The sequence below is a fragment of the Mus caroli genome, unplaced genomic scaffold (assembly GCF_978045245.1).
Source record: "Mus caroli unplaced genomic scaffold, Mus_caroli_1 scaffold_7, whole genome shotgun sequence".
Taxonomy (NCBI): domain Eukaryota; kingdom Metazoa; phylum Chordata; class Mammalia; order Rodentia; family Muridae; genus Mus; species Mus caroli.
In genome coordinates, this window is record NW_028227262.1 from 15,761,163 (window position 1) to 15,833,251 (window position 72,089).

The window sequence follows — 72,089 nt, forward strand, 5'->3', positions numbered from 1 at the left end:
TTAGGTTAGGTAAGTTTTCTTCTATAATTTTGTTGAAGATATTTACTGACCCTTTAAGTTGGGAATCTTCACTCTCTTCTATACCTATTATCCTTAGGTTTGGTCTTCTCATTGTGTCCTGGATTTCCTGGATGTTTTGGGTTAGAACCTTTTTGCATTTTTTGACTGTTGTATCTTTTTTGTTTGACTATGGTATCTTTTGTACCTGAGAGTCTCTCTTCTATCTCTTGAATTCTGTTGGTGATGCTTGCGTCTATGACTCCTGATCTCTTTCCTAGGTTTTCTAACTCCAGGGTTGTCTCCCTTTGTGATTTCTTCATTGTTTCTACTTCCATTTTTAGATCCTAGATGATTTTGTTCAATTCCTTCACCTGTTAGGTTGTGTTTTCCTATAATTCTTTAAGGGATTTTTTTGTTTCCTCTTTAAGGGCTTCTACTTGTTTAGCTGTGTTCTCCTATATTTCTTTAAGGGAGTTATTTATGTACTTCTTAAAGTCCTCTATCATTATCATGAGAAGTGATTTTTTTAGATCCAAATCTTGCTTCTCTGGTGTGATGGTGTATCCAGGACTTGCTATGGTGGGAGAGTTGGGTTCTGATGATGCCAAGTAACCTTGGTTTCTATTGCTTCTGTTCTTACACCTGCCTCCAGCCATCTGGTTATCTCTAGTGCTACCTTCCCTGTCTATATCGGACTGGAGTCTGTCCTTCCTGTGCTCCTGGTTGGGTCAGAACTCCTCAGAGTCAAGCTGTCTCTTAGATCCCGTGATTCTGGAATCCTGTGATCCTGAGATCCTCGGTGTTTCTGAGCTCCTCAGAGTCAAGCTGGCTCTGGGACCCTGAGATCCTGTTGTGTCTAAGCTCCTGTGATCCTGTGATCCTGGACATGTTAGAGCACCTGGGAGAGGAGCTTCCTTTGGGTGTTGTGGGACTGGCTGTGGAGTTTGCATCCAAGGTCTGCTCAGGGCACTGGCACAGACAGACTAGAAGGAACTCTTGGCACTGGTCTGGTGGAATTCCTGGGTGCCTGGGTTCCACTGGTCCCAGTTACTCTTGGTGTTGTGATAGATGTTGTGTCCTCCTCACCTCTGATCTTATATCAATTGCTTTTCTTTGAAGACATTTTGAGTTCTCTGGACCTCTTATTTGTGAAATTTTCTCTGAAAATGTTGAGAAAGTCACAAACTGTATGGCCAGTGTTGAATTAGACATTCCTATGAATGTTACAAACATCAGAGGAAATGGAAGGACTTATGTTTGCTCATAGTTTAGAAGGTTTCAGGCCACAGTCTTCAGTTCTGTGGGTTTGGGCTCATGGCTAGTTAAGAACATCATGGTGGTAGAATGATGTGTCAGAGACCACTCATGGAAGCAGGGAAGCAGGAAGCAGAGAAGAAGGGACTGGCTACCAAGTATAACATTCAAAGTCTGTCTGTAGAGACCTACCTCCTCCAATAAGGTCACACCTCTGAAGTTTGTATGACCTCACAAAATAACTCCACTGCCTATGGAGCAAGTGCTCATTGGGGGAACGTTTCACATTCAAATCATGACACTTTGTGTCTTCATCTGTCATATGCAATCTCTATATGAGCTTACAGGTCTCTCACAGCTGTGACCATTACAGAATGGATCCTCGTCCCTACTTCTTCTGGAGATGTCAATGGGAAACAGCATATCTATTTCTGAAGATTCTTATGCATTTATACACTGATAACAGTGCTGGGTATACAACTCAAGGCCTTGCATATGCTAGGTATGTTCTCTACCATTGAATAGTACCCCACTTCTGAAACCATCTACTAAGTTGGGTCAATTTAATTTGTCTAACTGTGCCTCTAGTTGAGGACTACAAGAAAAAAAAAAGTCAAGCAATCAATGTTGGAATAAAAGATGTGGAACTAGCACAGAATCCAGTAAACTTAAAGGATTTCAAAAGAATCAGATTAGCCCTTAAAACTTCAGTTCAATCTTCCTGCACAAGAGCCTGAGTTAGTCAAGAGAAACTGTCCATGGTTTTGACTTTAGTCTGAGTTCCTCCAAGCACTGATTTCCTAGCCCAGACCAAAGCCACAAGGGCACCACTGTCTCATCAGATGGTTGCTTGTTTTTCCTACACTCTTGCCTTGTGGCAGCAAGCTCAGATCTATTTTCCACACTTGATATTCTTTTGCTTCCTACTTCAGCACCTTAGGGCCCTGGACCGAGATTATGAATATCTGTTCACGGGCTCCACCTAGTGGACACATTTATTATTCAGAATTCTCAATTGTTATTTTACCTCATCTTTCTCTAATCAACGAATACAAAAGTTGAGAATACTTCATGTATGACATTAATCCACCCCCTATTTTAAACTGAAGGAATAATTTTCATCTGATGTTTGATCACCAGTCTGGGGAAAAATGAAGGATGATTGGCTGGTTATTTCTTAGTCATCATCATCATCATCATCATAGTTAAGTACTGTTTGTACTTGAATACCGTTATAAGTATTCTATCCAAGTGCAATCAACTACTGATAGAATTATCATCAGATACAAACACCAGTGGACATTTTGGTTAATAGATAGGAGGATTTCAAATCAATGACTGAATCCATGGAGGCATTTAGACCTAACAGAGGCAAAGCATCCTTCACACAGCTAGTCAGAGGCAGAGGTTCTCAGACTTCTGATGCAACCACATTCATATTCTCTCTTGCTCTAACTTATCCTCGCTGAGGCAAAAACTGCACAGTGCTGCTTAAAACTATGTTGCTCTTCAGACATTTACCTTGACTGAAGTCTAATGCAGAAGCCAGCAGAAAACAAACACAGAAACAAAATCATTTAGAGTGATTATAGCAGTAGAAGCACAAGAGAGAACACCAACAGACCGTGCGTATAAAATCTGAATGAATGGCAGCTCCAGTGGACTGCAGTGGAGGATGAGTCAGAGGAGGAGAGGAAAATCTATTGTGTTCTAGAATAGCGAGGAATGGGGGAGATGGAGGGTTCTCCTGTAATAGTGCTCTCCAGGAATAAGGAAGGGCTTGGAAAAACAATATTCAGATGACAAAGGTGGTGTGCTAATGATCAGCTTTGGCATCCATGTGGTGGGTAAACTGAGGCAGGCAGCCATTGGAAGTCAGTGCTTAGAGCCACTGACAGGGGTGTATCCAGATACCTACAGGGGTTGCTGCCAAAGGCAGCAAGTGATTAAAGAACTTACTCAGCAGACTTTTTTTTGAGGAAACAAAGCTTAATTTACTGGGGCTGACACTCTCTGTGACCAGTGGAAAAACTCTGAACTCTAACTCCTTGGGGTCAGCGAGAAAGAGAAGGACAGAGAAACACACACACACACACACACACACACACACACACACACACACACACACACGCTGAGTGGATGAAGCAAAAGGCAGAGTCCAATAATTTCATATGCACAAATACATACATACATACATACATACATACATACATACATACATACATACACAAAGACAGACATATACACATTTACACATAGAATAAAGGTTAGAGCAAAGCTCCAGCAAGAAGGCTCCAAGTAGCCGGGCGTGGTGGCGCACGCCTTTAATCCCAGCACTCGGGAGGCAGAGGCAGGCGGATTTCTGAGTTCGAGGCCAGCCTGGTCTACAAAGTGAGTGCCAGGACAGCCAGGGCTACACAGAGAAACCCTGTCTCGAAAAAACCAAAAAAAAAAAAAAAAAAAAAAAAAAAAAAAAAAAAAAAAAAAGAAGGCTCCAAGCATTTTACACATACACATAGTTGATGGATGAAAGGAACAAGGTTTTATCCCTCCACTCACACAAACCTTACACATACACACACACACACACACACACACACACACACTCACAGTTGATCAATGAACAATGTTTCAACCCTCTACTTACACAAACCTTATATACATACATACATACACACACATAGTTGATAGATGGAAAGACCAGTGTTCCAACCTTCAACTCACATAAACTTTACACACACACATGTAGTTGATGGGTGAGAGAAACAATGTTCCAGCCCTCCACACTTTATTCTTTCTTCCATAGCTTATATATCCCAGCAAAATCTTTTAAGCAGTATAAAATTACACTGTGATTACACTTTGGTTTTTTTCTAGTAAATGATTACGAAAAAAACAATGATGTGTTCTCCAATAACTTTACAAGAAATAACGTTACACAGTACAGGTAAAGAAAACAAAAATTTCCCCCAAATCCATGTACATTAATAACTAAGCAACTTGTTATATATTAACGAAGTGTAATCAAATGAGGTACTTTTATCAGCCAGTTTTTCTTGCTGGCAGGCAACAGATTGTGGCTACAAAGAAAGGAGTAATTATATTATTAGTTATTTTTAAAAGTAATCTTGTAAGAACCTTAAAATAATCATAAATGTAAACTTTTATGTAAAAATCAGTCATATCTACCTTAAATCCTCAGAATGAATATCTACTCATCGGCAATTCTTAATAAATCATATCAGGAAGCTGAGGACAAAAATGGATATAAAAAATCAGTTATCACCAGTCCAGCCTCAGTGAGAGTCACGTCAGCCAGTGCTGCCATTGTTCTTGTTCCCTGACTATAAAAGGTCCCTAATTTAACTAGTAAGAGTGTGTCTTCCAAACTTCAAATTGTTTCCTAAGATTCTCTACATCAGAGACAGCTGTAAAAATATCCCAACCTAGCTTCACTAACGATTTTATTTTTCCAAATTTTTTCTGACATTTCCAAATGTTGCTGACAATCTATGTCTCTAAGTTCCTTCCCAGGTGACAGAATCATTAGTCTGCTCTGGCAGCAATGCCTGAAAGAGATCAAGCACTCTCATTGTAAGTGCCAGAGATGCTGTCCAGTGAGGAGCTGGAAGCCCACTTAGAGTTTTCATATAACTCTTAGGTTAAGAAGGGTGTGAGCATAGCAAGCAAAACAGATCTCCATAACAGCATGAAGTCCTCAGGACACATGGTCTTCTGGGCTGTGCCACACTGAGGTTCACCGATGTGACTGTGGTGACCCTTTGGCCACATTCTATGAGTTCTAACACCATTTGTTTTTCCTTATGCATGCCCCCCCCCCAAAAAAAAATACAGAGGTGTGTGTGTTCCCTAGGCTAACATCGGGAGCTTAAAAACTCTCACATGCTAGTTTAGTTATTAGTAAATATGAAGGGTATAAAACACTAAGTTTTTGGACACTTTTATGTAGAGAATCCACTGACAATAAAGATAATGAACATATCCACTACTGTCTGGCTTCCATGTGCCCCTTGGGAATTCTGGTCCTTCCCTCTGCCTCCTTTGAACTCAGACCCCAGTGATGGGCTGTCCATCAGTAGAGACAAATCTGCATTTTATAGAATTGTAATACACTTTTCTTTTTCTAGTTTGGAAGAATTGCAAACTTTTGGGAAAGTTAGGAGTCCCCTCATCTCACATGGCCATCTTTCAGATCCTCAGTTGTTAACATTTCCCACAGATTCCCACAGATCCCCACCCTATGTTGAGCCACATTATTGCTGTGGCTTACTTCAAATTCTGTTGCAAATGTGGTCCCCATTAGCTGTTACTACTGCAAGTGTGAGTCCCTCAAAACAAGAACATTGATGTTACTGGACTGTAAGTGATCAAGATCAGGAATTAACAACAATGATGAGATTTTGGAACTCTATTCATAGATCCCTAATTTCAATGCTCTTCTTAATTCTAAAATCCAAGCCAGTATTTGTGTTGTCTTTACCTGTTGTGTTAATGATTTTCCTGTTGCTGTGACAGAATACCTGACAAAAGTGACTTCAGCAAGGAACGGCTCACCCTGACTCTTAGGCTCTTGTCTCCTCTCGTCCCATCAGCAGACATGAAGCTGCTTGCAGCTGAGCGTATCATAACAAAACAGGCATCACATGGCAAAGGAGGGGGGCTCAAATAGAGGACAATAAGATGGTGCCCAGTGCAGTGCCATGGAGAGAGTTGTCCAGTGACTGGGATGCACTGTCTAGTTCACGTCATGGCAAAACAAAAACAAAACAAAAAACAACAAACAAACAAACAAAAACACCCCCCCAAAACAAAAAACAACAAAAAAGTAAGTGAAGAGAATTATTTTTTAATTTGGCATTTAAAAAAATTTTTAAGGGCTTTTATTTTGTATAAAATTCTACAAACAGAACAAGTATTGCAAAACACTTGTAGAGTTATTTTAGCTGAAGTTGGAGTTTCTTGGCAACTATTTTTTATAAATGGTTGGGGGTTTTATAATAAAAATAAATAACACAAATGTTTAGGAGTTGGGGAAGATGGCTCAGTCAGTAAAGTGCCTGATGCAGGGGCCTGAGGGCCTGATTTTTGTCTCCAATGTCCGTATAAAAGTGGGGTACAGTGGTGTGCTCCTAATAGTGGGAGGCAGAGACAGGAAGATCTCGAGGGCTCATTGTCCAGTCTGCATAGCTTATTTGGTAGGTACCTGATGAGAAGCCTGGATTAAAAAAAAAAAAAAGTGGACAAAACAGACAAAATTCCAGCACAGAAAAGAGGAAGTGGACACAAAATTCCACCTCTTACTAAGAAGCTATTTGCAACCCTTCTGGTCCACATCAGCTCTGGGTCACCTTGGGCTTGAACTCCGTGGACAGGCCCACGGTCCCCAGAATACTCTCCACGCGATCTTAGGATCACTAATGAGTGGAACACAACATCGGTTCCAATCCAATTATGACGGGTTTGTGACAGCAGGAGCAAGGACAAGGGAGCCCTGCCTGACCAGTGGCTTGGGTTCCTTCTGATTGGTGATGGTATACCTTGGTTTTGAACACACCAGACAGCCCCACGGTCACCAGAGGAGACACTACTTCCAGGCGCTGTAACAGGCCCAGGATTTTAGGATTCCAGGATCCTAGGATAACAGGAGCTTGGTCACACCAGGATCTCAGGGTCTCAGAGAAACCTGGACTGCCAAAACCTCTGACATACCCAGAACCTCAGGTTCACAGGAGCCAGGAATCACAGGATGACAGAGAAAGCTGGACTTTGAGGAGTCCTCAATCAACCAGAATTATAGGAAGGACAGGCTCCAATCAGATATATTGAGGGCAGCAAGAACTTCAGATAATCAAATGGCAGGAGGCAAGCATAAGAACAGAAGCAACAGAAACCAAGGTTACTTGGCATCATCAGAACCAAACTCTCCCACCATAGCAAGTCCTGGATACACCATCACACAATAAAAGCAAGATATGGACCTAAAGTAACTTCTCATGATGATGATGGAGGACTTTAAGAAGGAAATAAATAACTCCCTTAAAGAAATACAGGAAAACATAGGTAAACAGCTAGAAGTCCTTAAAGAGGAAACACAAAAATCCCTTAAAGAGTTAGAGGAAAACACTACCAAACAGGTGAAAGAATTGAACAAAACCATCCAGGATCTAAAAATGGAAGTAGAAACAATAAAGAAATCACAAAGGGAGACAACTCTGGAGATAGAAACCCTAGGAAAGAAATCAGGAACCATAGATGCGAGCATTAGCAACAGAATATAAGAGATGGAAGAGAGAATCTCAGGTGCAGAAGATTCCATAGAAAACATGAACACAACAATCAAAGAAAATGCAAAATGCAAAAAGATCCTAACTCAAAACATCCAGGAAATCCAGGACATAATGAGAAGACCAAACTTAAGGATAATAAGTATGGATGAGAATGAGGATTTTCAACTTGAAGGGCCAGTAAATATCTTCAACAAAATTATAGAAGAAAACTTCCCTAACCTAAAGTAAGAGATGCCCATGAACATATAAGAAGCCTACAGAACACCAAATAGGCTGGACCAGAAAAGAAATTCCTCCCAACACATAATAATCAGAACAACAAATGCACTAAATAAGGATAGAATATTAAAAGCAGTAAGGGAAAAAGGTCAAGTAACATATAAAGGGAGACCTATCAGAGTTACACCAGACTTTTCACAGAAACTATGAAAGTCAGAATGACCTGGACAGATATTATACAGACCCTAAGAGAACACAAATGCCAGCCCAGGCTACTATACCCGGCAAAACTCTCAATTACCATAGATGGAGAAACCAAAGTATTCTATGACAAAACCAAATTCACACAATATCTTTCCATGAATCCAGCCCTTCAAAGGATAATAAAGGGAAAACACCAACACAAGGACAGAAACTACACCCTAGAAAAAGCAAGAAAGTAATCCTTCAACAAACTTAAAAGAAGATAGCCACAAGAGTAGAATCCCAACTCTAAGAACAAAAATAACAGGAAGTAACAATTACTTTTTCTTAATATATCTTAATATCAATGGACTCAATTCCCCAATAAAAAGACATAGACTAACAGACTGGATACATAAACAGGACCCAACATTTTGCTGCATACAGGAAACCCACCTCAGAGACAAAGATAGACACTACCTCAGTTTTGCTGGAAAAACTTTTTCCAAGCAAATGGCCCAAAGAAACAAGCTGGGGGAGCCATTCTAATAGCGAATAAAATCGACTTCCAACCCAAAGTTACCAAAAAAAAAAAAAAAAAAAGATATACCTTCTTCTCAGCTCCTCATGGTACCTTCTCCAAAATTGACCATATAATTGGTCACAAAACAGGCCTCAACAGATACAAAAATATTGCAATTATCCCATGCATCCTATCTGATCACCACGGACTAAGGCTGATCTTCAATAACAACATAAATAATCGAAAGTCAACATACATGTGGAAGCTCGACAGCAGTCTACTCAATGATACCTTGGTCAAGGAAGAAATAAAGAAATTAAAGACTTTTTAGAGTTAATGAAAATGAAGCCACAACATACCCAAACTTATGGAACACAAAGAAAGCATTCCTAAGAGGAAAACTCATGACTCTGAGTACCTCCAAAAAGAAACTAGAGAGAGCATATACTAGCAGCCTGACAGCACACCTAGAAGCTCTAGAACAAAAGGAAGCAAATACACCAAAAAAGTATAGATGGCAGGAAATAATCAACCTTAGGGCTGAGATCAACTAAGTGGAAACAAAAAGAACTATTCAAAGAATCAACCAAACCAGGAGCTGGTTTTTTGAGAAAATCAACAATATAGATAATCCCCTAGCCAGACTAACTAGAGGACACAGGGACAGTATTTATAATTAAAAAATTCAGAAATGAAAAGGGAGACATAACAACAGAACATGAGGAAATCCAAAGCATCGTCAGATCCTACTACAAAGGGCTATATACTCAACAAAACTGGAAAACCTGGATGAAATGTACAAATTCCTAGACAGATACCAGGTACCAAAATTAAATCAGGATCAGATTAATGATCTAAACAGCCCCATATCCCCTAAAGAAATAGGTGTAGTCGTCAATAGTCTCCCAGACAAAAAAGCCAAAGGACCAGATGAGTTCAGTGTAGAGTTCTATCAGACCTTCAAAGAAGACCTAATTCCAACTCACCAGTAGCCAACATCAAACTAAATGGAGAGAAACTTGAAGCAATCCCACTAATACCAGGGAGGAGACAAGGCTGCCCACTTTCTCCCTACCTATTCAATATAGTACTTGAAGTCCTAGCCAGAGCAATTAGACAACAAAAGGAGATCAAGAGGATACAAATTGGAAATGAAGAAGTCAAAATATAACTATTTGAAGATGATATGATAGTATCTATAGTGACCCTAAAATTTCCACCAGAGAACTCTAAAACCTGACAAACAGCTTCAGTGCAGTAGCTCAATATAAAATTAACTCAAAACAAATCAGTGGCTTTTCTCTACAGAAAGGATAAACAGCCTGAGAAAGAACGTAGGGAAACAACACCCTTCACAATAGTCACAAATAATATAAAATACTTGGGTGTGACTCTAACTAAGGAAGTGAAAGATCTGTATGATAAGAACTTCAAGTCTCTGAAGAAAGAAATCGAAAAAGATCTCAGATGATGGCAAGATCTCCCATGCTCATGGATTGGCAGGATTAATATAGTCAAAATGGCTACCTTGTAGAAAGCAATCTACAGATTCAATGCAATCCCCATCAAAATTCCAACTCAATTCTTCACAGAGTTAGTAAGGGCAATTTGCAAATTCATCTGGAATAACAAAAATCCTAGGATAGCAAAAACTATTCTCAACAATAAAAGAACCTCTGGTGGAATCACCATGCTTGACCTAAAGGTGTACTACAGAGCAATTGTGATAAAAACTGCATGGTAATGGTACAGCGGTAGACAAAGAGATCAGTGGAATAGATTTGAAGACCCAGAAATGAACCTACACACCTATGGTCACTTGATCTTTAACAAGGGAGCTAAAACCATCCAGTGGAAAAAAGACAGCATTTTCAACAAATTATGCTGGCACAACTGGCGGTTATTATGTATAAGAATGAGAATTGATCCATTCTTATCTCCTTGTACAAAGCTCAAGTCTATGTGGGTCAAGGAACTGCAGAGAAAACCAGTGACACTGAAACTTATAGAGGAGAAAGTGGGGAAAAGCTTCAAAGATATGGGCACGGGAAAAATTCCTGAATAGAACAGCAAAGGCTTGTGCTGTAAGATCGAGAATCGACAAATGGGATCTCATAAAATTGCAAAGCTTCTGCAAGGCAAAAGATACTGTCAATAAGACAAAAAGGCCACCAACAGATTGGGAAAGGATCTTTAGCAATCCTCAATCAGATAGGGGACTAATATCCAATGTATACAAAGAACTCAAGAAGATGCACTCCCGAAAATCAAATAAACCTATTAAAAATGGGGCACAGAGCTAAACAAGAATTCCCAACTGAGGAATACCAAATGGCTGAGAAGCACCTGAAAAAATGTTCAACATCCTTAATCATCAGGGAAATGCAAATCAAAACAAGCTAAGATTCCACCTCACACCAGTCAGAATGGCTAAGTTCAAAAATTTTGCTGACAGGAGATGCTGGGTAGTATGTGGAGAAAGAGGAACACTCTTCCATTGCTGGTGGGATTGCAAGCTGGTACAAACACTCTGGAAATCAGTTTGGGGTTTCCTCAGAAAATTGGATATAGTACTACTGGAAAATCCAGCAATATCTCTTGGGCATATACCTAGAAGATGTTCCAACTTGTAATAAGGACACATACTCCACTATGTTCATAGCAGCCTTATTGATAATAGCCAGAAGCTGGAAAGAAGCCAGATGTCCCTCAACAGAGGAATGGATACAGAAAATGTGGTACATTTACACAATGGAGTACTACTCAGCTATTAAAAACAATGAAATTATGAAATTCTTAGGTAAATGGATACATCTGGAGGATATCATCCTGAGTGAGGTAACCCAATCACAAAATAACACACATTATATGCACTCACTGATAAGCAGATATTAGCCCAGAAACTTAGAATACCCAAGATACAATTTGCAAAACACATGAAACTGAAGAAAAGGGAAAAGCAAAGTGTGGATACTTTGTTCCTTCTTAGAATGAGGAACAAAATACCCATGGAAGGAATTACAGAGACAAAGTTCGGAGCAGAGCCTGAAGGAATGATCATTCAGAAACTGCCCTACTTGGGGATCCACCCCATAAACAACCACCAAACCCCATCACTAGGCAGATGCCAACCAGATCCTGCTGACAGGAGCCTGATATAGCTGTCTCCAGCAAGGCTCTGCCCGTGCCTGGCAATACAGAAGTGGATGCTCACAGTCATCCATTGGAGGGAGCACAAGGTCCCCAATGAAGGAGCCAGAGCGATACCCAGGGAGTTAAAAGTATCCGAAGCCGCATAGGAGGAACATCAGTATTAACTAACCAGAACCCCCCAGAGCTCCTTGGAACTATACCACCAATCAAACAAAACACTTGGTGGAACTTGTGGCTCTAGCTATATATGTAGCAGAGGATGGCCTAGTCGGTCATCAATGGGAGGAGAGGCCCTTGGTCCTGTGAAGGCTCTATGCCCCAATATAGGGGAATGCCAGGACCAGGAATGGGAGTGGGTGGGTTGGGGAGCAGGGGGAGGTGGCAGGGGGTAGGAGATTTTTGAAGGGGAAACTAGGAAAGAGGATAACATTTGAAATGTAAATAAAGAAAATATCTAATAAAAACCCCAAAACAAACAAACAAACAAACAAACACAAAACAAAAAAGAAGCTATTTGCAATTGATACCTGCTGGGAAAGAGAAAAATCAGTTTTCTTCAATGGAGTGACACTGGGTATATCAGCCACACTCCAGGGTAGGCCCCACGCTCAAGAATAGTTGTCCAATACAAAACTGACTTCAGTTTTGTTGTTGTTGTTTTTGTTGTTATTGTTGGTGATGGTGTGTGTGTGTGTGTTCAAGTTTACTTGTATTGGATCTGGGAGGATAGGAAGAAGTATGATTAAATATAATATATGCTGTATAAAAAATTAAAAACCAAACCAGAATAGAACAAGTAAGCACTCAAAAAGCAAGATGAATGATGCCTGGGAAGTGACAGCTTAAGTGAACACACACACACACAAACACACACACACACACACACACACGGACACACGGACACACAGACACACACGGTCACATGGACACATAGACACACACACAGACACGCACACACACATAGACACACAGACACATGGACACATAGACACATGGACACATAGACACACACACACACACACACACACACACACACACACACACACACACACTCTATTAACCTGTCAATGAGACCAACAGAGAAAAGTTGCTGAAGGTAACGGATGGAAGCTTTTCTGGCCATTTCCCCTCCCTCTAGAAGTTCACCCTCCCTCAGCAACCTCTGAGCAATTTAGAGTGCCTACAGACCCCTCTGTACAAACCGCTAAGCCAGTTGATGAAGAGAGATGTTCTGGAAGACACTAGGTCTGTATTCCAGCTTGCTCCTAGTAATACCAATAAAAAACAGTAAATTGAACCAACAGTTTGTGTTGGACACTGCCCGACAGGAGGTGTCCAGAGAAATGGTGCCCTTTATACAAGTGGTTCTTTGAATTGGCATCATAGCATATGCAGTTACCGAAGGCTCCCAAATATTGTGGTCATTTATTGGGGCTGCTGTAATAAATCGACACAAACAGGGTGGATTAAAACAGCTGACATTTATTCTCTCACCATTCTGGGTGGGGGAAGTCTGTGATCTTGGGCTTGGCAGGGAGGGTCCCTTCTTGGCACACCGTGGCACGTACAATCAGCCTATTAGGTCTCTCTTCTGTGTGGTGATGTTCTTTTCTGATAAAAGCCCCAGACATATTGGATTTGGGGCCCACCCTTACCCAGCATGACATCATCTTAACCTGACCATAGCTGCAATGACTACTTACCAATGGGGTTACATTCATGGGGCCAGGTGCACAGGAATTGAATGACACCAGGTAGGACAGTCCCCACCCTTGGATCTGTGGTACTGACTGTTGACTCCTTCAGGGAGGCTCCAAAGTTCCACCTTGGTCACTGTGAACTTCAGAGTCCTGGTCACCTGTTCCTAAGTTCTTACCACAAAGAAAACACTTTTTAACAGTTCTCAAAATGATTTGCCCATGACCCCGTACTAGCGTTCCGGAACACAGGTTTTTTGTTTTTGTTTTTTTGCATGAGAGGGTGAAGAGACTGTGTTTGCTGAAGTTTAAGGTTGAATGCTTTCAGAATTGGGCCAAAAAGGTGTGATTTAGAGAACACAGAGTCCAAGAGGAAGTTTTTTAGGTGACTGGATAAGCTAACATTCCTATAAAAATACAACCACGATCTTGTCCTGAGTTCAGGCTGACACAGAAGTGAAAGGGCTTGAAAGCTGCCGGAGTGGGAGCTCTTGCCTGGGCTGGGGTCAGTCAGTGACAGTAAGGACCTCCCCTCTGAATCTCCTGCAGAGGTTTCATTTTACTCATATACTTGGATTGCCAATTCCATTCAACGGTTGCTTTGAATAGGCAAAGATGCGATAGAAAATGCCAGAAGTCTACACATAGGCTGCTGCTCTGTGAGGAAACACGGAGGAACAGGGAGGTAATTGTCTGGTCCTTAGCAAACATGCCTGCTACGCCTTCTTCCTGCCAGATTTCTGGCCTGGACACGTGATATGCTAACTAGAGGGCACATAGATAGCAACCTAACAAAATCAGAAATGCAAAGGGAGACATAACAACAGAATCTGAGGAAATCCAAAGCATCATCAGATCCTACTACAAAAGCCTGTACTCAACACAACTGGAAAATCTCAACGAAATGCACAACTTTCTAGACAGATACCAGGTACCAAAGTTAAATCAGGATCAGATTAACCATTTAAACTGTCCTGTATCCTTTAAAGAAATAGAAACAGTCATTAATAGTCTCCCAACAAAAAACGCCCAGGACCTGATGGGTTTAGTGTAGAGTTCTATTAGACCTTCAAAGATGACCTAATTCCAATTCTCCTCAAACTACTCCACAAATTAGAAACAGAATGTACTCTACCCAATTAGTTCTATGATGTCACAATCACTCTGATACCTAAACCATATAAAGACCCAACAAAGAAAAGGAACTTCAGACCAATTTTCCTCATGAATATTGATGTAAAAATACTCAATAAAATTCTTGCAAACTGAATCCACGGACACATTAAAATGATCATCCATTATGATCAATTAGGCTTGCATCACAAGGATGCAGGGATGGTTTAGTATACAGAAGTCCATGAACGTAATCCAGGATATAAACAAACTCAACGAAAAAAATCATATGATCATCTCATTTGATGCTGAGAAAGCATTTGACATAATCTAATACCCGTTCATGATAGAAATCTTGGAGAGCTCAGGAATTCAAAGCCCATACCTAAACATAATAAAATCAATATATAGCAAACCAGTAGCCAACTTCAAACTTAGTGGAGAGAAACTTGAAGCAATCCCACTAAAATCAGAGCCTAGACAAGGTTGATGAAACTTCTCATTTAATTTATTGACTTTTATTATTGTTCTGAACTTGATGTGGATTTTTGGGGAAAAGGTGCTTGGAATGCAATGTGCTTATGTATCTTGAGAAAGTATAAGAATTAAGTACCACAATAAAAAAGTAGTTCCCCTTTTTTCTTTCTCTCAGAAATAAAGATTCGAGCCTCTTTTCAGAGTGAATGCTTCTTTCTGTGAGCATAACTTTCTTTAGCTGACATGGAGTTAATGAACTCCTTGTGGGAAGGTAGGGCAGTGACCTGTGGGGTGAGATGGGGCAAACAAATTGTGAACAATCACTTCTTTACTTAATCCCTGACTGTTTAATAACAGGTATTAATTGCCAGAGGCCAACAGCTTCTGGCCTCAGGACAACATTCAGTCAAGAAAGGTAAACATTATTAATAGTAAGAAACTTTTACTTTTACAAAACCAAGTTTTGACCCCTGAAAATCACTGATGCTTCCCCATCACTGCCTTCCAAAGAGAACTGGCATTTGGGCAGGCTCCCAGAAAGTGATGGCTCTGTTTATTTTACCAGACAGCCCCTGAGTTATTAATGTCTTCTGGCACTGTCTTTAATATTAAAAGGGTTCAAGAGGACTAAGGCTGCCTTTGTGATAAAATGCTCAGTCTTCTGTGTATTTGGGATTATGGCCCCAAATTAGAGTTCTGTATGTACTAGATACACTAGGCAAGTGAAAGGCATTTTTTGTGTGGAGGACATAAATGGTATTGTATACTTTTTAGAATGATAACCATTTTAATATTTGCAAGTTTTAGGCTGGCCATGCAGGGAATATGCTAAGTAGGTATATAACTGACTAACACAAGATAGACAAATGTTGAAAGAAAGCTCCCAAATATAAATGCTTAGAGATGCAGAGGGACCACAATGTCAATGTGAAGGAGAGGTTAATTGAAGTGGACTTTGATGGTTAGGAAAGGTCTGGATACATAGTCTCTAAATCCATTTAAACTTGAGTACTGAGTTATGACAGGGGTCATATGGAAATTGTAACTGTGGGTTTTTCCACCTGTGCCCCCAGTTCCTGAATAATGACTCTCAGACTTAATTATTTATGAATAAATGCCTCTCCTCAGTTTATACATTGCTCATCTCCTCAGAGTCCAGGTGGTGAATCTCCTTATCTGACCTCCCAGCATTCCTTTCTCTCTCTGGATGTCCTACCTTCCAATCCTGCCTTAGCTGACTGGACTTCAGTTTCTTTTCCATTGGTTATTTCTTTTATTACATTTCAAATGTTTTCCCCTTTCCCAGTTTCCCCTCCAAAAACCCCTCCCCGACTCCTCCCTCCTTCCCCTGCTCACCAACCTACCCACTCCTGCTTTCTGGCCCTGGCTTCCCCCACACTGGAACATACAGCCTTCATAGGACAAAGGGCCTCTCCTCCCATTGATGTCCAACTAGGCCATTCTCTGCTGCATATGCAACTGGGGCCATGAGTCCCAACATTTGTGCCCTTTGGTTGGTGGTTTAGTCTCTGGGAGCTCTGGGGGTACTGGTTAGTTCATATTGTTGATCTTCCTATGGAGCTGCAAACCACTTCAGCTCCTTGGGTCCTTTCTCTAGCTCTTTCATTGGGGATCCTATGCTCAGTCCAATGGATGGTTGTGAGCATCCACCTCTGCATTTGTGAGGCACTGGAAGAGCCTCTAAGGAGACAGCTATATCAGGATCCTGTCAGCAAGTACTTGTTGGCATCAACAACAGTGTCTGGGTTTGGTGATTGTATATGGGATGGATCCCCAGGTGAGTCAGTCTCTAGATGGTCATTTCTTCAATCTCTACTCCATACTTTATCTCTGTAACTCCTTCCATGGGTATTTTGTTTCCCCCTTTTAAGATGGATAGAAGTATCCACACTATGGTCTTCCTTTTTTTTTTTTTTTTGAGTTTCATGTGGTTTGTGAATTGTATCTTGGGTATTCAGAGCTTTTGGTCTAATATCCATGTATCATTGAATGCATATCATGTGTGTTCTTTTGTGATTGGATTACCTCACTCAGGATGATATCCTCCAGATACATCCATTTGCCTAAAAATTTCATAAATTCATTGTTTTTAATGGCTGAGTAGTACTCCACTGTGTAAATGTACCACCTTTTCTGTATCCATTCCTCTGTTGAGGGACATCTGAGTCCTTTCCAGTTTCTGGTTATTATAAACAAGGCTGCTATGAACATAGTGGAGCATGTGTCCTTATTACCTGTTGGAACATCTTTTGGGTATATGCCCAGGAGTGGTATAGCTGGGTCCTCAGGTAGTACTATTTTGAATTTTCTGAGGAACCATCAAACTGATTTCCAGATATTCATAAAGGAAATTGGTCTGAAGTTCTCTTTATTTGTTAGGTCTTTGTGTGGTTTAGGTATCAGAGTAATTATGGATCCATAGAATGAATTGGGTAAAGTACTTTCTGTTTCTAGTTTGTGGAATAGTTTGAAGAGTATTGGTATTAGGTCTTCTTTGAAGGTTTCATAGAACCCTGCACTAAACCCATTGGGTTCTGGGCTTTTTTTTTTAAACTTTGGTATTTGCTATCTGTCTAGAAAATTGTCTATTTCATCCAGATTTTCTAGTTTTGTTGAGTATAGGCTTTTATAGTAGGACCCTATGATTTTTTTGGATTTCCTCAGATTATGTTGTTATGTCTCTCTTTTCATTTCTGATTTTGTTAGTTAGGTCGCTGTCTCTGTGCCCACTAGTTAGTCTGGCTGAGGGGGTAGAGAGTCCTCTGGGGATCGTGGGACTGTCTGCCAAGTTTGTGCCCAAGGTGGCCTGGCGCTGATGACGACTGGAAGGAACTCGAGCCACTCAGACTTCAGCTTTTATTGACAAATGTTGCTTCCACACTGTACACTAGAGATTCTCTCTACAGGGAATGGCAAAGAGGATGATTTTGAAGAGGACATCTGGGAGCCAAGAGGCTGCTAGGAAATTAAAGCCTTCCCTACATCTGGAGAAAAAGGTGTCTGTGAAGTCAAGGGTTTTTAGAGTAGGCTAGTCTAACTTGATTACATCACGAAGGTTCCTTAGAACCTTCATCACATGGATTCCAAGAGTTGGTAGAGGTGGGTGACATTACACAGGGCAGTTTGCTCAAGGCCAAAGTCTAGGTTTGTTCTCCCTTCTCTGACCATGCTCAGAGTGTAGGGAAGTATTAGGGCTGAGTGCTGCCTATACAGCTTCCATGTACCGGGAGAAGAGTTTATATACAGGATGTTATTTTAGTGTTCTGTACAGAGTGTCCTGTGAAGGGTACAATAGTCTATGGTTATGTCCTCTGTGGCCAACAGGCATGCTCATGGGACACAGACATGTAGCAGGCAAAACATTATTTTGTATACAACATTAATTATATCTGTAGTATCATACATATATAATTAAAATAAATTACTTTTTGAAAAGGGTAGTTAACTCTAACTTTAAAAAAATGGAACAGATGGGTGTGTTTGACACATACCTTTGATCTCAGCACTTGGGAAGGCAGAGGCAGGTGGATCTATGTGAATTCAAGGCCAGCTTGGTCTACATAGAAAGTTCCAGGATAGTCATTGCTATATAGTGAGACTCTGTCTCAAAACCTGATAAAAACAAAACCCCAATCAAACAACCAACCCAACCCAACCCAACACAAACACTTTAATACAGCTTCTCATGTTGTAGTGACTGGTTTTGGACCATGGGAGAAGGGACTGAGGTGCATATTTTACCAAAGCAATCCTGGCCTACAGGTTCTCACAGCATCCCTTGGTCCCTACCTGGGTACCCTGCCCACAACCTTGAACTTTCCAGCCCAGGGGCTCAGCTACCCTTTCCTCAGAAGCTCTTCCCTATATAATCCACACATTTTCTCTCTCTCTGTGCATGCCCTTTCTCCCTCCCACCCCAGTCCCATGGCAACTTCCCTGGCCTCTTTCCTTGGGGCCAGTGAACTTGCCTGCCCAAAGAACAGCTTCCCAATAAACCCAGCTTTAATAGAATCTAATCTGGTTTGAATTGACTCACTTCACTGGCTGAGAAATAACCACGCCCAACCATAAAAGTATTTTTTCAGGCTACTTCAGAACTGGAATTTTGCTACTGAATCGTAATGTAAATATCTGATATGCAGACATTTTTTGCTTGTTTGTTTGTTTTTTCCATAAAAATTTTTATTGGATATTTTATTTATTTACATTTCAAATATTATCCCCGTTCCTGGTTCCCCCCCCCCCACAGAACCCTCTATCCCATCCTCCCTCTTCCTGCTTCTATGAGGGTATACTCCCACCCACCACCCACTCCTGCCCTCACATTCCCCTACACTGGGACATCAAGCCTTCATGGGACCAGGGGCCTCTTCTTCCATTGATGCCTGAGATCCTCTGCTACATATGCAGTGGGAGCCATGTGTACTCCTTGGCTGTAGTTTAGTCCCTGGGCACTCTAGGGGGTCTGGTTGGTTGATATTCTTGTTCTTCCTATGGTGTTGCAAACTCCTTCAGCTCCCTCCGTCCTTTCTCTAACTCCTCCGATAAAGACTCCATGGTCAGTGATCAGTTCAGGGCTCGGCTGTGAGCATCTGCCTCTGTATATGTCAGGTGGAATTATATGACCCCTGTGAAAGGGTCAATCACATCCCCCCACCCCCAGAGGTGTCACGACCCACAGGTTGAGAACCACTGAACTACCCAGCCTTGTGTAAGATAGGTAAGGACTCCACTGAACTACATTCCCAGACCACTTAAATTTTCTTCTTTTAGCTAGTTAGAAAATAAGTGAGTTGTTTTATGACACGTTTACATGTATATATCTGAGAACTCAAGAGTTGAGCACTTTGCTTGCAGAGAGATGCAAGTGACATTAGGAAATTATGAGACATGAAACTTGGGGCTTGGGGGAAAAGATGACATCAATATTCAACAAATTTGGATGATTAAAATTCATTCTTCTTCCATAAAAAACCAGGACTATTTATATTTTTTTATGTGGACTGTTCTGAGTGAATGTTCAATGTTTTATAACATATTATTCCAGGTGAAATTTCATTATCTGAGTAAATCAACCTGAATGCTATAGATTTTGTAAAATATAAATTTTTGTATCATATATACAAATTTTCACTATATATTATTTTTATGCTGTAATTTCAAAGTCCTTGGAGGAAATCTTGTTTTCAAATTCCATATTAATTTTTTAGGAATGTATTTCCTACATAACAAAGTGAGTGGAAATACCTAAAGGGGAGATACACTAAATGTATATTTTTCTTTAAAAGAGCCAACTGGGGATGCTGCTCAGGCCTCAGGACTGGTCTCAGCACCCAGGAGGCTGAGATCGGATATGTGTTCAAGGTCAGCCTCGGCTACATTATGCATTCAAGTTCGGCTTGGGATGTTCTGAAAAATCCTTTCTCAAAACCAGACCAAACCAAACATACCCAACCCAAACAAACAAACAAACAAACAAACGGATCAGGAAGTAATTTGTGTTTTGAATCTGCACTCTGTTACATATTCATCTTTATGTCTTTTCCTTTAATAACCTTTAAAAATGCAAAAATCAAAATAATGATAAAATAAAAAGGAAGAACTAGAAAAAAAATTCAAATCTCAGGGCTGGAGAGTTTACTTTGCTAGAGCTCTTGTCTGGTACATATCAGATCCTGGGCTCAGTCCCAGCACCAAAACAAGCAAACAAGCAAAGAAACAAAACTAAACCCAAAACCTAACCAAAAACAAAACAACAGACAAACCCCCCAAAGCAAAAAGGAAGAGCAGGTGTTTTTAGCTCCCAGGCTTTCCGTAAGTACAGTCTACATTTGGTGACTTCTGAGAAGGCTCGGTCAAAACTACGTAAGAGATTACGGCGTGGTGATGGTAAACGCAGAGCTACATTCCCAGCCCTCTCCTGTCTTCGTTTTGAAAACTGTGTGTTCTTTTTGTTTCCACTTGGTTGAAGGGACCCTGTTATAGCTGTCTTGTATGAGGCTATGCCAGTGCCTGGCAAATACAGAAGTGGATGCTCACAGTCATCTATAAGATGGAACTGAAGGGGTCTGCAACCCTATAGGTGGAACAACAATATGAACTAACCAGTACTCCCAGAGCTCGTATCTCTAGCTGCATATGTAGCAGAAGATGGCCTAGTCATCCACCACTGGGAAGAGAGGGCCCCTTGGTATTGCAAACTTTATATGCCCCAGTACAGGGGAATGCCAGGGCCAAGAAGCAGGAGTGGGTAGGTAGGGAGCAGGGCGGAGAGAGGGTATAGGGATAGCACTTGAAATGTATATAAAGAAAATATCTAATAAAAAAATAAAATTAAAAAAAGAAGAAAACGGTGTGGCTGGCTGGTGGATGGCTCAGCAGGTGAGACCCAGCTCTGTCCCAGAACCCATACAGCTGAAGGAAGAAGCTGATTCTAAAAAGTTGTCTGTCTTCTGACCTCTGTGGGCACCCCTCTGCCACATACAAATGCACACACACAGAATGAATACACAAAAATACAGTAAAAAAGGGGAGGTGAGTGGGTGGAGAGATGGTTGCAGGTACTTACTACTTGTGCAGAAGACCTGGGTTTGGTTCCCAGTGCACGCATGGCGGCTGACAACCTCCTGTAATTCTAGACCTAGAGGGGCCAGTGCTCTCTTCTGACATCCACAGGTTCTTGTACTCACATACAGTTGTACATATGCACACTTATGCGCACACACATATAGACACATACTTATAAAATAAATACATACAAATATAGCCGGGCGCGGTGGCGCACACCTTTAATTCCAGCACTTGGGAGGCAGAGGCAGGCGGATTTCTGAGTTTGAGGCCAGCGTGGTCTACAGAGTGAGTTCCAGGACAGCCAGGTGATACAGAGAAACCCTGTCTTGAAAAAACAAAACAAAACAGAACAAAACAAAAAACAAAAAACAAAACAAAACAAAACAAAACCCAAAAACAAAACAAAAAACCAAAAATAGAATACAAATTATTATAAATGGCTCAGTGGGTAAAGACATTGCCAACCTGAGCTCAAACCCTAGAACCCACACAATGAAAGGAGAAAACCAACTCCTGGGGGGCTATACTTTAATTTTCATACTCACAAAATGTACCACCCCCCAAAAGAATATACTCACACTGAAACATACGAATAAATATGCAAACAATTGCCTTCCTATAGATTCAGTCGTTAATACTCAGCGTAGGCAACCATCCCTAGCTATTATCTCCTCCTGCTTCTAATTCCCAACCCACCGTTCACATACACACACCAGTTCTTACGCACGAGACCCTTTGGAGGTTTTCTGCCTCATACAGCTTTCGTAACCTGACCCCCCACCTTAGTCCCAAATGACCACCTGACTGTGTGAATGCGGCACACTGAACCTTGCCGACAGCCCTCCGCTGCCTCCTTGCCAGTTCTTACATGCCTTCATGATTGTCTCCCTGTCTGAGACGCTTTCCTCCCTCCAGCTTCTCCTATGGGGTCACTGCTTAACAAACAGGTAGGAGACAAAATTAACTTTTTGTTGTTCTGAAATACTTAAAAGTTTAAAAATGAACCAGCAGGTGGCAGCAGAGACCGTTGGTTAAAACGAAACCGTCCATCTTTGATTTTGTAAACTCATAGGGTGGGGAATCTTTGATAGGAAAGAAACAATCTTTGATAGGAAAGCTCCGCGTAACGATTGTGGAATGGCTGTTGTCAGCTGCATTTACCTTTGCATACAACTTGAGGAGTGTAGGCTGCGAGAGAGGTGGTTCACCCCAGGGAATAGCACACCATTTGGTTGTCCAGTGCCAATGGGTCAGCTTCAAAAATATACATACAAGTGACACTGTTTTTATGGAGCAGGTTGTAATTAGGAACACATATGTATATGCATGAACATACGCATGCAATAATAGTGAAAAAAGATGGCCTGAATTTGAAGAAAATAGGTTGTGGTGGGGTTGGTGGTACTAAAAGAAAGAAAGAAATGCTGTAATTATATTATAATCTAAAAAGAAAAATCTTAAATACACTTACAAACTGATCTCTATAACACTTCACTATTCCTAAATGTCAAAACCAACCAACCAACCAACCAAACAAACAAAACCAAAACAACTTTTTTAGGTGCTGGAGAGATAGCTAGAAGACCCAGGTTCAATTCCCAGCACCCATATGATGGTTCAGGACAGTCTGTAACTCCAGCTCCAAGGAATTCAGTCCCTTTTCTGGCCACCGTGGGCACCAAGCATGCATGTAGCACACAGGTGGGAAGGTACCTGTTCATATGTTTACTCAAACATATAAAAACCAAAGAACTTTTGTAGTCTGGGAAACTCTTCTCCAGGAATAGCAAAGTTAGGAAAACACACACCTACACACCCACACACACATAGACACACACAGACACATACACAAAAATACACACTCAGGACTACACAGACACACAGACACACATACCCCACCTCATATACCACACACACACACACACACACACACACACACACACACACACACACACACACATTCACACACACACACACACACTTTCTAGTCTGTGAAACTTCTCCAATACTAAGGTTGGAAGTGATGCTACTTGTTTCAGGAAATAAATGTCCCCAAAGGTCATTAGTGACCAGGGTCAGTAGTAGAGCTTCCCTAGAGGGCTGGGTTTCATTCCTGGCATGCATGACTTCTCCCCTGTTTCCAGCACAAGCTCCAGAAAACCATCCAAATTTTAAAGGAAACAAATAACAAAGTGAAAAGCAGCTGAAAAATTTGACAACATATTGGCAAATCACATAGGTCAGGAGCCACAATGGGACAAGCTAATAACTAGCAGGTGATCATCCTAAAGTGGCCTGCCTCGGATTATTATATAATCTGCGACAGGTGAGCCCTCATTAAGCAAGGCTGTAAGGGATTCATTTTAGGAAAGATTCCTGCTATTAACATGCATTTCCTGTTATTATTAAACATATATAACAATCACTAAGTAATACCACACCCCTTTGGAGCAGTTCTCTGCATATCCAGGAAGAATTACTATCTTGTAGTGATGCTCTGTAGACAAATAGATGACTTAAGTTTTAATGATCCTATAAGAATTCCTAATATTATATCTGTGATTATTAAGCTCTTTTATAGTGGGTCCGATATTAGGTGCTTTTCTGATAGTCAAAACTGCAATGAGAACTCTCTCTGCCAGTCTCCAAAGTGTCACCAGTTAATTGCTCTTAGGTGGTAACCAGACTTTCTCCTACTCAGAGCACATTCCAAGAAGTTGTAAAACAACTAACTAAAACTCATTAAAAGGGAATTAACAATTTATTATAGGTGCTAGGACAGAAGATAAAATATTGAGTGGGTTTATCTATACAAAACTTCACTAATAACTTAGTTATGGTTTTAAACCTTCAGTGAACCTGTGGAGCTGAGACAGGTGATGGATGTTTAGCCAGATAATTACTACTAATGGATATGCATGTAAACATTCTATTTCAATTTATGATTTGATTTTCTGTGTGAATTTTTGATGAACTTTTAAACATATGATCATGTATTCTGAAAGATGTTTAAAGACTGAGGACAAAAAGAAGAGTCAGAACTGTGGGACTGAGGTGAGAGGAACGGAGGAGAGAACTGATCTGAGAGAGGAACTGGGCTGAGGAGAAGATTTTAGACAGAACACTTTTTAGACAGAACTGGACTCAAGAAGAACTTAGAAGTACAGGCACAGCATCGGGAGAAAAGGCATCGGGAGTTAGAGTATTATTGTGACATCAGAGCAGGAGGTGAGAGCAAGATTAGAAGGAGAGTGCAGAGTGGAATAACTTAGAAACTATAGGTAAACATAAAATACTAAGAGAGCAATGTGCAGAATGCAGAGGGAACGAGGAAAAAAGAAGACGCTGCAGAGAGCAGAAGGAGCAGACAAGCTTCTCCTTATCATGGGACAGAACAGGTCCCATGGTAAGGACAAGACAGGCTTAGTCTTATTAAAAGGAACAAAGCTTTCTTCTTATAAACTTGGGGTTAATTCATTTAGATTAAAAGGGTAGAAGCTTTTTCTTTCTGTATGCAATAGACTGGAGCTCATTTTTCATCCAGAATGAGTGAGTTCTTTCTGCCCTGGTACTTGGTCTTTTGCTCCATATGCACATACGTAAGTATGGATGTGTGTGTAAGTATGTAATTGTGAGAATGTATGCATGTGTGTGTGTATGTAATTATGAGAATGCATACAAGCTGGTCCTAACTGGGTTTGAATGGAAATGTATAAATGAATAAATGAGCATGCATGAATAATATACCTATGAACTTATGTGAGGTTTTGCACATTCACTTATGTAAAACTTTTTCCTTCTGCGAGTGTTATTCTCTTCTCCTGGTTCAATAGAAGTTTGTTGTTCCAAACTTCCCCCTAGCCTGACCAGCAAGAGGCATCTGGACAATAGGGAAAAGGCTCTAGCAATTAACCCTTTACTTAATCTCCCCTAAGATCATTGCCACCTAGTAATGTGTAAGCACACTTTGTGATGTCTGCACAAGGGTGAAATTGCTAGCTAATTATTACCTTTCACGGAGCAGGTCCCCATCAACAAGCAGTGCATGGTCACACAAATGGAACAACTCAGTAATAACAAAATAAGTGACCCAATTAAAGACAAACTTGAGAGATGATTGTGTGTCTAGTGCACTGGATGCTGTCCTTGCACCCATATGGTGACTCACAAGCACCCACAACTCCAGGTTCAGGGGATCTGGGGTCCTCTTGTGACCTCTTTCGAGGGCACTAGAAGCACGTGTAGTACATAGATATACATGGAGGCAAAACATTCATATATGAAATAAAGAAATCTAAAACCAATAAAAACAAAACAAAACAAAACAGGTGTAGGACTTGAATTACAGTTCATAAAAGAGTATGCACAAATGCACAAGCGGAGGAAGGAGGAAGAGGCAAAGCCAAGTCACAATGAAATGCCACCTGCTGCACACACTGGGAGAGTGACACTCTCCTCCCTAATGCCCCACCCATCAAATCTGAAAACAAGAAGTAATGGGAGTTGGTGAGAATAGGCAGAAATGGCGTTCTTGTGTGCAAGTGCTAGGGACAGAAAACCATGCAGCCAATTTTGAGAACAGAATGGATGGTCCTCACAGAGTGCAGCACAGGTCACTCTGTTGCTGCATGCTAGGTATTCTCTGCTTCTCAGCCTCAGGCAGGTGAATAGTGAATTCTCAGGGTGTGTTGTGGCTATTGAGATGTCTGGGACTTACGCTGGGTTTAGAGGTGGAACCTCTGGGGGATAAAAGTGAACATATTAGGTTAGACCATCAGAACTAAGAAACTGTATTTTTTCATAATTTATTTCTATTCACATTATATCTCAATCAGTCACAGTCTCCCACCCTCCTCTCTGCCCATTCCTGCTCTTACAACCCCCTGTCCCTATTACTGCTTCCCCTTCTCCTCAAAGAAGGAAGCCACTCTTGGGTACTATTCCACCCTGGGACATCTAGTCCCAGCAGGACTAAGCACCTCTTTTCCCAAGGAGGCCCAACCAGGAAGCCCAGCTAGGTGAAAGAAATCCAGTGGCAGGCAACAGAGAGAGTCAGAGTTAGTTCCCACTCCAATTGTTAGGGGATCCACAGGAAGACCAAGCTGCATATCTTCTACAAATGTTGGGAGTGGGAGCTAGGTCCAGCTCCTGCATGCTCTTTGGTTGGTGGTTCAGCCTCTGTGAGCTCCCATGGGCTCAGGTGAGTTGACTCTGTAGGTCTTCTTGTGGTGTCCTTGACCCACAAAATACTGCTTAAATATTTTAAATGAACCTTTAAAACTACCTTTTTTGAGACTTGCAGTTAACAAAATCAACAAAAAAACAAAAACAAAAATCAAACAAACAAACAAACAACAACAACAACAACAAAACCAAACAGAAAATGGGAGCTCATGCTGGAGGCTGGAGTTAGAAAGGCCTTTCTGTATTCACCAGAGACAGAGGAGGCAACTGGTGAGCATGGCTGGGAACAGGGTCAGTAAAATGGAACACAGACCAATTGCTATGAGAAGTTAATAAGCATCAGAGACCTTGCAAAGCACAGCAGAATGCTTAGCCATCTCCAATGGTTATTCCAATTATTCAGGAAATATTAACATGCAGTGTCTAGTTGCTGGCTGTGAAGTTTTAAAGGGAAGCCAGAAGTCTGTGTGTTGACGCAGATAATTATCTGGACAACCTGTACCTAGGCAGACATGTGACCTTGCCTTGGTGGGCCAAGACAAAGAGAGTCTCTTGTGTCTCAAGCTTCTCTCAAACCTGCTATGTAGCTGATGGTGGCCTTGGATTTCTGAGTCTCCTGTCTCTACTTCCCATGTGCTGGGATTGAAGGATGGGCCATCAAATCTCGCCCTGAGTGATTTCTGAATCACTGACATAGGGGAAAATGGACAACTGAAGGAAGGCAAAGAGTGGAGGAGGCGACTATAAAGGTGTCAGTGAGATGCTGGTTGAGTTTGTAAGTTTCCGGGTATGGTGCAGTGATCAACATGGGCTGAGAATGGAAAAGATTCCGTGCCCAGAAATGAGTTCAGTCAAGCAGACAAGATCCACTGATTATTCTGAGGTAGTGAGCAAGACTCTGAAAGGTTTTATGTGACTGCAGAGGCAAATATAAGTTCTTTTTTAGAAAAAAAAATGTTCCTCTATGTTTGTAGTCACCAAAGAACAGAAGTGAGGGTGAAGGCAGGGAGGCCGGTTGCCTCCAACTCCAGTGGATGGAGTGGGAGGTGGCAATGTTGGGGAAGACGATGGCAGGAATGTCATCCTAAGGACAGAGTGGATGAGCTCTGTGGGAGGAAGAGGAAAGAAGAACAGGTGCCTGGACAAGAGGGGCAGAGTAGGGGACAGATGCTGGCAGCACGTGGAGAAACTGGAGGATGCTGGCTTATCAGTAGGAGAAACTTATAAAGGGAAGAGGTTGTGGAGAAAGAATCAGGTTTAGTTTGTACTTGAGCTGTAGACAATCCCGGTGTCCCTTAGACCACTTAACTGCTTTGGGTCTACTGTAACCTTTTCAGCTTTGTCTTGAGCCAGTGTGCATACTTCTCCATATACAGTGACTTTCATGTTCAGAATGTGCTACTTATTAATAAGGGTGGTGAACTCCCTCACTGTGTGAATAATCGGGCGCCATGGAAGGGTGGTGAGGAGGTACCCGGCAAGGTGTAAGGGAGGCAGCTTGGAACTCATTGAGTCGTACACACAAAAGTAGAAGGGGTGGGGTGCTTGCTGGGAAGAAGAAGGAAAAAGAAGGAAGCATGTACAGGTATGAGGATGTGAACCCATTCTCTTGTGTAATTAACACCTCCTGATAAGATCTTGGAACTAACCAGTACCCCCAGAGCTCCTGTCTCTAGCTGCATTTTTAGCAGAAGATGGCCTAGTCGGCCATCATTGGGAAGAGAGGCCCCTTGGTCTTGCAAACTTTATATGCCCCAGTACAGGGGAACACCAGGGCCAAGAAGTGGGAGTGGGTGGGTAGGGGAGTGGGGGGGGGAGGGTATGGGGGACTTTTGGGATAGCATTTGAAATGTAAATGAAGAAAATACCTAATTAAAAAAAAGATCTTGAAAAGAAATCCAGAGTCACTTTACCATTCGTCAAATCCTTTCCTCCCTTCCAGGTGCTCCTCTCTTCTTCCCACGTCCTCTTCCCTTCTTCCCTCCTTCCTTCCCTTCTTTCCTTCCTCCCAGGTCATCTTTCCTCCCTCCCTCCCTGGTGATCCTCCCTTCTTCCTTCCCAGGTCTTCCTCCCTCCTCCTGCTGTTTTCTCCCTTCCCTCTCTTTGCCTTTTCTGCTCTTTCTCCTCCTCCTTTTTCCTCCCTACCTCATTTCCCCTTCAACTCCTCCTTCCCCTCCTTTCCCTCTTTTCCTTCCTAGTCTTTTCATTCATGATCTTTAGATCAGACTAGACTGGCCTTGTCAACTTTTTCCCCTAGTCTTCTCCAGACTCAGTAGTATGCATTTCCTTCTCCCCAGTGCTGGGAATCAAATCCATGGACTGAGAATGAAAGGATTCAGTGCACAGAAATGAGTTCAGTCAAGCAGACAAGATCCACTGTTTATTCTGAGGTAATGAGCAAGACTCTGAAGGGTTTTAAGTGGCTTCAGAGGCAAATATAAATTCTTTTTTTTTTAAAACCCTCTGAATGTCTTCTAAATATTTCACAATTATTTAAAATGTGGTCTGAAGTGACAGCAGGGGCCAGATGTGGTGGCCTCTGGGTATGATCCCCTACACTTGTTATCTCAACATTAGAGAGAGGGAGGCAGGAGGATTAGGAGTTCAAGCACAGCTTGGGTTGTTTGGCTGTTTCCAAGAAGGAAGAGAGAATGGGGTAGAGTAAGGGGAAGGGGAAAGAGAAGAGAGGGGGAGGGGAGGGAGAGGGGGATGGGGAAGGGAGGGAGAGGGGGATGGGGAGTGAAAGGGAGAGGGGGAGGGAGAGGGAGAGGGGGAGGGGGAGGGAGAGGGGGAGGGATGAAGTGGGATGGGGGGAAAGGGAGGGAAATATATTAAATCAACCAAACTTCCCCTTTTCTCTCTCTCTCAGATGGCCCTTAAATTGGAAAGCAAGAGATCCCAGCAGATAGCCAAATCTAGATTTTTATCTTAGTTTCACAGAACACTGATTTATACAGACTTAAAAAGCATTCCCTCAAAACCAGTTAAAGCTAAATACTCAAACCAAAACATCAGCTGACCAAAACTGACCCGAGAGAGAACTTTCCCTGAATATCTGCTGTGTGCTAAGTACTCTCATGTGAACTGTTCTGTAAAAGTCCTGCCCCACTCCCTTGAGATTGGCAGAAAGAGCCCTGAAAGGACTTGGTCATTATGCAGGAGAATAGATCTAGAGCTTCCATGGAATGTCGGAGTGGCAATGGCTTCCAAGGAAAAGGGAGGTTGGTCTCCAGAGAAATAGACAAACTAGTAATTCAAAACTGAAAACACATGACGTCTAAAGAAATGATAAATACCTGGAATGGCCCTGTAGCTCTGAGGCTAAGGGAACTGATTGAACTCTAACCTGTTCTTCCACTAAGTTCTTTAATCTGAGCAGGCACTCACCTCCATAATCAGAGATGACTGAGCACTTGGGTATAAGATCCTGGGGAGACCTGTTAAGTCCATGCAATGCAGCTAGTCAGGTCAGTGCTTGCGTGTCTCCACCCTACTCTATGCACTGCAGGGAGCTAGGCACATATAAATCCCCTCAACTCTTGTTTAGAGAACTCATTCCATCATGGGATCTTCACAGTCCTGATGAGACCCACATAGTCCTACAAATCTTGCTCAACAACTTTAAAAGAGGCTATGAGGTAAGTAAAGATGAAGCCCTGGTTGGGGGAGGGCTTTGATATCAGCTGGTCATGTGAAGAAACTCTAGGTTGACTGTGATTAACAGAGTCTGAGAGGCCTGTCTGGGACTGCCTGGTTACTCAGGCCAGTTACCATGTATGGGTTCATGGTGTCTTTTGACTCGAGACCCGCCTGGATGGCTTCACTACCAGAACCTTCTGAGCTCCAGAGCACATTGATTGTAAAGGGCGTTAGGCTTGGAAACATCAAGGAAGCATCCCATCGGCTTCCCCAGAGGATGACATTTTGCCCAGGATGCTACTTCTTTTACATGTGAGATCAAAAGAGAAACAAGAACAATAGACCTTGCAAGTTAATGGGAGACAAAAACAGGTCTACAGAATACACTGTGCAGGCTAAGGGCCCTGTTTGCAGTTAAGACAGTTAAGAATAAGTTCCTGTTTGTCCCATGTTTGTTTGATCCATCTGCACCAGATGATCCCACGTGGGCAGGAAATATGTCAGGGTATAAACTTGCTCCTGATTGGAACTGATGGGAAATGTAGCGAAATGTGAGTTTTATCTTTTTTAAGCCTCTGTAAAACGTGACCTGAGCCATTTTTCTGGGAACCCAGGTGTGGTCCTGGCCAGAGTCCATATTCCTGGTCAGTACTAATTAAAGCCCTCTCCAAATTTGGCTTCAAAGTCTGGTAGTGGTCATATTCCCGACTGTTGGGATTGACACTTTAGGCTCCATTTGGCATGCTCCGAGGTTCTGAGGCAGTTGGAGGACCATCTACACTGCCCCTCCATTGGCATCTGCCATGATGCTCACCAATCTTATTCAGCTGGCCCAGCTTTGTCAGACTGTAGTCTGCTGCATTTTAGTGTGTCAGCTAAAGGAATTGCTAGGTCCTCCTTTCACCCAAGAAGATGGCAGCTATGTTTTGTAGCCATGGATTTGCCTAATGTGGTAGGAGGGTCCTTCCATAATTCTGGAGAAATTATAAAAGAGATTTTTTTCTCCTCACAGTTGGTCTTAAAGGATGAGCTGCTGCCCCAATTTAGATATGAAAACCTTTTAGTGATGGGAGCTAAACAGCCTACAGCAGGGAAAATAGCTCTTTCTATCAAGAGGCTCCAAGTATCACTGTATTGAGAACGGGGATTCACTGTCAGGCTCACATAGAGTCAAGGTTGAGTAAATCAGTGAAACCAACGGACAGATCAGACATCTAAACAGGCTGCCCTCCACAAGGGCAGCCAGGGGGTCCTGACCCACTGCTCCACCTCCCTGCTCTCCAGTTTTACACTCAGTTCTTCCAGAGTTTCCCTTAGTAAACAAGCAAACAGAGCAAGCAAGCAAACAAACAAAATGGATAGAGGGACTACTGAAAATCAAGAGTGCTGGCAGAAATAAAGAAAAATAAGTCCAGAGATGACAGCTCTCAGACAGACTAACTCAAAAACAACCCATCTTGAAAAATGGTCTTACAAAAAAAGAAAAAAAAAAAGAAAAAAAAAAGAAAAAGAAAAAACCTGTCATAAAGCTATTTGGTGTTCCTGAGGTTGCAAACACTGATTCAACAACCTAGTACATCCTATCTGAAGTATGTTTGGGGACAATCTGAAGCAGAGACCCAAAGCCCCATACTGACACAAAAACAGGGGTCCTACCCATTTAAGCATGGAAGCAGCCTCTATATTCGACCCAGCAGTGGGTCCCATACTCACTGGCTTTGATGAACACTTTTTAGGGTTGAACTTTACCACCCACTGAAGAGAATCAATTTGAAACTCACATACATAAGACTTCCCCGCTGATCACCAGGCTGGGTTCTACTGAGAAGTAGGCCAGCCATGGACCATCCCTTAAGCCTCATCACACTGTGATAGAACTGCCCACTCCTTTAGGAGGTAGCCTTACCTAGTGACAGTCTATGGAAGAGTGGCCAGAGGATTACAAAAAGAAGATTGTGGATTTTGAGAAAGCCTATTGGTCTTATCCTAAAAGGGCTCTGGAAGGGAGCTTGCAAGAGGCACAGGAGTTAAGGCCATACCGGGCCTTTGGTTGGGGGAAACCAGGAAGAAATAACATGAAAACTGACCATAAAGAAGCCCTTTATTTGAAAACAAAATAAAACAAAACATGTCTAAAAATGCTGGCTTGACATACTAGATATGCTCACATGCAAACCAGCTTAATATACTGAAATAAAATACCCAAAGTCTGACCAACAACACAAAAGAGACATATTTAACTGGGACACCTGATTAGGTCATAGGAAAAGCCCCATACGTAAAAATTAAAAACAGCTATGCTAGACTAATTAGAGGAACAAGAGTTTCTAATGATACATACTTTGCCTGCCTCCAGGGTATTTATACCTGCTATCCAGGAGACAGTTGTGAACTGGAATTCTTGGCTTCTGACTTGGATATGACAATAAGTCATCTGTACTTTTTTTTAAATTACATCTTTTCCTCAATTACATTTCCAGTGCTATCCCAAAAGTCTCCCATACCCTCCCCCCTTCATCTGTACTTTTACTAGTTCTGTTAAGACCATCCCAACAGGGTCCATGACCACTGGTGCCACTAAAATAGACATCCAATAAGTTCAACACAGCCAGCTCTCAGATAAAAAACCCCCCAAAAAACTCAATAATTATTAAAAACAGGTATAGTCATTCATGCTTCAAAATGAAAGAGATTTATTGACAGCAATGGTCCTCCTAAATCCTAGAGAATTATACTGAAAAACAAAATAAAACAAACAGACAAAACAAAAATCACCTCAACTCCCCCCTCAAAACAAACCAACAATGAAAATACACTTAGTTTTAAGTAAAAATGATATTTTTACGCTAATCAGTCAAAACTAGCATAAAAATGCTAAAAAGTTATTTGATAAGATTGTTTACTTGTTCCACCCACCCACCTGCTCACGGCTCCCCTGCCCAGGTTGGGAGACCCAGATGGGGGATCCCCGGACTGGGGATCCCCTGGATGATGGTGGAAGCTGAACAGGTAGTGAGGAAGCCAGCGAGGGCACCAGAGGCAGCGAGGGTGTTAGAGGTGACAGGAGCCCTGATACAGAAGGTGTGTGGAGGAGCCCCGACATTGAGCAGAGTTTTTCAGGAGGCCCTGGCCATCTACCCACCCCGTGGCAGTCACGAGATCATCCTGTTAGGTGAGGGCAAGATGTACAGCCTGAATGAACTCATTGCCCGTTACATCCGTGACCACTCATGGAGTGACCAAAAATAGACATCTTCTGTGGGTCTACTGGGAAACAGGTTTATGAGTTGCAGAAGCTCTTCTGCTATGTAAGAGTGCGTTTTGTAGTCAGTTTTCCAGGGATCTTCAGTGGCATTCGTATTAAACTCAGCACCAGTGCCAAAGTCCCAGCTGGGATCTTTAATATCGCAGCTGCAGGGGCTGGTGTCTGGATTAATGATGACGAGGGCAAGTTCTGAGGCAGCTTGTTGATAGCCAGACTTTGATAAGGAATTTTGTTCTGTGCAAGTTAAAAGAGGCAGACAGGGGCTGGTGAGATGGCTCAGTGGGTAAGAGCACCCGACTGTTCTTCCGAAGGTTCAGAGTTCAAATCCCAGCAACCACATGGTGGCTCACAACCATCCATAATGAGATCTGACTCCCTCTTCTGGAGTGTCTGAAGACAGCTACAGTGTACTTACATATAATAAATAAATAAATCTTTTAAAAAAAAGAGGCAGACAGTAGAGTGGAGGACAGTCAGTAGAGTGCAGACCCTTTCCACCCTTTGCCTGTGGTGGTGTTTTGCTGTGGTGTTAGGTAGACAGCCTACATTTCAGCTCGACAAGGCCATGTTCAAAAACTTTCTGGAGTCCTCCAAAGCACCTACCTGTTGCTGGAAATCTATTACCGCGTCATTTTTCTCCTGTCTAATGGTTAGATCTTTTGTCTGCACCACAGGGCAGTGGATCTTGGCGAGCGGCAGCTCCTAACCATTGGTTATGTTCTTAAACTGGCCTTTAGCTATCTGGCTGTCCCTAATGTTGGCATGCCTGGTAGTCCTTGATGTCAGCAGACATCTGGGATTGCAGGTAGAGCTGGTTGTCCCTGGTGGCAGCAGGGTTCCATGGATGCAGGCAGAGCTGGTAGTCCCTGATGGCCTCAGATTGCTAGTTGTCTCAGGTGGTGGCAGGCCTGTTTGTCCCGGACATCATCAGGCCTTCAGGGATTCAGGTGAAGCTGTGGCCCAGGAAATAGAGTACAGTGGGGGCAAGGTGGAGCTTTGCACTGCTGGGTTTGCCCAGAGGGGCTGGCAGGTAGGGCATTGGGGTACTGGTCTCACCTGGTGTTAACTGTTGACTTCAGGCATCTGAAATTGTGGTTAGAGGTGTGAACTAGAAGACTGAGTGCAGAGAGGACAGGGCATACCTCATGGCTGCTGGGCTTTCTGGGGAACACGGCAGGCAGGAGTTTGGGGCTTAGGAAGCTCACTTGGTTGTCCCTGGCAGCAGTACATACTTAGCATAGCCTGCCAAATGAAAACAAAGGCCTAATCCATTAAAGTCTATCGTTCTGGAAAAGTTTCTTAATGTACAAACCTTCTTGTGTGGTTTCTGTAGTTTCACTTCTGGGTAACTGTTCAGAACTACTGTGAAACTCAAATAAATTATTGACATGAAACACTCACTCCCATGAGGGAACTTCAATTTCGGTGCCAGTTCCACCTAGGAAGCTTGGCTAGGTGTTACCAGGCTCAGATATGTTTGTTTTTAACTAAAGGGAAAATGAACTCTTCCTTTTTGCTAACTCCTAGCACCTTACAAACAAGCCTGAAGGGTGATTACCTTCTATCCAGAGTTCCCAGGCACCTCATTCTACTATATCTTCTAGATTAGTTAAAGATAGAAAGATGTTAAGTCTAGTAAGATTTCTTCTGGGGTCACTGAGCCAGCCAGTCCCTTAAGTATTGACTTAGAATTGTTCTGTCCTCAAGGACTGTTCTCCATGAAACCCAATATATACTAAAAACGTTGAAGTTTCTCTCACTCACCATCTTCCTTGGCCCCACAGTCCCTATCATGAACTAGCAGCTATTTATCAGTGGACAGTCGAGTGGAATGGATGGTACCTCCTGCTCAAATCTTAGAAAGTGAGAGTCTGCTCAGCCGCATTCTCTGATCGTCAAATGTGTGAGCTCCTTTGGATCAATAAGAAATTATTGGGCAAGTCTTGGTGCTGTATAAGAACACAGTGTCTACAGGTGGAACAACATTATGAACTAACCAGTACCCCGGAGCTCTTGATTCTAGCTGCATATGTATCAAAAGATGGCCTAGTCGGCCATCACTGGAAAGAGAGGCCCATTGGACTTGCAAACTTTATATGCCCCAGTACAGGGGAACGCCAGGGCCAAAAAGTGGGAGTGGGTGGGTTAGGGGGGTGGGGGAGAGGGTATGGGGGACTTTTGGGATAGCATTGGAAATGTAATGAGGAAATACCTAATTAAAAAAAAAAAGAAAAAAATTGAAAAAAAAAGAATACAGTGTCATTGAGTCATGTCTGTTTGGCTTCTTCATTTGAGGCTTTTGATAACATAGGGGCAGAGACAGGAAGATATTATTTCCAAACTCTGAGAGTAATTGCCCTGAGGACCAAGGTAATTCTTTAAGATTATATCACCTTGCCATGTCACAATGTCATAGTCATCTTAGTTTCTATAAATTCACTGTATAATAATTGCCTAATATATAATGTATATTGATTTGGTGGTCTTTGTAAAGCCTAAAGCAGACTCTGTAGAAATGGTGCAACACAAATTGGCTAGTAAAGTTATAGCATTAAGGGCTGCAGATATATCTCAGCTTTTCTAGAATGTGTCTGTCCTTAGTGTGCTAAGAAAAGAAGTTTCTAGCTTTCAGTAGTTTATAATTTGGGAATTAATATGCTTTCCTCTATGTTTTCAAATTTTGCTGCAGCTCATACAATTTGCTATTCAAAATAATTATTTTTTAAAATTACCTTTGAAAGAATTAGTTTTCATCATAGTTTTAGGTCTTTATTTATTCATTCCTTTATTTATTGCGTTTATGAGTGTTTTGCCAATATGTATGTAAGTATACCATGTGTGCTATGCCCACAAAGGTCAGGAGGACAATTTGGATTTCCCTGGAACTGGAGTTATGGGTGATTGTGAGACACCACGTGGCATGCAGGTGCTGGGACTTGAACCTAAATCCTCTGGAAGAGCAGCCAGTTTCTTAACCATTAAGTTCTCTCTCCATCTTCCATGCAAGTTTGGCAATTTGAGTCTTGGTTTCCGAAGAGGTTTTCCTGGTTGGAAAATGGTTATTGAGTTTGGAATGAAAGGTGGCTTTGCCCTGTGTCAACTGCCAGGCTGTATTCATGCGCTGTGCTTCACAGTTTGGTTCTGTTCAAGAGGTAAGGATATAAGGGAGAAGCAGAAAATGCACAGGTCTGTGGGATTGCACCGTGCTCCCTCCAACCTTTAGGCATTGACCTCAGTGGAACATGGAGATGCTGAGACCTGTATTTCATACTGGCAGAACATCTAACATTATGAAGGATCTCTTTAATGGCAGTGTCAAAAATCTATTAAATGCAAACAAATTAATCCTATCATTTTCAGGAGGCTATGAAAATATGAAAAGGAAAGTTTCTCTTTTCTGCTCTAATTGAATCAAACCTATGATAATTTGTTTTAATTCTAGTGACAGCCTCCTCAATTCTTCTTCCCTCTTCTTTTTCTTCTTTTTCCTTTGGTCCTGGAGATGGAACTTTGTACATTCCAGAGGCCATGTCAGGCCATGCCATACCACTCCAGGCCAGTGTTCTCCCACTGAGTTATATCCCTAACTCTAGTTAGTAATTTACTTATAAGTACAATTTTATTCTTTTTTGTGCCAGAGATTAGTGTTGAGTATGGAAAAAATTCTCCCCCAAACAATAGGAACCAACATTTTTGGGGGGCAGGATTGGCAAAAGTTAAAAAAAATACTTTAAAAGTTACACTATAGCTCCTTTGACATCAGAAAAGGGAAGAAGGTTCAGTTTTACATATCTGACCCCCACGAACAGGACCATGGCTAACAGGCTGAAACTGTAGTTATTGGAAGAAATAATTATCCAAAGATAATCTGCTCTTCTCAAGGCACTGGGTTTGTTATTGCCAGGAGTGTTACAGAGAGAAAAATGCTCTTCTATGCAGCAAAAGACCTAGTATGCTTTACTGAGGAGGGTACATTTTCAGACTCCTTGAATCTTGAACTCACATGACTCTATATTGATGGCACATGCTAAAAGCCAAGGGAGTAAAAAGAAATACTATATATATATATATATATATATATATATATATATATATATATATATAGCATATATATATATATAAGCTATGCTGTCTTTGAGTAAAGACCCTACAAAAATCTTACACTTTCATTTGCTCTTGCCTCTCAGAGGCCTGGTTCTTCCCTGGTGGCCTCCATCCATTTACACAGGTACACTAGGTGGAAAAGAAAGCAATGCCCCTCTCCCTCCCAGCCTAGAGCAACTTGCTACTCTGACCCTATCCAATGGTGGGTAGCCCTCCAGCTCTCAGGCCTATGGACACTGGGGACAGAACAGAGTGCTGTGGCTTTTGAAGGGACATCATAAGCACTAACTTTTGAAGAGCAAGTATAAGTCAGAGTTAGAGGAAACAAACAGGCAGCTTTGTCTCTTCAGTACCTTTGACTCCTTAGTCAGGCTGCTCTTGTCATAAGCTTCAGGGATTGATATTTGAAAGTTAAAGCTTGTCATTGTCTGTGGCAGGAAATGTTCTCACTGTGTTCAATGCAGGTGACAGGCTCCCATCTTTGCTGGACTGTGAAGAACTGCCCTGCTGCTTCGTTTGAGTCTTGTTGTTTGTTAGAGTGATTCACCTACAGGGTATGTCTTGCCTCAAAACTCCTGACCATTGTGTCTGTACACTTTGTAGCACAGAATTTGTCAAGAGAAATGTTTCCAGAAAGACATTTCTTCCCCACACCCACACTGTGTTCCCTTCATGCAGTGCCACATGTCATAGGACAAACCAGTATTGAGATCAGAAAGCTCACTGAGAAGGAGGGGAGATGGCAGGACAAGAAATAGAATGGTTGAGAATTGACTCCATGTCTTCAGAGGCAGATGGGCTTAATTCTTCCTGAGTTAGCTATCACCTCTGGTTTATGGTTTCCCTATTAGGAGAGGAGAATGAGATCACCTTAGGGCTTTGTCTTATAGTGTTAAGATAAAGTCAATGTAACCATTTTGTTTACCTATGCACCCAGTGGATGTTAGCTGTTATTTGTATGGCTACTCAGAGGTTCCTTTCTGTATGATATTGGCGAGCTTGTGGTTTCCAAACGGTGGAAATGACTTGTGAACTTGTAAGCCTACAGAGCTGAAGATTAACAAAAATATCCGTGGAGCTGATATCTGTGCTAGCAGAACTTCTACAAGCTGGCCAGAGACACGAAGCACAGGGGCAGCTGCCTTACACGAGCTGCCCCTAGCATCATTTTCTCCTGTGCACTTCCCTTCTCTTCTTAGATCACTGTTGCAAGCAAGGACTTGTCTTTACTTGACACTGGCCCTGGATCATGCTGAAGGTCTACCAGGAGCCTGGTCTAGCAGCCAAAACATAACCCATGTTCTTGACCCCATTGTACAGAGCCAGCATCCTTGGTAAATGTGGAGTTACTTCAACTCCCAGCCTTCAACCTCCCACTGGGGAAAACGGGTGAAATGGCTACTGCTAGGCTACTGTTGAGAATCACATGGTCTGGCACTTCTAGACAGTTCTGCTTTTGCAATGAGCAGTTCTCCACTGTTCTCCTCCAGCAATCTGCCAGGATGAGGACTCGAATGTGTACATGAGGTTTTTCCTTAGAGTGAAACAGTCCATTTTTTGACACAAAACCATCTTTGGGGTGCAGAAAAGACTAGCTCTAGCCTAGAGGACAAAGAACAGCCATGGGAGTGATCTGATGGAATAGATGACCCCTGGCCATTAGAGGGTAATGGTGCTAATGGCAATGGGTGGTGCACCTGGTCAGACTTTCTCCTACCCCAGATTCTATTGTTTCTATGGTTCCTAGTTAGTTTTTCTTAACTTCCTTCTGGGTGCATTATTTAATAGTTCATATTCATAAAGGTCCTTCCCACACCCCTCCCTGCCCCTCTTTTTTCCTCTCCAGCCACTGTGGAAAACCACCTTCAGGGACAGGGTACAGGATGTATAAAAGCCTGGGCTAATTCCTTTCTCCTGTTCACTGGTTGCCTTAACCCTACTAAAGCATGATGCTTTTCAGGGTCCTGGTGATCACTGTCTTCTGTGCTCTGACTGTGGCTTTCCCCAGGTCAGAATTAGGTATGTGTAATTTTCATCTCTCAGAAAAGGCAGTTGAAGTTTGTGAGTGTGTGTTCGTGTGGAAATGGGTGGGGTGAGGGATTCATCTGTGGTGAAAGTTTTACGTAGAAATAGGATAATTCTATCAATGTGGTATTAGATGAGGATGGCCACTGAGTGATTGAGCTATGATTTGGTTTGAGTTTGAATTAACTACATATAGCTAACAAGCCAGGTCAAATATTATCAGGGCAGAATGGCTGAGATATTTCTGGTGGTTCCAAAGCTCTCTCCAGTGAAGTGAGCTTCAGTCATGTTAGAAAGCATTGGTAGCCAGCTTTGTCACAGACTGTGGATCTGTGTGCGTCTGGGATAGGAACTCAGGCTGTTTCTCAGGAGAGCTGCTCATCCAACTGTGTGCAAATGACCGGGTCCCCTCACCTGGTCCTGCCAGGTGACTCTCACTTTCTGGGCTGCTGGCTTAGCAACCTTACTACACACACATCTGAGATGAAGCCACATGAAGTACACACACACACACACACACACACACACACACACACACACACACACACACACACAGAGAGAGAGAGAGAGAGAGAGAGAGAGAGAGAGAGAGAGAGAGAGAGAGAGAGAGATCCTGGTGACAGTTTCTACCACAGAGCGACAGGCTGTCCTTGGGAGATGTGGCTTGTGTGCCATAGACCTCAGGGTTGTGAGGGTTCTGAAGATAACTTACCACGTGACATTTCAGAGGAGTGTTTTGAGATATGCTGAAAATGGGTCATAGACACAGGCTATTAAATGAAAAGTAGTTGGAATGGAGCACCTTAGGGTTGATTCCATTCCAGCTTATATACAGGACCAGTGACTTCTTTAGATTTTAACCACTGGTAATGGTAATATTTGTGTGTGTGTGTGTGTGTGTGAGAGAGAGAGAGACCTTTGGAAATCTGGAAGCATTATAGAGATGGGTCTTGTGTTTTTCTTCTGCTCTAGTCTTCTCAGCACACAAAGAGGTACAACACAGATGCTCTTTCCTAAACTGGCACCTCAAAGAAGGCAGGAGCAGGCTCTGAGCACTTATACTCCAAGCAAGTTGGCCCAAAGACTTTAGCTACTGAAACGGACTGTGGTGACAATCACTTTGTACCTTCCCTTGCACTGAAGGCAGAGAACAGGAAGGGGTGATGATGACAGAGACATGCTCATTGGACGTGACTTGAGATGCTATTTTCTGTTGGGCTTCTTTCGAATTGGATACTGACTTATTAGAATCTACTAGTAATGACCTACCAGAATAAGCTAGTTATCGACTAGGTCTAACCAGTTATAACCAAGTAGACTCAACAAAATTTCTTCCAGAAGCAATCAATAACCTAATAGACCCTCCCAGTGAATAACTATAAAACAATACTGTTGACCTTCTAGTTTCAATCAATAAAGAACTACAGGATTCAATCATTGGCCTATTAAACTCAGTCTTTGACCAACTGGGATCATACGGAGGGATACAAGCTCCTCTAGAGAATTACACAGATGATTATTATTTAAGCACTGACTCTGAGCAGACCACGAGCTTCATGCCAGCCAGAAACAAACAGAATTCTGGTAAGTGAGTGTGTGTGGTTTAGAGGTCTGGGTAGATGTTTCTGGGTCCCCATTTTGTGTCTTCCTGATGGAAAGCCTGCTTTCTTTCCCAACTGCTGACCATACCTACTTCTATTCTGTCTTCTCAGAGTTCTCTACTGGTATTGAGATAGTCTCCTCCGGCTTTCTTGAAGAATTCACTGAGAACACAGGTAGGAACAGTTTCTGTCTTCAAACATGCTGACATTCCTCTTTGTGATCTTTTCTTCTCTTTCCTATCTTTTTTTCTTCTATCTTCTGAGGAAGGTCCTGTGGTCACTGAGTTGGGAAGAACATTGGTAAAATTTACTCCACCTCAGAGGTTCTTTGAAATTTAAGGAAAAGGTATCACTCTTTCCTGGGATATTTTCAACAGAAGACATCGGTTGGCAGTAGCACAACTTGTTGTTAGCCACCTGATCTCAAGAAAGAGCTCTGGAAAATTCCAGAGGATCAGCTCCTTCTGTGTCCATGGGCTTGGGGATATGTAGCCCTAACCCTGGAACTTGATATGTAAATCAGGCTGGCCTAGAACTCACAGAGATCTGCCTGCCTCTGCTTCCTGAGTGCCCAGGTTAAAGGTGCGCACTCCCAAACCCTCCACATTTTTTTCTGCCTTTCCTTCTGGTTAGCACTTAGTGAAGAAGTCATAAAATCCCATCTGTTTTCTTCCTCTAAGTCAAATTTTGGCAGCTTTAGTGAGTGAGGCTTAAAGTGACTGGAACCCCATTTCTTTATCTCCTTGCAGAAGTGATCCCCACCTTCATAGGAAATCTTGATCTTGTAAGCCTCTTCTCTTTAATCTGATAACCTTCTAGAGATTTGATATTGCATTTAATGTTAATTTTAATCCCTTTAGAATGGACCTCACACTTAACACCTCCCCAAAGCTGAGATAAATTGTAGGCATGGCCAGGAGTAGTTGTACAAAACTTTAAGCACTTGGGAGTCTGAGGCAGGTGAATCTGTGAGTTCTAGGCCAGCCTGGTCTACCGAGTAAAACCTTGTCTTAAAGTAAAAGGAAATGAAATGAAGTAACATTAAGTGAAAAAAGAAATTATTTATTCATTCAGGCCTTTTCTATTCAGGGATTTATCACTTCAGGTATCTACTTGACAGGACACAAATTCTCCTTCCCTTGACTTCTCACAGATGCTCCATTTACCTGTGTAGGTGGTGAAACCCAGTTCAACCCATGAACTCTTAGCTAAGCCCACCGTCTAATGTATAGAATGTGTGATTCCATGAAAATCAGAAGGGCTCTGAGTCAGCAATTTCTGTTTTAATATCTCCTTTCTTTTGGTTTTCAAAAATGTTTTAAAAATATTTTGAGTATGAGTGTCATGATACATATATGTTTGTGCATCTTATATGGGCTTGGTACACACAGGGGTCAGAAAAGAAGGTGGTAGATCCCCTGGAAGTGCAGTTGCATGATTATAGTGAGCTGCCATATGGGTACTTGGAACTGAACCTGGGTCCATTGGAAGAGCAGCCTCTAGTGCTAAGTGCTGAGCCATTGCTCCAACCCTTCCTGGCTTTTTGTTTTGTTTTGTTTTTGTTATTTTTTTAATTTTATAATTTGATTTCTTCTTGCAACAGAATAATTATCAGAAGACTGTAAATATTTCATGTAAGACACAAGAAGATGAGAGAGGATTATACCTAAAGAAATAAAATCCCATACCCAAGTTCAAAGTATTAAATGTCAAAAGATGGGCCTGACCTTTGAGGTTCTCTTGATAACTCTTGTTTTATTAATTTTATCTTTAATTTAGAAATCACAGAGAAACTTCCATTAGCTGGGACAAATAATCCAGTCTCCCCTATTTCCTGAGAAGACTCCAACTTTGAAACAAACCTGCGACTGCCATTCAGGATATTGTGTCTTTGTAGAAAATGATATAAGTCTAAGATGCTCCCAGCAAAGAAGAAAGAACGAGGAAGTGATCCTGGATGAGAAATGCTGTGCCAGGCATCTCTGAGCTCTACCCTTACTCTGTGTGGGTTTAAGAAATAAATGTTCATTTGAATTGCATTCTGAGAGTGGTTTGTGTTTTAGGAGGGAAAGGATTGCATAGCGGTAACACGATAAATATTTTTCTCTCCCTCTCGCACATACTGTCCTGCTACATCTAGGATCCAATAATTGTATTGTTGTCATTTGGACAATCCAGGATATCTAAAATGAAATGGCTAGTGGGCTGGTGAGATAGCTTAGTGGGTGAAGGCACCTACCGCTGAGCCTAAGAGCTGGAGATCAATTCCTGGAACACACCTGGTGGAGGAGGGAATTGACTCCCATGAGTTGTCCTCTGACCTCCACATTCATGCTGTGGCACACTCCTCCCCCTATATAAAAATGTGATAAAGTCAACTGATTCACAACTCCAACCCACCACTGTCAAGTTATTCAATGTTGCAGCCTTCAGTGTTGGACTTAGGGGCTTCAGGGAGATTTTGTATCAGACCAAGACAGATATCTTAATTTCTACAAAGGTTGGTTCAGAATGGGGCAGAAACACATCCTAGGCTGTTTTATTTTATTTTTAAATATTTCACTAGGGTTTTGTATAAAGATACACAGAAGTTTGTGTGAAATTTCTTATAAGGAATTAGGAAGATTAAATGTTAAACATCAGGTATGAAAGTCTTGACTTTTAGTTTCAACATCTAGATGACGATGATGATGATTGTAATTATTATAATAAATATTATTTTGGAGGAAAAGTGCTATCTTGGAGTGGTTTAAAAACAGTATCTAGTTAGGTATGAGGACTTACTTGTATCATAAATGTCTCTTGGGAGGCTGAGTGTCAGGATAGCCATGAGTCACAGCAAACCTAAACTACATGATACACTGTAGAACAGTCCATGCTATGGAGTGAGAATCTGTCTCACAAAACTCAAAGATAAAAACAATAGATGTATAATTATGTTGTAGAATGTATAATACATATATTGTAGAGTTTTCTTATATTTTATGTTTCATTTTGAAGAATAGCATTTCAGGGAGTTTTATGCTTAAAGAGCTATTAATTAATTAGTACATGGATACATTGTAATTTGATCATATCTCTACTCTCTCCCTTCATCTCCCACTGGAATCCCCCAAAACATTTCCCTTCTAGCTTCTTTGTTCGCTTGTTCATTCGTTCATTGGTTCGTTTGTTCATTCGTTTGTTCCTCCCTTCCTCCCTCCCTTCCTTCTTAAAATTTAATGTCCCATAGAGTCTAATTGGTGCTGTCTGTATGCACATGGTTGCAGAGCAATTTACTGAGGATGGTCAGTCTATCAGTGACCAAAACCCCAAAGAAAATGATGACTTTCCCATTGCAACCATTGATTGCCAATAGGTTCTCAGAGAGGGGCAGGTCTTATGAGCTTCTCTCCCATCAGTGTTGGAGTATTGTGAACCACGAACTCATTAGAGATAATAAAAATAAGATTTAGAGAAAATCTAATAAAGAAAACTGATTTAAGGAGAGACTAGGGTTGAAGGAATTAGTACCATGGAGCTGGCATCTTAGTACCTAGGGCTGTGGAAATCTGCTACCTGTCATTTGTCCTCTAAGTTTATTTCAAATTCAACATGACTCAAATATAGTTATTCATTTCTACCTTCCAAATACCTATCTTTTCTATATTAGTTTACTATGGCTGTCAAAAAAAGACAAAACTAACAATCTAAATGAAATAAAGACAACCAGACAGTCCCTAAGATGGAGTGGAGGCAAGCAGATTTTGTTTTCGCACAGGTGGAGGCCAATGTCAGAATTACTTTGGAAGAAAGTTCTGTTTTCTCAGAGGCCTCAGTGCTTAGATTCCTGAGTGTTGCTTCTTGGTGCTTTTGAAAGAGGAAAAACTGAACTTTTCCTGAACTCTCTTACCCCTCCCATCCAGAGATTGTTCCCGGAACACACCTGAACTTTTTACTCTTCACCCCAGAAGTCCGACCCCCTCCCAAATGAAAACTGCTCCAAGAACATTTTTTAGATAAGGGTCTCCTGGAACGAAAAAACCTAGTCCTACCCCTCCTAACTGAGGACTATTCCAAGAACATTTTTGAGATAGGGGCCTCCTGGTACTACCCCAGAATGTTCCAATAGATCGAATACATTGCCAAAATATAGGACACGACCCCTTGGTTACGAAAAGCCCCCTTAGAAAGTCCCTGGAAATAACCTTTGGCAGAACCCTTTAATGACGTAAGTTTGTACTTTCTCCACCCTGTTCCCCCCTTGCCCTTTTCTTATAAAAGCCTGTAAAAATTTGGGCTGGGCGTCGAATCTCCTCTACACCATGCTGGGTGTATGGGTTTCGACCCCAGAGCTCTAGTTCATGTATTTGCTTGCTGTTGCTTTATAGAGCTCTGGTTTATGTGCTTTTTATGTGCTTTCTTGTTGCTGCTGTATTAAATCTTACTCTCTACATCTTAAGTTTAGTCTCAGTGTCTTCTTGGGTGCGCGGCTGTCCCGAGGCTTGAGTGGGTGTCTCCCTTTGGGAGTCTTAGAGTCTTTCACTTTCCTCTATGTATGTGTTTCCCTATTCTGTCTGTGTTCAAATGCCTGTGTTCTACAAGGACCATTCTGAATAGGTCATGGCTTTGCTAAAAGCCTTGAATTTTATCACTTTTCCTTAAAACCTACTATCAAATATAGTCATGTTTTGGAAATACTTCAGATAATATCATCTTTAATTTTTTTGTCAGTTAATCATATTTTTTTCAGCCAGTCATAAAAGTCACTTTAAATTCTTATTACCATGGATAATAATAAGCAAATCTGTTTTGATATTACCTTCAAAATATATTCTATGTATGTTCACTTATATAATATCTATTTTAATATCCATTTTAATTAATTAATTTTCCAGAAAGAATTTTTCTTACCCCCAGGAGGGTTGTATTATTCTTGCTGTCAGGTAAATTTCTTATTGGTTCTCATCACACTATGCTGGGTTGTCTTTTTAAACTAGAGATTAGATCAGGTCTAATTTTTAGTTAAAAACCCTGAGTGTTTTCCATTTGTACCTGAAGTAATTGGTAAATTACTAACAGCTTTGCTGAGAACCACATGTCCTCTGATTTTGAAGAGCAGTAAGCTCTTCAAATGTATCAAAAATAATCAAATCATTATTCCAAAGTGTTGTTAGAAATTGAAGTGAGGTTTACCAGGGTGAGCAGTGAGAGGCATCTCAGCCTGTGCTGACAGTGAGTGAACTGCACCAGATCCTGCTGCTCCGGGAAGCATTTTTGTCTAAAGGCATTGACTAAGCATTTTGGAGATGTACATAACAATGAGCAGTATCTCTGAGAATTAAACTATAACCTCAGCACTTGGAATGCAGAGGAAGGAGATAAAAAAAAAATCCAATGTCACCTTTAGTGTCACAGTGATTTTGAGGTCAGCCTGGGATATGCGAAAACTTGTCTCAAACAAAATAAAAAAACCAAATCAAAAACACAAAAATCAACCAAGCAAGCAATCATGAGAACAACAAGCAAAAGTAAACAAAAATAAAGGGATGGCTCAAGTTTGATTCCTTGGCTTCTGTGGCACAAATAATACTTTAAAAAATTGGTTTTCAGGCTTCCTGACACTACTCTGTAATTTCAAGGAAACTTGGAAGATGTAAATGTGAGGCAGTTACAATACATGAGGAATTCTTAACATGCCCAGGTTTCTAGCCTGGTTTGTAAACTTTTAGTCCCGGGTTGCATTTTCTGTCCCATTTCATTCCATATAAAATAAACACAGAATAATTTCCTAATAGTCCTAAAATTCTACCCAGTATTCATTTATCTAACTATCTCACAAATGGTAAATATGTTACTTTAAAATTATTTTGTTGATTTGAATATGAATAAACTATAATTGAGTGACATCTTTTAATTACTAAGACTCTATATATTTCTCTTCTTAAATGCATTTAAAAGAAAGCAAAAGTCCTAACCATTTGTCCCAAAGGACTTCCCACAGCTTAGCTTTGCTGATGTCATCCTGTGGTGTAGGTTGATTTTGTTTTTGTGATGACAGTACTTTTATTAATTTCATTTGAGTTAAGATCTTATGGAGCCCAGATTGGCCTTAAGCTTACTATGTCACTATAGAATCCTGAATTTCTAATTCCATTACCTCTACTTTCATAGGGGTGAAATTACAGGTATGCACCACTTTGCTATTCTTATGTGGTACTGGGAAATAGACCTAGTGTTTCATGTGTGCTAGGCAAAAACAGGAGGATAGGCCATGATGTGCTTACTGATGGCTATTTCTACATTGGGTTACCCTTTTTGATCATACATATTTGGACAAGGTGAGAGCACTGACATCCAATAAGGATCAGGAGAAAAACCTCTACTGCTCTTCATCTCTCCAACAATGCTTTACATGGTCCTTCATGGCAACAACCACGTTTTACTGTGAATAGAGGAAGCAGTGCTAATAGAATTGATTGCAATATTACATGCTTAGAGGTCTTTTGTCATTCTTTTCTTTTTCTTTTTTTAAAGATTTATTATTATTATTATTTAAGTACACTGTAGCTGTCTTCAGATACACCAAAAGAGGCATCAGATCTCATTACAGATGGCTGTGAGCCACCATGTGGTTGCTGGGATTTGAACTCAGGGCCTCCAGAAGAGCAGTCAGTGCTCTTAACTGCTAAGCCATCTCTCCAGCCCTTGTTATCATTTTCAAAGCTCTAGTAACTTGATATTGTTGATTTGTTTTCATCAGAACAGGAGGACATTTTTCACTAAACTACACAAATGAGCATGAACATCCATACAATCAGATCTTCTAATAAATTTCAGATGTAATTAGCACTGTCCTTCTCTAAGTTTGTTTGTCTGAATCACGGTCTCACTACATATCTCTAGTTTATCTGGAATGCCTATGAGTAGATCAAGCTGTGATATTGATGGGTATTGGGATTACAGTCATGCACCCCTAAGCCTGGCATTCTCCCTGCCTTTGAACTTTTAGCTAAGAAAATAAATCTCCTTCCACACAAAACTATTCTTTTGCAAAATGTGTCAAATGTTTATTGTTGCTTCCAACTTCGTATTTTTGTCTAGTTCAGAATTATGGTGTTTGATACATACAGCTTTACATCTTTGTATGGTCCCATGCATCTTTCTTTTTTACTGTCATAATATTAGAATTTCTAGTTCTATGTCATTCTTTACATCATTCTGAATCTAAATATCTTTTATGCTTTCTGTGTTCAAATGTCAAATGATAAGGAAACACATTTTGATTACAGCAAGTTTACATGCTTTTAAGCTGTTATTTCTGCTGGAGGCTAGTTAATTTTATTCATTTAAAATTAGTATTAAAGAATTTCAATAAAAGTTATACACACACACATATACATACATATGTGTGTGTGTATAACCGAGTTTCCAACATTTGGTTTTTGTTCTTAGCTTCTAAAATCTTTACAACTCTGAGGAATACTAAATCATCATCAGAAACAGATTATTTTAATTGTATAACTGAAGATTAAATAAAACAAATTTTCATTTAGTTTAAATCAGGTAGAACACAAACTACAGTGATGTGATTTTTTTTTTTTAATTGTAAAAGTTAGTATCATGAGATTCTGGAAAGGCATTGGCGACTGAAGCTTATTTTGTGAGTATTTAAAAATATCACCTAAAACTGACTGAATAATATACAGAAACCCAGAAACCCCTGGGAACATGTTATCTAAACCTATGTGTTACTATTGATCTGAATCCAAAGAATATCCGCCAACAGCTGGGACTCAGAAACCCAGTGTGTTCCCAGCTGTGCACAAAAGCAGTGCAAGCAACAGTGAATGGTGAATTGGTCTGTGAACACGGGCAACCAGTCCTCATTGTTGTGCGGCACTCACAGCAGCAGAGGCCAAAGCTCAAAAGACTTTGTTCACTTCAAATTCCACCTAGAGCAGGGTCTGATATGAGATCTCGGCCACGTGGACACCTGAGAGGAGAGCCTTAGGACATCACAGTGAAGGGAAGTTGCTCAGTGAGTTATCAGAATTGATCACACGTTGGCAAAGAAGAACAAGTAATAAATGTTCATGAGAAAAGTAGAGACCAGAGGCACAGGCAGGACGTTTTAGTGAATACTTGGCTTTAGTTTTCAGTGAAGCCTATGACAACTGTTATATCATGGTTTAGTTTGAGGACGTTAGCAGTGGCATGGCCCAAAATACACAAGACTCGGGACTAGGTGTCCTCTTCTCTTAGACTTGGATTCCTGTCACTTCTGTAGCTTTTCAATAAATATGGTCAAGTCATGTTCCCATGACAAGGAAATATCATTATTAAAAACTGTCTTGGAGCTCACAGCAGTTATCATCTGCTTACTTAAACCAATTTGCAGACAGTATGGCCAAGTTTCCAGGAATGAAAGAAGCCTTTGTCTTCAGTTCTGCAGTATAACTGGGCAACTAGAGTAAACCATTTTATATAAAATGTCTACATTAATATGCACAGAATTGACCTAGGAGGCTTAAATCATTGTTACTCATGCTCTTCTTACTTATACTTTCCTGGAAAACATTAAAAAATTTATCCTCCTCAGTAATATTTGTCAAGTGTTCCAGTCTCCTATCCAGTCTTTAATCACTCCCACTGTCTTCACAAGGCTGTTAATAGTTGTGCTTTTCAGTCCCTTGTGATTGTTCTTCACAGTCTACTATGCCAAAAGCTATTCTGCTTCTTAGGATTTAGGGCGGGAAAGACTGGTCATTTTCACCTGGTTGCTAAGCCTCAGGAGAGGAAGCTGAATGTTGAGTATACAGAGGCTCAAAGCACGACATTGCCCTTTCTGTCCTTATCTTCGTGCGGTGAAGTTGCAACTGAGCTGAACTTGGTGCTGGGCAGAGAGAACCATTCTCATTCACCTCGCTAGCTCTCTCTTCTCTGGGTCTTTGCTGCCAGTTTGTTCTCCAATAGCACTCTATGCTTTCCACCTTTAGGAGTTCCTCATAAATATTTAAATTCTCTGTTAAATACTTAATGTTAACTTCTGGAAGTAGTACAATTTCATTCTCTTTATTTTTATGTGTTCAAGTGCCACAATCCCTTTGTGGAGGTCAGAGGACAACTGGCAAATGTCAGTTTTCTCCTTGCACAATGTGGATCCCAGGGGTTGAAGGCTCAGTCCTGATGGAGCCTCATTTCACTCTTTTGGAAGAACTATGAGGAAGTAGATGCATTTGAGCCAACAACCGCTTGTTCCTGGGGAAAGAGGAGAGATGTTGGTCAAAGCATCTTCTGTACAAGGAAGTATACACATGCTCTCCTAAGGACTTGCTTTTTCCAGGATAAAGCAAGCTTTTGAGGAAAGCTTCCCTGGGTTTTGGAGTATGTTTATTTGAGTTCTCTTGAAGCAACTTTCACCTTGATAAAACCGCATCTCAAATTTTGTATCAATAAAAGAAACTTATACCAATGAAAATCTTAAATCTGTATAAAAATAAATTTTGTTTCAATATAAAAACATAATTTTAAGTTTGTATCAGTTATAAAGATTTCCACCAATCAAGATCATGGCTATACAGTCAGTTCAACCTATTTCTTTCCTGTTCAAATCTATGACCATTTCCAAATTCCCTTAAATGATAACTTTTCTATAATTTGTAAAATAACCATTACCAGACCCCCAAGCCCAAGGAATTGGGCTGACGACTCTCCATAACTTCTTCTGGCTGAACAGGGATAACAAAAAATTCTTTAAAGGGGAGGGGTAAGATAGAAAATTTGGTTAGACTTAGCTGATTTTAACAACTATTATCCAGTCTCTGTATGCTTAGAAGGCTCAGGTAAGGCTCAGGGCTTGACTGAAGTTCTGACTGGATCTATCTGAAAGGTAGAATGAAGCAAGATGACCTGGAATCCATGACACAGAGAGTCCAAGTAGGTCAGTTCAGCATCTCTAATGATGAATCTTGTCAAAGCTGTACACTCTGTAATATACAAATCTCAAAACAGATTTAAGTACCATCAAGATATCTGTATGGATTGTGTAGGGTACACAGAATAGTTAAGGATGAAATTCTGCTCCTTGTTTGAGCATGTAAAGACAGCTACCTTTTTAAAGAGTTAGTTTTAATAATAACCAATTATGTCGTTATTCATGTCATGTGAAGGATGGTATAAAGAACCTTTACCAGTCCCGTTTGAGGTCTCCCTCTGTTATAGCTTATCTATACAAATCTAGAAGGGGTCTAGAGACTATTTTCTTTCCTTGCCAACACAAATGGAGAGTCTTTCTACCAAAACAGCAATGTCCTTGAGCCAGGATCCTGAAGAACCCTTACATGACCTCTCTCTCAGAGGAATAATAATATAACCATAAAATTCAAAATCACACCCATTTTGTAATTAGAACAATTTAAAGCAAATAAAGCAAACTAAGCAAATACTGTATGACATCTAATATGTTATTTCAGGAATATCAAACCCCAAATTCCTGTGGAGACCACATACAAAGAAACTGAGTAATCTTGTAAGACTTCTTTAAAACTTCTCTAAAGTATTTTTTCATATCATCTCTCTTCTACCCTTAAGAACCTTTTGTTTATTGTATAAGCCTATTTCTAGGCTTCTTCTAAAAATTCTGTGGAGTCCACATTTGAAGAATTTGAGTAATCTTGTAAGACTTGTATAAATATTTCTAAAATATTTCTACATTTAATCTAGCCTGTATCTGCTGTTGGAGATAGCAGCCTTTTTCTCTGCCTTCCTCCAGTTCACATTAGGGGAGGCTCCCTTGAGTTTCTTTGTTTAAGGTTTTCATGCTTCAGCTACCTTGTGACTCATCCTTTCTCTGAGAAACCACTTTTCCCCTCTTTCTAGACCAGTTTTACTGTGTGTGGTCAATTTGAGAATTCCTACATTAAGAGTGGATACTTGCCCCACATTGGGTTCCATCTGTTGTGTATAATTTTAAAAATTGCCTTTGCCTGAGAGCTGTGACCACGCTACCAGCCCCTCCCGGCTTAGCTCCAGATCCGCTGCCATCAATATTGACCAGGGAGCTGCTGTGCTCTGGCCCTTCCCAGCTTCTCTTTGTCCTACCTGGTTTAGCCTAGGATTTATCACAACCATCCCCCAAACCAGCTTCTCTCTCTATCCACTTTTTCTCTGTGGAAGAAAAACACTTAGACAACTTCATTACTTTAGAATTTGTCTGCTAACACAATTGCTGGACTAAAATACCTACTGTCTGGAAATCCATGCCCTTAACAATTAATTTTCCCCATCTTTTCTCCACATCCTTGGCTACCTGTCCGTAGTGGAGGCTGCTATCCCTGAGGTCTTCCATGACTATAGAGTCCATGGCATGGCAGAAAAGCTCCTTTCTTTTCCTGTGTCTCTGGTTTCCTCCTGGGACCCGGCAGTTCCACATGTACCTTCTGTCTAGCAATAGCTCCAGGCCTTTTTATTGATAAAATAAAAAAACCAACTAGGGAACCAGACCTTAGTATTAACACTTCCCCCTATACGTCTACTTTTGAGAACAATAATCCCACAGCTCCCTTTGTGTCAATATTTATTTGGCAAGTTCATTGGTTTGTTGGTACGTACAGCAATGACCTTTGTTTGGTCCTCTCTCTTCTTTGTACAACCTCACTGACCTCTCATCTCAGGTCTGACCTAATTCACCAAGTCCTCCTACTCACACCCGGATGCTCAGATCCATTTTTACTATGTGATACCTGGAGAGATGGCTCAGTGGTTAAGAGCACTGACTGCTCTTCCAAAGGTCCTAAGTTCAAATACCAGCAATCACATGGTGGCTCACAACCATCCGTAATGAGATCTGATACCTTCTTCTGGTATGTCAGAAGACAGCTACAGTGTACTTACATATAATAAATAAATCTTAAACCCCCCCCCAAGAAACAACTTCTAATCTTGTCCATACTTTAAAGATTTTTTTTTGTAAATTTTGCAAATTCCTCAGAATCTACCTTGGTAGGATGACACATATCTGAATATTATAGTTATATATCATCCTAAGTTCTCAATATTGTCTTTAAATGCCACTACTTTTAATTCTTTTGCAAGCCTCTTAGAAATATTAGTTTGTTGTATGTTTGAATTTATATAATATAAAATTCAAAATGACACAAATGAGATTATATGTAGACCTTTGGGGTATTTATTTCAAAAAACACCTTTCTTTTTTTCTCTTTTCTTTTTGGCTTTTCGAGACAGGGTTTCTCTGTATAGCCTTGGCTGTCCTGGAACTCACTTTGTAGACCAGGCTAGCCTCGAACTCAGAAATCTGCCTGCCTCTGCCTCCCGAGTGCTGGGATTAAAGGTGTGTGCCACCACGCCCGGCTAAAAAACACATTTCTTAGAAAGCTGCTTTGCTTCATATAAGTACATGGATCTGCCACTGACATGTTTTGTCAAATGTTCTTGGTTTTATTTTGCTCTTTGTGTACTCAACCTCTTCTGGACATTAATGATGTACATTGTCATATATACATTTTCTGCCATGATCTTAAGTCTCCTTCTGTTAAAAGACATTTAGGCTCACTTTAGTTTTTCACCCAGTTAGGGTACATTGCAGTGAACGTCTTTGCAAACATCTGGCACACCAAATATGAGAACCAATGGATGAAGAAGTCAAGCTCCCTCATTCACTTTCGTCTTATAATTAGTCTCATAATTAAGAGCTTAGTTCCATTGTCTGCTTTGTGCTTGACAAGAGTAAATCTGAGAAAATAAGGAAGGAAAGAGGAGAAGGGGACGGGGGAAGAAGAGGCTGTATGTTCTCACATCAGTGGTAGCAGTCAGGAAACCTCAGCGTGTCTCACTTTTTAAAATAGCCTTTCTCCGTTCTTTTCTGTTTTAGAGCACGCCTGAGATTTTGTCTTTCAAAGACCTATGCCAATGAAATCTCAGCATGACCTTTCAGAGTTTTGTTTGTGTTTCTTAGTAAGGGAGGGACAAAAGTTTGAGCCCTGTGGCTCCAATATATGAACACCTAGAACACCCCACCATAAATACTAGGAAAGTTTTCCATCTTCTTTTTGTACAACAGGTTTTGTATGTGGTTCTGGGAAATGGACCTGGTGTTTCATGTGTGTTAGGCAAGCACAGGGTTACCTCCTCCGTAGGTGCAGAAAACCTCGGGTACTCTTCTCCCGCTAGATAGTGCCACGTTCAGCTCTTGATGGCAACATCCACATTTTATTGAGTTCTGGATTCCAGCACTTTTGGGAAGGATGGCCCTAGCATAGCTGTGTATAGCCACTAGAGGGCAGACCTTCAGCAGGGAGTTAGCAGATTAAGCCCTGGTGAGGAGAAAACAATTTGAACATGAAGAGGCCCGTTCAATTAACTGAGAGGTGAGAATTTCACTCTGAAATTTGATTTTGGGCAGAGGAATAACATCCACACTTGAGGCAGTTCTGACACAATACATTGCAACATTATAAGATTAGAAATCATTTGTCATCATTTTCCAAGATCATATAACTTATTTCCTTTAGTTAAATATTATTTTTTACTTATTCATTTTACATTCTACTCACTGGCCCCCTCCCTTTCACCTCCTCCCACAATCTTTCCCTCTCCACCTCCCCTTCTCAACGTTGTGAGTGGAGGCCTGCTGGGTATTCCCCAACAAACCCTGCCACTTCCAAGTTTTTGCTAGGCTCGGTTCTTCCTCTACCTCTGAGGCCAGACAAGAAAGCCCAGCTAGAATATATCCCACATACATAGTCCTGGTTGACATGGAACACCATATATTTAGACCATGCTGTGATCTTGCTGAGTTCGGATTACACATATGTGCCACTGAGCCTGGCATGTTCTTTTTCCTTCTCATTTTGTCCTCCCTCCCTCCCTCCTTTTCAGTAAATAAAGGAAGTCTTCTTTCAAACAAAATGATTCTCAGAACTGAATGAATCTCATCTCACAGATCAGTAACCTGTGACAAAATATGTGTATTTGTCTATTGTAGCTTCCAATTTCTTATTTTGTCCTGGTTAGGCTGGGGCCATGTGGAGCCGTAAAACCATTGCAGGAAGCTTGATAAGGTAGAGTGGGTTTGAGACCCAGAGGCATGGTGGGTACACACCTGAGACTTAGGTGACTCCCTGTTCCCTGCCAGATTCCTGGCCTGGAGCATGTGCCACACTCCCCACATAAGGAAATGTGACTTGTGGTCATGTAGGCCCAGAACAGAGTTTGCCATACTAGTGAAGTACCTAGAGGCCCTGAGGCTTAGCCAATACAATTCCCTTCCCAGACATTCCTCCCTGCAAAAGGTATTTAATCTTGGGTCCACCCTGAGAAGTTAGTATGATATGGTATGCATCCATTTTCTGGTATGAACAGTCAGTCAATAAATGGTTTAGAACCATGGACTGTCTCTTTCACCTATCTCCACCATGGGGAACATGTAGAAGATATTCACCTATTGTGCTGCAGCTTAATTCTCTCCTAGAAGGCTTCTCTGTGCTCCCAGACAATCGTGGCCAAGCTAAGGGCAATCATGGGAGCTCCTCTTTTCCTCTGTCTCCAGGATAGACGCCAGTCTCTGGCCTACGGGCTCTAGGTTCTGACTTCATTTTCAGCTCTTCTGCAACACCCAGATGCACCTGAATGTCCAAGAGTCTGGGAACCTCTCTCTTCCCCTCTCCTTGTCATAGGCCAGGCCAGGGGACCCAGAACCAGCTCCTGCTTTCCCACATCTTAGACTGAGTTTCCTATCCCTGCCCCAGAGTTGGCTTCTGGGAAGTCCAGCACCTAACCTGTCGCAGCATGGAATAAGCACAGTCAAATTCCCGACATTTTGCTTCCCAAGAGACTGTATGGAAAGGGGACCCACAGGACCAGGACAAAGACCAACTTGGCATGGGCCAGAAAGCCCAAGCTCTCATTTACTATACAGTCCTGTCCTCATAAAAACCTCTTACCTAGATGTTTCCAAAACTTGCCACACCCACTCCAGTGGAGTCTGCGTGACAAGTTCAAAAGCTTGGCCGCAGTCCTGAGGCAAAAAGTTTCATGGAAACTGGTCTCCTGAAATCTTTGGCGTCCCATAACACGATGTGGTCCAGATATGTCCTTGCGATAGTCTGGTGAAGGGTTTTGCGTGCTTTCTTTTCAGTATTGTTTTATTATAAGTGCCTCCAAGGAATGATCTGACAAATAGCTAAATTAGATTGAACATTGCTTCCTGGCTTCCACCAGTGTTCCAATATCCTAGGCCATTGTTGTTGAGTCGATCTTGGGCTTTGAATTTCATAAGAATGTTCCTTATTCAGACGAAATGCCTCCAGTTCTGATAGAGAGATAGTGAACAAAATCAAGGCATTGCAGTTTACTGGATAAGAGTAGAAATCTCAGGGCAAGTTCTACAAAGTAAACTTGGAATTTTCATTATAGTCAGGTATGGTAGACTACATTACATATTAAAAGAAAGTTGGTGAGCTCTTTGTTAAATGGATTTTCTCTACAGATACTTAAAATAACAACTAAGTCACTCCCATATACAGGAATTTACAATGGCCTAGGAAGAAGGTGGGTTGTGGTCTAAGAAGGAACTAGAGTAAATACTTAGAGTAACAGCTGGGTCACTCCCATATACAGGAATTTACAGTGGCCTAGGGAGAAGGTTGATTATATAATAGACTAGAATTGGAACTCTGGCAAGGGCATGAAGCCCATGCCCCTGGCTTCTAAGAATAAGCTGACCTTAGGTAGGGCTGATTTTTATCCCAGTTGTAAACACTGATTTTTTTTTTTTTTTTTGAGACAGAGTTTTTCTGTGTAGCCCTGGCTGTCCTGGAACTCACTCTGTAGACCAGGCTGGTCTTGAACTCAGAAATCCACCTGCCTCTGCCTCCCAAGTGCTAGGATTAAAGGCATGTGCCACCACTGCCTGGCGTAAACACTGATTTTTATCCCAGTTGTAAACACTGCCTGGTTCCTGCTAGCTTTTCTGTATGCATTTCTCTGTTTTGTGTAAAGAGTCGTTATGCATCGGGTGACCTTAATGTATCACCTAACTTCCTTGTTTTCTTCTGTAATAAAGGTCGCTTTGAGAAATTAAATTTAGATCCAATACTTTCTGGTGTTCGTGTTTGTTTGTCACTCACTGACTTCTTGCCCACCTCAGTACTAGGACCCTGATTTCTCCTGTGGGTTGAGGTACTCTGACTGAGCCAGCCTGCAGCAAAAATTGAGTTCCTGTGGTGCCAGCACCCCCTCCTAAATGATCACCAGGCACTTGAACCAGAACCTTATATGAAAAAAAGTCATCGGTTGACTGACATGTCACCCTTCCTCTTGCCTGGTACTATAAGAACCTTCTATCTTGGTCCACTAGTGACTTTGGTGGCACAGTGCCCTGGATTCCTGAACCTCATCTGAGAGCTACACTGATAAACCTGAGCTTGTTTGCTGCCTCTTTGGTCTGATTTGTTCATTTTGCATCACCCCTGGCACTTTTAGTCTAGTTCACATTTTGGTATTTGCTTATGTTATTTCTTTGTCATATGAAGATTTACATTTTGGTCCTATGACACTTTCCCTTTCATTATAAATTCTAGTTCCAAGTTATGTTGGAAATCATTTTGTATCTGAACAGCTTCCTGTGTTCAAGGGCTAAATGACAAAAAACACACTCTGATTAGGAAAAGATTAAGAGATTTTAAACTTTTAATTCTACTGGATGCTAGTTAATTTTATTCATTTGAAGTATTTAAGTATCTTAATTAAAGTGTACATGTACATGTATACAATTAACTTCTAAACTTTCATTGTTTTCTTAGCTCCTGTGATATTTTAGTGTTCCAAGCAAAATAATTCTATATTTTCATCAGAAACAGATTTTTAGTTGTTTCACTTATGTAACTGAAGATTAAATAAAATATATTTTCATTTAGGTTAAACCAGGTAAAACACAAACTACAGTAAAGTGATTTTTTTTAAATTGTAACAGTTAGTACCCTGAAATTGTGGGACAGCATTGGTAACTGAAACTCATTTTCTGATTTTTAAAAAAATATTACCTAAAATAGACTGAATAACAAGACAACAAACCTAAAACCTCTTGGGAACATTTTTACAGAACCTCCACAAATCTACCAGGGAGGAAGATGGCGATGAAATAATAAGCTGGTACCATCTTGATATTACACACTGCCAACATTGTTGTTTTAATTTTATAATATTTCACACAACAATTTTATTACACAATGTTAATTTTTATTGTTTGGGAAGTTCATACATGTATATTATGGGTTTGATCTTATCCACCCTCCTTCCCTCCCCTCTATTTTCCATACAAACCACTCCATTGGTATTGCTTTTTTAATTTTATGAGATCTTTTAAAAAACATACTAAGTCTGCCTGCATTGGATCAGAGTTGTAGATTATTTAGTGTAATATGATGACTCCATGCTATATCTTTTTTTGTGACATAGTTTTATCCTTTTCTTTCATGCTTTTTAATTGGTACCTACACATACAGATTATGTACACATACATGATTATCATACAAATAATTGCTTTGCTTGTGATATATTCATACATATTTCACTGTAATTTTCTCATATGCATCTTTGTCATTACTTCCCTTCATTCTTTCTAATCTCACTCTCCCCTAGATGAGTTTATTTATGCTTACATGTCTTTGTAAGTGTGCATGTGCATGTATGTGTGAGTCTGTGTGTGTCAAAGGCTAATTTGTAATGCCCAAATATTCTTGGATATGTAGCCTTCCAAGAGAGTATGGTAACTTATTAGGTGTTATATTCTTAGAATAACACTGACACTTCCTTTTACAGAAGTTAAGTATTGCCAATAACTCTACAGATAAGGATAGAATTTTATACACAACTCTCTTCACCATACAGGCCCTGTGCATGCTGCCTCAGCCTATGTGGGTTCATGTCTGCATCAATCATATTGATTTAAAGGACTTTGATTTTGTTGTGTCTTTCATCCCCTCTGGCTCCTCCACTGTTCCCATCTCCTCTTCCTTGTGTTTTCCAGAGCCCTGAGGAAAAAGACTTGATAGAGACATGCCTTTCAGGACTGACTGTGGGAAGCTCTCTTACTATCTGTATGAGGTCTGGTTCAGGGTTTCTGTATTTGTTTCCATTCTCTTGTATAAGAAAGCTTCCCTGATGATGGCTCAGCAAGGCACTGAATTATGAATATAGCAGAATGTCATTATGATTCCTTCTTTATTGCAATTAAACAGTGTTTTAGGGTTTGTATTGCTACAGTAAAACACAATGACCCAAAAGCAAGTTGGGAAGAAAAGGGTTTATTTTGGCTTATACTTCCATATTTCTCTTCATCCCTTAAAGACAGTCAGGACAGTTGTAGGCTTAGATTTTACTTTTCTCTTCTCTTCTCTTCTCTTCTCTTCTCTTCTCTTCTCTTCTCTTCTCTTCTCTTCTCTTCTCTTCTCTTCTCTTCTCTTCTCTTCTCTTCTCTTCTCTTCTCTTCTCTTCTCTTCTCTTCTCTTCTCTTCTCTTCTCTTCTCTTCTCTTCTCTTCCCTTCCCTTCCCTTCCCTTCCCTTCCCTTCCCTTCCCTTCCCTTCCCTTCCCTTCCCTTCCCTTCCCTTCCCTTCCCTTCCCTTCCCTTCCCTTCCCTTCCCTTCCCTTCCCTTCCCTTCCCTTCCCTTCCCTTCCCTTCCCTTCCCTTCCCTTCCCTTCCCTTCCCTTCCCTTCCCTTCCCTTCCCTTCCCTTCCCTTTCCTTTACTTTCCTTCTTTTCTTTTCCTTTCCTTTTTCTTTAAATATTTATTATTATTATTATTATTATTATTATCATTATTATATGTAAGTACACTGTAGCTGTCTTCAGACACACCAGAAGAGGGCATCAGATCTCATTATGGATAGCTGTGAACCACCATGTGGTTGCTGGGATTTGAACTAAGGATCTTTGGAAGAGCAGTCAGTGCCCTTAACCATTGAGTCATCTCTCCAGCCCACAGGCTTAGATTTTTCAATCCCTACTTTTTTTAGGGTTCTAGAATGCTTTGACTTCCCTTCTAGCTCATCAACCAGAGATAGGGATAAGGGGTTTAGGAAAAAGGGCTTGTGGAGCTGTTTAGAAGTAGTTTTTTGGGGGGGCAATTACAATTTTTGTTGTTAGGATATCAGAAGTCCAGTCCAATAGCAAACACCAGACATGAATTGGTAGCAGTAACTCCTGCTGAAACTTCAAAGTTCTGCTGGATTGTTATGAGTTAGCAGAAGCTATAAGAATCAACCTCGCCGGGCAGTGGTGGCACATGCCTTTAATCTTAGCACTTGGGATGCAGAGGTAGGCAGATTTCTGAGTTCAAGGCCAGCCTGGTCTACAGAGTGAGTTGCAGGACAGCCAGGACTATACAGAGAATCCCTGTCTCGAAAAACCAAAAACCAAAAACCAAAAAAACCATAAACCAAAAACCAAAAAACAAAATAACAACAACAAAAAAAGGAATCAGCCTGAATACTATGAGAAGTTCTTACCTGTATTTTGCTCTACAAGGTGAAGATAAGTGAAGGCCAGCAAAGATCAGTGAAGTGTTGCATGGCATAACAATGCATTAGCATATTTACACTGAATGTGTGGTTCTACTTATACTCTTTCTAAGCATCACATGCCTTCTGAAGTGTCTGCTCCAGTAAAACATTCTCTCACAAGACAGCTTCCAGAAAAACATCATGTGATACAACTGAGTTTCCAAAGAAACCAGAAATTTCCACTTCATACAGGAACTCAAACCAGGCTGGATCCTCTCCTCTCCTCTCCTCTCCTCCCCTCCCCTCCCCTCCCCTCCCCTCCCCTCCCCTCCCCTCCCCTCCCCTCCCCTCCCCTCCCCTCCCCTCCCCTCCCCTCCCCTCCCCTCCCCTCCCCTCCCCTCCCCTCCCTTCCCCTCCCCTCCCCTCCCCTCCTCAAAACATCATGTGATACAACTGAGTTTCCAAAGAAACCAGAAATTTCCACTTCATACAGGAACTCAAACCAGGCTGGATCCTGGATCTCCTCTCCCCTCCCCTCCCCCCTCTCCCCTCCCCTCCCCTCCCCCCTCCCCTCCCCTCCCCTCCCCTCCCCTCCCCTCTCCCCTCCCCTCCCCTCTTCTTCCTTCCTTCCCTCCCCTCTTCCTTCCTCCCCTCCCCCTCCCCTCCCCTCTTCTTCCTTCCTTCCCTTTTCCTTTCTCTTTCTCTCTTTTTAAAGATTTATTTATTTTGTGTATATGAGTACACTGTAGCTGTCTTCAGACACACCAGAAGAGGACATCAGATCTCATTACAGATGGTTGTGAGCCACCATGTGGTTGCTGGGAATTGAACTCAGGACCTCTGGAAGAGCAGTTGGTGCTCTTAACTGCTGAGCCATCTCTCCAGCCCCAGACTGCTTTCTTGCAGATCCCAGACGATTAGCCCAGGGATGGCATGACCCACCATGGGCTGGGCCCTCTCTATTGATAATTAATTGAGAAAATCATATAACTTGATCTCAAGGAGGCATTTTCTTAACTGAGGCTTCTTCCTTTCTGATGCTTGGGTCAATTTGACACACTAAATCAGCAACTACAGAAAATTTATTAATTTGTTTTATCCTAGGTCTCCAGGTTCTCTAGTCTCAATCAAATCAGATATTGGTTAGTTACTGCCACAAAATTTATGTAACCGTTTCATTAGTTTATCTTGCAGAAAAGACATCATTGTAGATCAAAGGATTTGTGGCTATCCTGGTGTTGACATTTCTTCTTTGATAGTATGTAGTGACATCATATACTGAAGCTGCTAGTATGTAGTGGTGAAGGTTCTATGTAGGCACCAACTTTTCCATCTTCAAAGAGTTGTTTAGGTGTTTTCTTCAGCAATGGGACCCGTCTTTCGTTAGGATTTTATTGCTATGAAGAGACACCATGACCAAGGCAATTTTTATAAAGGTCAATATTTAATTGGAGCTGGCTTACAGTTTTGGAGGCTTCAGTTCATTATCATCATGGCAGGAAGTATGGCAGCAAACAGGCAGACATGGTGCTGGAAGAGGATCTGAGAGTTATACATTTTGATCCTGAGGCAGCCAGAAGACAGCCAGGAGAAGGTTCTTTTCCACACTGAGCAGAGCTTGAGCTTAGAACTTCAAAGACAAACACCTCAACAGTGAAATAGTTCCTATAACAAGGCTATACCTACTCCAAGAAAAAAGCAACACTTTCTAATAGTGCCACTTCCCATGGGCCAAGCATATTCAAACCACCATAGGGCCTTTCTGTCAGTCTGTGGAGAGCAATTAATAGTCCTGGCAACAGCATGGGTTATTTGTGCATTCCCATTTGGCCAACAACTCAACTGGGTGGAACCCAACTCAGTACTGGAAGCTTATTTTTGGTGACAAGTGACGGGTTCTTAGGGTCCTGTCACTCCCATTATTTGACAATGTCATTTAGATCATTTTCACATCTGCATATATTTTAGGAAGTTTTATCATATTAGGTTTCCATAGTAATCCTCTAATTTCCCTTTCTTTTTAGCTGCATCTCTCTGTATTCCTACCCGCATTTCTGTTCTCGTTCTTTACTTGGTCCTCCTATTTCAGTCTCTCCTCTACCCAATCCATGCATAACTATCTATTCTATTTCATTTTCTTAGGGAGTTCCATCTGTTTCTATATCTAACATCTGTGGTCCTATGGGAGGTATCTTGGTTTTCACTGACTTAACAGCTAGTATCTGCATATAAGCAAATACATGTTATCATTTTATTGTGTGTCTGGGATTCCTCACTTAGGATGATATTTTTCTAGTTCCATGCATTTATTTGTGATTTTTTTATGATTCTGTTTTTTTTTAATGGTAGAGTGATACACTATTTGTGTAAGGATACCATATTTCCTTTATCCATTCCTCTGTTGAGGGATATCTAAATTATTTCCAACTTCTGTTTATTATGAATAGAGCAGTAATGAATATGGTAGAAGTGTCTTTGTGGTAGGAGGAATCAACTTTTGGGTACATGCTCAAATGTGATATAGCTGGATTTTGAGGTAGATCTGTTTCTCAGTTTTCTGAGAACCCACCACACTGTGCGTCTTGTGTTCCCATATGAAGCTGAAGATTGTTTCTCAAGGTCTGTGAAGAATTGTGCTGGAATTTTGATGATGAGTATTCCCAATCTTTAGATTGCTTTTGGTAGGATGGCCATTCTTACTATCTACAGCTTACAGATTCATGAGCATAAAAGACCTCTTCATTGATTTCTCTCTTTAGTGAATTGAAAAAATTTAAAATACAAGTCTTTCAACTGCTTGGTGGTTAGAGTTATGCTCAATGTATTTTATAGTGTGTTAGACATTGTGAACACTGTGGTTTTCCTGATTTCTTCCTCAGTCCATTTGTCAGTTGTGTATAGATAGCTTCTGTGTTTGTTTTGTTTTGTTCTTTGAGTTAATCTTGTATTCAGCTACATTGCTGGAAGTATTTATCAGCAGTGAGAATTTTCTGGTGGAACTTTTAGCATGGCATGTGTACATTATCATATCACCATTGTCAATAAAGATACTTTGACTTTTTCCTTTTCAATTTATATTCCCTTAATTACCTTCAGTTTTCTTACTGACCTAGCTTCACATGCTATATTGAATAGGTATGTAGAGAATGGTCAATCTCATCTTGTTCCTGATTTTAATGGAATAGTCTTGAGGTTCTTTTCACTTAAATTGATGTTTGCTATGAGCTTGCTGTAAACTGCCTTTAATATATTGAGGTATGTCACTTGTATGCCTAATCTCACCAGGACTTTTATCATGAATGAGTCTTTGATTTTTTTCAAAGACCATTTCTGCATCTAATTTGATGGTCATGTATTTCTTGTCTTTCAGTCTGTTTATCTGTTAGATGGAATTTATCAAGTTAGGTATATTGAACCACCCTTGTACCTCTGTGATGAAGACTACTTGATCACAGTTTATGATATTTTAAAAGTGTTCTTAGATTCAGTTTACACTTACTTTATTGACAGTTTGACCATCTGTGATCATGAGAATTGGTTCATAATTCTCCTTCTTTTTGGGTTTTTAATGTGGTTTGAGTATCAGGTAACTATGGCTCTGTAAAATGAATTGGGCATTGTTCCCTCTGCTTCTGTTTGGTGGAATAATTTGAGGGATAATGACATTAAGTGTTCATTGAAAGTCTGGTAGAATTCTGCACTAAAACCATCTGACCCTTGGCTTTTTTTTGGGGGGGGGAGAGGTGGGGAGTGGTGAAGACTTTTAATGATTGCTTCTATATTATTAGGGGTTATAGGCCTATTTATATTGCTTATCTGATCTTGATTTAACTTTGGTGTGTGATGTTTAGGGAGAAAAATTTCCATTTATTATAGATTTCCCAATTTTTTGGAGTACAGTTTTAAAATTTATATCTGTATGGTTTTTTTTGAATTTCTTCAGTGTCAGTTGTTACATTCCTCTTTCATTTCTTATTTTCTTACTTTGTTAATTCTCTGCCTTTTCGTTTTATTGGATAAGGGCTTGTCAATCATACTGATTTTCTCAAAAACAATCATCTCTTGTTTCATTGATTCTTTGTGGGGGTTTTGGGACTATTTATATTTTATTGATTTCAAAATTTCTCTATATGTTTTTTTTTAATGACCTGTCTGTTGGCAAGAGTAGGATATAGATATCTTTCACAATCAATGTGTTGGAATCAAATGTGATTGAAGCTGTAGTAATGTGTCTATTATGAGCTTGGATGTTCTTATGTTTGCTACATAGGTTTTTCTGTTGATGAATATGTAATACCCTTCCCCGTCTCTTCTTATTAATTTTTGTTTGAAGTCTACTTTGTTGGATAATAAAATGTCTACATAGGTCCATATGCATGGAATATCATCTTTAATTATGAGATGATGTATATCCATGATGGTAAAGTTAAAGTTTCTTGGATGCAGCAGAAGATTGCATCCTGTTCTTGCATTCATTCTGTTAGTCTGTGTATTTTTTTGTTGGAGGATTGTGGGAAGCCATACACAGTTGCCGTTACAAGATGGCGCTGGCTTCCTCAGTGCCTAACTAGTAAACAAGCAATGTGCGTAGGTGCTGGAGTAAATTCGTGCCAAGTCACTGCCCATCCCGGGGCGTAGTAGTGGGGTAATGAGTGAGCAACTAATCAGGAGCTGACACGTCACACAGAGGGGTATTTAAGCAGCTCCATTTTCCAGGTTCGGGGTCTTCCTGATAAGTAAGCAATAAAGCTTTGCCGTAGAAGAATCCGGTTGTCCGAGTGTGTTTTGCTGGCGAAATGTTACAAGGACAGAGGATTGAGTCTATTGATGTTGAAAGATGTCAATGGCCAATTATTACTGATTCCTCTTATTTTGTTGTTGTTGTGTGTTCCCCCTCTTTTGAACTGGTGGTCTGGGATTACATATTTCTTGTGTTTACTTGGGTGTAGTTAAATTTCTTAGATTGGAAATTTTCTTCTAGCACATTTGTAGGGCTGGATTTGTAAATAGATAGTGTTTAAATTTGGCTTTATTATGTAATATCTTGTTTTCTCCATCTCTGTGATTGAAAGGTTTGCTGAGTCATTTTTCTTCAGGTTGGCAACAGCGCCAGGCCACCTTGGGTCCAGTCTCCAGATGACTCTCCACCCCACAGGTGCCCTAGCATGTCTAGGATCTTAGGCACTGGTGAGTGGAATACAACATCTGTTCCAACAGAACTGGGGGTGCATGGGGCCAGCTGGAGAATGGACTGGGACCAGCAGGACTCAGGGATGCAGGAATCCCACAAGACCTGTGGTTCAGATTCCTTCTAGTTGGTGCTGGTCTACCTTGGTTTGGAACTCAGTGGACAGCCCTACAATCTCCGAGGGAAGTACCACTCATAGGTGCTTTAACATGCCCAGGATCTTAGGATCCCAGAATCCCAGAATCTCAGGAGCTTGGTCACACCAGGATCTCAGGGACTCAGAGGAAGCTTGACTGCCAAGAACTCTGACACACCCAGAATATCAGCATCATAGGATCAGAAAGAAACCTGAACTCTGAGAAGTTCTGACTTAACTGGGATTACAGGAAGAACAGGCCCCAATCAGATATAGCAAGGGCAGTAAGCACTTGAGATAATCAGATGGCAAGAGGCAAGCATAAGAACAGAAGCAACAGAAACAAAGGCTACTTAGCATGATCAGAACCCAACTCTCCCACCATAGCAAGTACTGGATACACCATCTCACCAGAAAAGCAAGATATGGATCAAAGTCACTTCTCATGATGATGATGGAGAACTATATATAAGAAGGACATAAATAAGCCCCTTAAAGAAATACAGGAGAACACATCCAAACAGGTTAAAGAATTGAACAAAACCATCCAGGATCTAAAAATGGAAGAAGAGACAATAAAGAAATCACAAAGAGAGAAAACTCTGGAAATAGAAAACCTAGGAAAGAAGTCAGGAGCCATAGATGCAAGCATAACAAACAGAATACAAGGGATAGAAAAGAGAATCTCAGGTGTAGAAGAAACCATAGAAAACACTGACACAACAGTCAAAGAAAATGAGAAATGCAAAAAGATATTAATCCAAATCATCCAGGAAATCCAGGACACAATGAGAAGAACAAACCTAAGGATAATAAGTATAGTTGAGAAGGAAGATTTCCAACGTAAATATCTTCAAAAATAGAAGAAAATTTAGAAGAAAATTTCCCCAACCTAAAGAAATGAACATACAAGAAGGCTACAGAACTCCAAAAAGTTTGGGACAGAAAAGAAATTCCTCCTGTCACATAATAATCAAAACACAAAATGCACAAAACAAAGAAAGAATATTAAAAGCAGTAAGAAAACAAGGTCAAGTAATATATAAAGGCAGACCTATCAGAATTATACCTGACTTCTACCCAGAGACTATGAAAGCCAGAAGATCCTGGGCAGATGTCATACAGACACTAAGAGACACCAGCCCAGGCTACTATACCCAGAAAAACACTCAATTACAATAGATGGAGGAACCAAGGCATTCATTCCATGACAAAACCAAATTTATACAATATCTTTCCACAAATCTAGCCATTCAAAGGATAATAAAGGGAAAACTCGAACACAAGGAGGGAAACTATGCTCTAGAAAAAGCAAGAAAGTAATCTTTCAACAAACCTAAAAGAAGATAGCCACATGAACAAAATTCCTTCAATGTTTATCACTTTCCCTTCCTCTATCACCCTCCCTCCCTCCCTCTGAAATTTTTGGTAAGAAAGGAGTCTCCAACCCAACAAAAACATTCATAGAACTGAAAGACACACAATGCACAGCTAAGTGCTCCTGTTGGAAAATATGTCAAAATTGTTTAATTCTGTTTCCAATTCCCTATTTTATCAAGTTTACATTTTGGTAATTTTGGAATCATTACTTTTACCTATGAATATTTGTATTTTTATATGGTCTTATGCATCCTACTTTTGCCCAATATTTTCTTCTTCTATGCCATACTGGCTATCACCCTACATCTAAACATTCTTTAAGCTTCTTGTGTTAAGACTTCAAATCAAAGAAGCACACCCTGACTAAGACCAGATTAAATGATCTTAAAAGTTCAATTCTACTGCAGGCTACTGAATTTTATTTATTTAAAAATTAGTATTTAAAATTTCCACAAAGCTTACATGGATATATGTGTTATTGAACTTTGGGATTTTCACCCTTTCCCAATTTTGGGAAATTAATTCTCTATTTTCATCAGAAACAGTAATTTTCAGTCATATAATTTATGGAACTGAAGACAGAAAATAAGTTTCCCATTAGTTAAGTAGTGCAAAACATGTACTACAGTGAAGGGATTAAGTGGAAAATTAAGCATGGAATAAATGAAAGGCATTGGCTACTGCATCTTTTCTTTGGATTATTTAAAAATATCATGTAATACTGACTGTTGGACTCGACAACAAATCCAGAAACACATGGGACTCTATTCCATGAACCAACCTGTTACTATTACCCTGAATCCAAAGGATAACAGCCAAGAGCTGTGAGTTAGAAACTCAGTGTGTTCCCATCCATGCACAGGAAGTAGTAGGAGCCACACAAATTAGTGAATTGGCCTATGAACACAGGAGAAACAGTCCTCACCACAGCAAGTAGAGAATCAGTGACAGCAGAGGCCAAGCCTCTGAGGACTTTGTTCACTCCAGCTCCACCTAGCTCAGGGTCTGAAGTGAGGCCCTTTCTTCATAAATACCTGAAAAGGATGTCCTAGGACTTCATAGTGAAGCAAAACTGCTCAATGGGTTATCAGAATTGATCAGAGATGGGAGAAGAAAAAGTTTATTAGAAAAGTAGTGGTCAGGGGCACAGGCCCCTCACATTTTAGAGAATTTAAAAAAAATTATTGAAAATTATTTTCATGCATATGAGTTTCTCATAAGAGAGAATATAGTTCTTAGTTAAAGATACTATGTGGGAGGAAAATTTGAGATGTGTGACGTTGATCAAGGGAATATGGGAGTTCTTCAGGTAAGAAATTAGGTAGACTGAGTTACCCCTCTCAGGATATTTTCAAGTTTCATCCATTTGCCTGAAATACGTCAATACTGATTTGTATATTTAAAAAAATTTATAGATTAATAAAAATTAAAAAATACTTAAAAAGCCAAAAGAGTCTAGCAAAGCTTTGATCATTTTGTTAGATAAAAGGTCAAATGTGTCACAAAAGTTAACAGAAATAAGTTTAGGCAGGCATCCATGTCTGTGAATTCTCAATATATTCATAAGTATGATTTAAATAAAAAGAAAGGAATTATGTAGAGAGAAGGAACAAAGAATGGATCCAGGCTGACTTGCTCATTTTATGTGGATGACCTTGAATGTGGCCATAATGGAGAATTCATCACAATCCATTGTTTTAAAAGAGAGCATGTGAGTCTGCCAAGTGTCACTAATCCTATGTTCTTCCCAGGTTTTTTCCACTCTGCATGATGAGTGAAGTGTTTAATGTATCATGAAATAGAAATATGAACTATGAACTCATTAGAGATAAGTAACAGCAATAGGCCCTAGAGAAAAGCTGACAGAGAAAACTGAGACAGGATGACTGGGGTTGAGGCAGTGAGAACCATGTAGCTGGCATTTAATAAACTAGAATTATAAAAATCCTTTGTCATTTGACTCCTAAATGAATTTCAAACATAATGTGTCTCCATGGAATTATTAATTTGTACTCTTCAATGCCATACTCTATTCTGTTGTAGTTTCCTGTAGCTGTCAAGAACAAATCAAAACAACACAACCCTGAAAAAGAAAAAGAAAGAAAAGTGAATAAAGGAAAAAACTCAGAACCCCACAGATTAGGTGGATAAAAAGCAGAGTTTCCTTTTCACAGGGATGTAGGCACCAATGCCAGGATTTCTTTGTCAGAATGTTCTGACTCTTCAGAGGCATCACTGCTGAGTGTCCAGAGAGCTGTTTCTCTATATTTCCCTCTATGCATGTACTTCCTTACTTTGTTCTCAAATGCACGTGTCTTACGGGGAACATTCAGAATAGGTTACCGCTCCCCTAAAAGGCTTGAATGTTATTATGTATCCAAAACTCTGTTACCAAATGTAGTAAACTATTGGGTATGGTACAGATCATTTCACTGTTTCATCTTGTCTCTATTAATCCCAAGTATTTTTAGCCCATTATGAACTCATTTTAGTGCTATTTAAAGCTATATATCAAAGATATGGACTTTTTGTAAGCAGATTTATATTACTTTCAAAGTATATCCAAGATGAGACCACTTGTACACTCTGTACTTTCTGTCCTTTTACAGAAAGAAATTTTCTCACCCCCAGGAGGTTTGGTTCCATTCCTTCCTTCAAGTACTTCTCTTACATCTTCCCCTCACAAGAGGCAGAGTAGGATTTTATGTGCAAATTTAAACCAAGTGTGGTTTTTGCTGAAACCAAAAATCCCATTGTACCTGATGTGAGTTGCAAATTTCAAATTTTAGCTCTGCACAGGACCACCTATACATCAGTTTGGAAGAGTTTTGCACTTCAAATGTATCAAAAAAATATAGATATACTCTATATGTAAAACCATTACTCCCATGTATGGTTGGAAACTGAAGTGAGGTTTATTGGGTGAGCAGTGATGGAACACCTCAGCCTGTTCTGGCAATGACCGAATTGCACCAGGACCTGTTGCTCCAGGAAGCATTTTTGTTTAAATGAATTGACTAAGTATTTTGGAAATGTCAGTAACAATAAAACCTTTCTCTCAGAATTTGACTACCAGCTAAGTTCTTGGAAAGCATAAGAGGCATAGGTAAAGTTCAAGGTCATTTTGGATACTTAGTGGCCAGCCAGAAACATGTAAGACTTTGTCTCAGGAACACATGTAAGCAAGAAAGCAAGAAAAGATGAAAAAATAAACGGGAAACATTAATTAATAATATTAATAATGAAAGAGGGCATCATATTAGGTACAAGTAAGAATTAGGTGCTGAGTGACTGATATCCCAGCATAGAGAGAAGATTTGGGTATGAAAATCCATCCCCATACTTAGAGCTATTGGCAGTTCTTAACTTCTTGGAAAGGAAGTAATCATTTTCTCTAAGAGTGTAGTCCCTGATGAGTTACCATTTAGCACTGGAAAGCTACCGATCTGGAACATTTCCACAGCACAAAATGAACTTGATTTCTCTTCTCTTTCTCTCTGATTCTCTTACTCTCTTTAAATTTCTCTCTTACTTCCTTTCTCTCTTTCAAATGCACACATATAGAAGCATAAGAAATAGAAGATCATTAATAGAAAGAATGGAGACAGATAAATTTCAGAGATGCATATGAGAAATGCACAGTGGTATATGTGTATGTATATCACAGGAAAGGCCTATTATTTTGTTTGATTAAAAATTACTAATTTAAAAACATCAAAAAGAATAAAATTATGTTATTTTCAGAATTATGTTTAGAAATGAGTTTCACCACCTTAAGCTGAATAATTTAGCTACACCAGAGTATATACAGGTGGGATTATTAAATTTTAAAAAAAGAGCACGTAAAATTATCAAAATATTATAATTGGCTGTATAGTATGGAAAATAGATCAAAGGGGAAGGGGGTAGTTTGATCAAAGATGAAACTTTGTTGTATTTTTTTTTTATATGTCAAAGAGTAGACTTTATTTGTAAAGTTATTTTATTAAAAGGTCCAAAGGGCTTTGTAGGAGCAAGAATGTATTATTAGGGACAAGATGTTTGAGGGAAAGATTTGTGTATGTGGTATTTCCAGAATGAGCCACAGAATAGGAAAATATGCAAATTATAAATCCACACATTAGGACTAGTTGCCGACTCAACTTTCTTTTCCTTTCCAAGATTTTATTTTTAATTAGTTTTAAGTTCCCTGAGAAAAAATAAGAGAAAAGTTTAAGGCTTTCTTATATAATTCCGACCTGTGTCCATGCACACACCCCTATCAATAACATCTTCCACACAGGTGAGTCATTTCTTAATGTGATAATAAGCCTACATTAATACACAGATCTATGTTGTATTAATGTATAAGCTTCAAAATAAAAATAAACCACATAAGTAAATAACTACAATACATATTATAAAGTTAAAGCAGAACAAATAGTTTATGATCTGCATTACTCAACTGATACCTTCCCATTTTCCATACCCATCTTTTTCCATATGTCCTTTGCTTCACAACTGTTTTGTCTTCTGATTTCTCTGTGTCCATTGAAATCACAGGTGATAT

The 72,089-nt window shown here is 40.6% G+C and overlaps 1 protein-coding gene across 9 annotated transcripts; it reads left to right on the plus strand.

Annotated features, from left to right (window-relative positions):
• The first annotated feature begins 16,331 nt into the window (after positions 1-16,331).
• On the plus strand, positions 16,332-43,369 carry LOC110297043 (kidney androgen-regulated protein-like). Of its 9 annotated transcripts, none has more exons than XR_015047545.1 (5): positions 16,332-16,725; positions 29,000-29,092; positions 29,572-30,340; positions 41,448-41,510; positions 43,116-43,140. XR_015047545.1 is itself a non-coding variant. In XM_085839847.1 (4 exons), the coding sequence occupies exons 1-4, from the start codon at positions 16,503-16,505 to the stop codon at positions 43,172-43,174; spliced, it is 525 nt and encodes a 174-aa protein (XP_085695973.1). In that variant the 5' UTR covers positions 16,332-16,502; the 3' UTR covers positions 43,175-43,369. The 9 variants fall into 9 exon arrangements, 2 of the variants coding, with proteins under 2 accessions (XP_085695973.1, XP_021021501.1); XR_015047547.1 differs by lacking the exons at positions 16,332-16,725; positions 41,448-41,510; positions 43,116-43,140 and adding exons at positions 27,177-27,477; positions 38,175-38,264; positions 41,140-41,224; XR_003836970.2 differs by lacking the exons at positions 16,332-16,725; positions 41,448-41,510; positions 43,116-43,140 and adding exons at positions 27,177-27,477; positions 38,175-38,264; positions 39,671-39,711.
• The last annotated feature ends 28,720 nt before the right edge of the window (positions 43,370-72,089 follow it).

Bases quoted from the DNA above. Each gene is read 5' to 3' on its own strand.
- LOC110297043 (XM_085839847.1), top strand. From the start codon at position 16,503: ATGGAGCTGCAAACCACTTCAGCTCCTTGGGTCCTTTCTCTAGCTCTT. The intron at 16,726-41,139 runs GTGAGTCAGTCT...TTGACCTTCTAG, and splicing joins TATATGGGATGGATCCCCAG to TTTCAATCAATAAAGAACTA. The intron at 41,320-41,447 runs GTAAGTGAGTGT...CTGTCTTCTCAG, and splicing joins CAGAAACAAACAGAATTCTG to AGTTCTCTACTGGTATTGAG.